The following is a 72,089-nucleotide window of genomic DNA, read 5'->3' as shown; positions in this document are numbered from 1 at the left end:
CTACTAGTTTTCATAATGCTATCAAAGTTTATATGACATAATATCTTATGCTATAACCAACTATCATCTACCTTAGCAACCAAACATGTCATTTTAGTTGTATTCAACTGAAATACATTACCTCTAGATCTGGTTCCTATTCCAGTTACCTTTCCACCTTTGTCTTTAATCATGCATGTCTTCTCTATGAATTGATACTGATAACTTTATCCACTAGTTGTCCAATACTTAGAAGAATGTATTTCAAACCATCAAGAAAATATAAATCCTCACTATTATTTTTACCATCAAGAGTTATAGAGCCAACACTTTTAACATGGCATGCTACATTGTTTCCAACTCTGATAATGCCTCCATCATGACTTTTGAAGTCAGAAAACTTGTTCATATCACCAGTCATATGATGTGAACAACCACTATCAATTATCCAATTAGATTTACTTTCAAACTTTGATACTAAAGCCATTTTCTCTAGACTCTCTTCTTTAATTTCTAAAAATCCTATTTCATCATCACTAGCACTTATTCCTTGTTCATTAGAATCATCTTCTTCATTTGTACAGAAACACTCTTTATCTCTTCTAGCTTTGAACTTTCCTTTATACTTTTTCTCTCTTTTAGGACACTTAGATGCATAATGACCAAACTCATTACAAGTTAAACATTTAAATTTGTTCTTACCATTCTTTTCTCTTCTTACCAGAAGTGCTAATCCTTCTATCTTTCTATCCTCATTAGATCTGCTATTACTAGCAAAGTCTCCTCTAGCACTTGTGCTCCTTGATAAAATAGGTCAAGTATTTAGGGCACTAATTGTTTGAAACAATAGTCCACCAAGATGACTGAGATTGGGGGGGGGAGTGTGGTGAATCAATTAACCAATAATACAAACATTTATCAACCTTAAATAATCTTAACCATTCAATCAAAGTAAACAACAACCATAATAAGATGCACATACATAATTAAACTAGATATGTTAACTAGATATTAGAGGGAAAACCGTGGTGGGAATGATTCCCACAAGATGGTGTACTAATATAAATATTTCTTATTAGAGGATAGATCTTGTTAGGAGTCTATTACAACATTTAGCACATATGGGTCCATGTTAGGAGACTTTGAATCCTTGTCAGGAGATTCCAACCTTGTTAGGAGTTGTGCCAACCCTGTTAAGAGTTGTAGAAGGAAGAAGGACCCACTATCCAAATAACTTCTGGGGAAAGACCACTGGACTCATTGTCCAATTGATCTTTCAACTATTCCTTGTAGAATAATTGTCTATAATACTCTTCAACTTCTTTCCTCTATCTTGTCAAGTGGACAAATCACTATTAGACCTTGTAGACTAGGTCACGAACCTTAGATCCAAATATCAAACCTCAGATCTCACAATAAAACCTGGACAATGAAGTTTTCTCCAACTTCTCTTTGCTCTGCTTATCTTTGCATTCCACTCTTCATGCTACTTACAATCATTTACTTGCTTCCATACATGATAAAGGAAAATGTCCTTCCCTTATATCGAATCCATAAAACAATTCCCCAATTTGGTTGTTACACCTTCTCAATTAATTATTATAGGACCTCATTAAGAACATGTTACACTTAGCGATAACATTAATCTTTCACCTTGTAACTTGAATAACTTTCTGTATGTGTAAAATTATGATGAGCAATATTAGACACATCATCTCCAACATGTCTTCTACACATTTATAACTTTAGCTTCTCAAAATAACAAATCTGCTAAGAGATATAACAAGTTTACTAGAACATGCTTTTGTAAACTCTATCTCAGAATAGCCTTTGTTGAAACTTGTATAACTTTTCCTAACTTAATATCTTATGCTTCCAAGGTTAGTTACATATACTAGACACTTAGGATTATCTCCCTTTAACCTTTCTTAGTGAAACTACTCAACTATCTGTCCGTACCAACTTGATCTCTCTACTGTTCTTTTGATAGATACCATAGAAAATTGCTATGTTGACATCAATGAAAAACATAGTCATGAATGTAACATATCATCATGATAATGATTTAATCATGTTTCTACAATAATCCCCCATAGAAGTATCATCAACATTCATGCTTCCATCAAAATATTGATTCCTTTAACTACACCATACGTTAACATAACTCTTGATTCTTCAACAATGTTAAGCAGAAGACCTAATTTTTTCATGGATCCCATTAACAAAAACCTACAAAAATAAGATAAAATCAAGAACTATGGAGGCTCACCTCCCATCCTAGGCTTCAAATAAGCCACCCATCAAGCTAGGGGAAACAAGGCTCAAATGGGTTACAATCAAGCACCTAACAATGAATGCAACTACATATACAATCCCTCCAGGGTTTAACACAATTACTTATCCATTGGAATCATAAGACAAGGGTGAAGGTGGGCTCTCCAAAGAGGAGAATGTCATATCGATATAAACATAAAAATTTGAAACTGTAGCATGCCTCTTTAAGGATATCAAATACATCCTCCTCATCACACCAATACACTTATACCTCCCAAATCACAAAACAAGGTATATGGCTTCAATGGAGCCCATACTCCATGAACAACTAATCCCTCACTAAGAGGATAATTTATCAACTGCAATGTTGAGCCCAACTAACCCCTTCACCCAAGGCTTCTCTTCCCTCCCAAGGGTGAGTGAAGCCTTCACACCCATTAACATTCACACACAAAAAAAGAAGAAGAAAAAATTTGCAAGAGAAATCCATCACAAATAATGGAACATAAAAAAAAATGTCAACACAAATATATTACATAAATTTTAACACAAAATGAACAAGAACAACATTATTGAGAAAGTTCAATGAGATCCATGACATGGGCACCAATCTTTGTCCAAGCTAAAAGAAAATGAATGTCATTGAAGAGCTCCCTTCTCCTTAGTCCTTACTACTACAAATCCTAATTTTCTCTATACTTAGAGTGTGGATGAACATCCCACTAGTTTGTCCATGTCCACTAAAAAGACTCTCCCGTTATCTCTTTTTTTGGTAAAAACATCAAGCCACTATCTCTTACAACTTTGTCCCTACCAAATTTTCTACTTTTGACTAAGTGGAAAGATGTAGATAAACTCATGGAACAACTCAAATTTTAAATTGGTGGAAGAATGCATTGGTTAAGGAGTCCCTTAGGCTAGCTAGGCACTAAAATGGTTAAATTTAGGCCCTATTGTCACAAAAGTTTACACCCTTGCCTAAAGTTTTTACCTAAAGGAAACCTTGTGAAACATGGAAACAACCTTGAAGTTGTGGGACTTGAACAATGAGGTTGAATCTCTAGAGAAGGCTGACTTCCTTTGCTATTAGGGTGTACCTAACTACTTCTTGAGAGGAAAAGGAGACGAAATGCATGAAGCAAAACTACCTAATCTAATCTAAAGGAGGTGATACACCAAAATAGTTGTTCAATCCTGTCTCTACCCATACATGCATAGTTAACTATCATGAGATCAAAATATATAGATTCAAATTTATTTAATCTAAAAATCACATGTAGATCAGATAACTAGATGAATGATACAAGGAAGAAGAGTTTCACTATATATCATTCATAGGCCAAAAAGAGACACAGTCATGCAAATGATAGACAACCACAATACATTGATGAGAGGAAAATGAATCTCACATAGTTCATCAATGGCTAAAAGAGATAAGATATAATGTCAAAAAGTTCAAAGAAAAAGGAATTTACAATGTGCATGCCAAAGCAATGCCAAAGAAACAGAGAAAAGTCATCCCTAAAAAGGGTTTGAAAATGTGCCTTTATAGCTCAGGAATATCTTTGGATTGCTTCACAACTTTACCAATGCATTTAAGACTGTTAGAGGGTAATTGGATGTGATCTAGATGATAGATTGATGCAGGAGCATCCTAGGCTTTCTTTCAATCCTATATGTTTAAGTTGAGTGCCAGTGGTTTTTAATCTTATGTTGGTGCTGAGTTGCCAGTTTCTAGTTGGTGCTGAGTTGCCAATTTCTAGTTGGTGCCGAGTTGCCAATTTTGAGTTGATGTCGAGTGCTAGTTTCTAGTTGATGCCAGGTGCCAATTTCCAATTGATGCCTAGTACCAATTTCCTAGTGGTTGTCGAGTTATCCAGTGTGTGCCAAGTTGTCTGTGTTTTTTGTTCTTAGTGGGAGCTAACCTGAGTATTTAATTTTGATCATGAATTTAATGATAGGATCTTGTTTAGGGATGAGTGTTGACCATCTTGAGGTTAACCTTTCTATTATGTAATGTTCTAGAATGTTCTATAAGCCATTTTTGCAAGTATAAATAAGGATCTTGTGGAGTCTTTTGTAATTCAATTTTGGGGGAAGGAAGTAGAGAGGTAAATTTTGAAGAGCTAGGGTTGCCACTTAAGAACCAAAGGATTTCTTGGTGGACCTGAGGGTACAAGTGTGGATTCTTCTTGATGTTATTATCCAGTTGTGTATCTAGACTAGCTAGGATTGAATTTGTAAGTAGATCTTGTAAAATTTCTATTTGTATTTGGCCCTAACTCGAAAGGCCTTATAGCCAAGCATATGCATGTAATCAATTGTTTATGAATAAAGAGTTATGATTTGGTATCAGATCTTGTTTTATTACTTCTTGTTGTTGTGTTTCCATTGTGTGTTGGTTTGCCTAGGGTTTGGAAATCTCCTTTGGGGATTCTCCTACATTTTCATTGCATCAGATGGTATCAGAGCCAAGGTTGTTCCTGAGTGTGTAAATAGATTGTCAAAGTTGAGGCAGTTTGCACTAGGACTTGGGTTCGAAGAAGTAGATCTGAGTGATCTTAATCTATTGGTGGATTTGTTGCTTAGGGTTTGCTAAAATTTTGGAAGATGCCTCCAAGAAGATTGGACCCTAGAAAAATTGATGATCTTAGTGATACTGTAGAAAAATAGATCTCAAAGAAGATGAGAGCAGAATTTAGATCTAAGATTGCATTGATGAAGAGTGACATGATTGCTGAAATTATAAGTGCTTTAGGTGGTATACCTAGACAAGTGGGTACTAAAGATGGTTATAAGGAAGCTACTAAAGACTTTGAATTTGCTAAATCAAGTGGTGAGGCTAGAACTAATCGTATAGAGAGACCTATGGAAAATAGGGCTGGTCAGTTTGCTTGACCTAGATCTCAGTTGAAGTTGAAGCATAAGATGGAGGTTTCTATTTTTTTAGGTACTTTGAATCCTGAAGACCTGATTGATTGGATTGGTGAATTGGAATACTACTTTGAGCTTGAGGATATTGAGGATCCACTCAGAGTGAGGTTGGCACAAACAAAGTTCAAGGGACATGCTACTCTTTGGTGGAAGGAACTACAAAGAGATAGAGAAGAGGGAGGTGAAATGAAGATCACTAGATGGAAATTGATGGTGATTAAGTTAAAGTCTAAGTTCATTCCTACTAATTATGAACTTGAGTTGTTTAAGAGGTTGCAAAATTTGAAACAGAAGGATATGACTATGAAAGATTATACAGACAAATTCTACAAATTGACTATTCAATCTGGGCATAGAGAATTGCCAAAGGAGAAGGTAGCATGATATATTAATGGTTTGAGATTCAATATTTTGGATGAGGTTGGTATTCTAAATATTTCTTCAATTGAAGATGCTTATTAGTATGCCTTGAGAGTAGAGGAGAAGTTAAAGAGGAAGAATCAAGGTAGTTTCTAAGGGAAGGAGAAGTAGGATAGTTTAGCACATGCTAAACCAAAAGAAGAAGGTGAACCAAAACCTACTAATCAAAAAAAGAGGGTAGGTGGAGGTAGATTCAGAGGTAATTGTTTTAGATGTGGGAAAGAAGGGCATAGATTTTTTGAATGTATGATTGGTAGGACAACTGCTATTGTAACTGATGTTGTAGTTTAAGATAGTCAACCTAAGTAAGGAGAAAGTTTGCTCACTTGACAAGTATTAGTTGGTGAAAGGACATTGGATCCTTGTCAGAGGACTAGTTTGTTCAGGACTCATTGTAAGTCTGGTGGTAAAGTCTGCAAGGTGAGTGTCGATGGTGGTAGTAATGATAACCTTGTTGCTAAAGAGATGGTTCAAAAACTTGGTTTGAAGAGAATGAGACATCCTTATCCTTATAGGATTGGTTGGTTGAAAGGAAGTGAGGGAGCAATGCCTTGTTGATTTCTAGATTGGGTAGTATAAGGATCAAGTGTTGTGTGATATTGTAGATATGAATAGTTGTCATGTGTTGCTTGGTAGAGCTTGGCAGTATGAATTGTAGGGCTATGCATGATTGTGTTAGGAATGTGTTTACTGTTGAGAAAGGTGATAGGAAGTTTTCCCTGATTCCTTTGCAGAATGAAGAGCTCGGTAGGAGGAACTTGAGAATTGGCAGTCGAGTTGAGTTGGCAGATTTTGAGAGGGTTGGAGATTAGCATGGAAAGTAGACCTATAGCACACCTCATATGGATGTGAAGAAGTAGAAGAAGAACAAGGGGAAGAGTGTACAAGTAGAAGATTTGGAGGATATCTATGTGAAGAACTAGTTTGGGATTTATGTGTGAAATCCTAGAAGATGTTCTTCTAGTTATTAGAACATCTTTTTGAACTTGGGGTATCTGATGTAGGAGCATCCTAGGCTTTCTTGCAATCCAACATGTTGGAGCTGAGTGCCAATGGTTTTTAATCTTATGTTGGTGTCGAGTTGCCAATTTCCAGTTGGTGCCGAGTTGCCAGTTTCCAATTGGTGTCGAGTTGCTAGTTTCTAGTTGATGTAGAGTGCTAGTTTCTAGTTGATGTCAAGTGCTAATTTCTACTTGATGCCGAGTGCTAGTTTCCTAGTCGGTGCCAAGTTATCCAATGTGTTTCAAGTTGTTTGTGTTTTTGGTTCTTAGTGGGAGCCAACTTGCATATTTAATTTCAATCATGAATTTAATGATATGATCTTGTTTAGGGATGAGTGTTGACCATCTTGAGGTCAACCTTTCTATTATGTAATGTTCTAGAATGTTCTATAAGCCATTTTGGCAAGTATAAATAAGGATCTTGTGGAGTCTTTTGTAATTCAGTTTTGGGGGAAGGAAGTAGAGAGACAAATTTTGAAGAGCTAGGGTTGTGACTTAAGAACTAGAGGAATTCTTGGTGGACCTGAGGGTACAAGTGTGGATTATTGTTGTTGTTCTTATGTAGTTGTGTATCTGGACTAGCTGGGATTGAATTTTTAAGTGGATCTTGTTGGATCTTGCAAAAATAATTTTTGTAATTGCTATTTTTATTTGGCCCTAACCTAGAAGGCCTTATAGTCAGGCATATTGCATATAATTAGTTATTTATGAATAAAGAGTTATGATTTGGTATCAGATCTTGTTTTATTGCTTCTTTTTGTTGTGTTTTTGCTATGTATTGGTTTACTAGGGGTTTGGACATCTCCTTTGGGGATTCTCCTACCTTTGCACTACAACATAGATCTAATTTGGTACACCTTCGGAGGTGAATAAATCATCAAACCCTGATTGGAAAAAACCTTGAAGGTGACATGAAATGGCTCCATTAATGCTCTAACTGGGTAGATGGATATTTAGCTGGTGAAGAGGATGTCCTTCATATCATTTCTAGCATGACATTCTTTCGGGAGTGGTTGGGATCAATCATGGAGATTAGATTATGTAGGAAAACTTCTTTTTCCCGTCTTTGGCTCAACAAATCATCAAGAATTGACAGTCAACTAAGTCAAGCAATAGGATGAGCCACATGGACCAATGATATTATTTCCTTTTTCCAGCTTTCAAAGTCTTCACAAGTTGACCACCTTATCCTTTTAACCTTGCCAACTTTTAAACTTAACCACTATCTGTCCAATGAAACTGTGAAGTTAATCACAATAATTCACATTCTAACTAGGCCCACTGAGACAATATTTGTCTATCATTATGTCTCTATTGGTAATGACCTTGCATCTTTGGTTAGTGATATAATGACGATGCTTGATCTTTATTCTATCTAATAGTCCTAAAGATTGGTTAATCCTCATCAACACCTCATCTAATAGAAACACTGCCTTACACCAACTCATCTGACACCTTTCCACCTTGCCTATAGCCCACAAAGGAAACAAGACCCACATATACACATGTCACATCTTCGTGGCCTCACATCTTCACATAGTGATATAGCGACAATCATTAATTGTCCTAGGTCTAATAGTGGATAAAATACACTGAGAAAATTGGCCCACAATGCAAGCATGAATAAAACCTCACTAGCTATACCACATCTGACAACTCCACCAGCTGCAAAGAAGGAAGGCCCACCTAGTATATGTGGCACATTGTCATTATGTTACATGAAATAAAGTCCTTGCTCTTCTACAAGGTGACATAGTGATGACTATAGATCTACCTTAGATCAATGGTACACATTATCTTCACTAATTACTGTGCTTGAACAAAGAGAAAAAGGTCCCACCTAGACCTATGTCACATTGTCACTTTGTTGCTAAGGCTTTTGGTCATGCAATATTTGATAACGATAAAGTGATGATCATTGATTCCCTTACATTAGATGGGTGAGAAGATGTGGGCTTGTTGAAGTATTAAATTGCATGATTGCTTAAAGACTTAGGAAATAAAATATAACCTAAGCTTTTAAATGTATTTTTATAACATAGACTATTTGAATATTCAAATAAATCTGACCATTGGTTAAGTTTAATAGCAAAATCTAATTTTGGTAGAAGAGGAAAAATGATCAACATGCCCCTAGCATGTTATAATAACATACGGGTGGCTTATTTTCACAAAAATAGATTTTTGGGACCACATATTGACCCTCTAAAATCCTTATCAAGTTTGAATTAGGATTTTCCTTGATGGTGACCCATCCTATCCTTTCTCCAAGTGGATTTACTTAATCTTTTGAAAGGCAATTAGTTTTAGGTTAAGTGCAACCATGACCAAAACCCTAGGTCACATGTAATCAACACATAAACAATTACAAGTGTCAAGTGACACATTAAAATAGATGACATATCACCATGACATGTCCCTAACATATTTATGAATTTAAATTTACTACACACATGCAAAGTTATATTTACAAAACAAACACATCACAACGAGGCTTTGAATCTTCCAAAGATTCACCTTGGCTAAACTGTGTCCACATAAGTTTGGACCTTGTTTCCCTAGTTAATTTTTCCATGGTTCACTTTCCTACATACTAAACCCAAACATTAGTAGCCTAATGAAAAATCATATAAAATACATGTATGTAGGTGCATGATGATTCCATATTAAATAATTCACATTAACACACTTAATTAACATAATTAACTTTTTTTTCCTTATCATTTCATAAAAAACATTTAAAACATTAAAATGTTAAAATTTGTATATCGACATTAACACTTGGTCACATGATCAAATTAACATTCTAAAATACATCATAATCCAATTCCTATCATAATGATGAAACAATGAATCTATAACTATTAAATCATCCATCATAAAAGTTAGGCCCTAATACATATCATAGGTGAAAATCACCAATGTTAATACCAAAATCAAATAGATAATGTGAGTCACAGTCCATCAAAACCTTGAATAAATGCCAAAATATCAAGTCCTAAGTATCAAAATACACATAAAATATCTATGCTATGATGGGTTAGGGTGACACCTCACAACCCTTACTTTGTATCATTTTATTTAATATTTCTTGATATTAGCGTACCACTCTTCCTTACTACAACTTAAAGTTCTTTCCTTCGGTGACTCCTATTTATCTTTATGATTAAGTCTCATCTCTATGGGTGGAATATCCAAGAATTTAGTACTCTCCTTAATGCATTTTTTAATTTTTCTATGCGAAGTAGTTCTTTCAGAGTATTTTTTACGATCTCAAATCTTTTTATTTAATTTCATTAATTATGATAGGCTGGCTCTCTAGTATTTCACTATTGAAGTGGTCTTCTGGTCTTAGTTTTTTCCATCCCTCTTAATGGACACCCTAATTAAGCTCTCTTGCACTTCCAGACTCATGGCCTTTGATTGACGCATTAAGATTGAGGGAATCAAGAAAATTGTTAAAATCAAGAACAAGGTTATCTAGAAGCTGTTCGTCATTGTCTTGGGAAAAAAAATTGTCGTAACAGATTCTAGTCCAATCCAGATATTGTGGCAATATTTATTGCCATAGCCCGACATTTCTATGCTGACTATGAATGGATTTCTTGATTCTCTTAGGAACCCTTTGAGGACTTCCTGCTGGATGACTTGGATATGGTCTTGTAAAATATTTGGGTTGACCTCAAAATTCCCTTAGTAGAAAACTATAATATGCTTTATATATGGGGAGCACAGGAGGTCACTTATCCCATCATTTTTATAGAGGATAAGTTGAGTTTTGGGCTGAAAGTGACATTATGAGCCTAGTACATTTTGACTCATTTTTTGACAAAAAATGTTCAAAATTTTGACAAACTATTTTGTCACTATTTTTTTCATCAAAAATTTGACCAATTTTTTCTTTGGTCAAAATTTTTACCAAATTTTTGATGATCTATATGTTTTAGTGATAAGCCTCCTTTATTGCTCACTATAAACACTCATTGCCATGAATTATAGCGATATCTCCTCCTTTTTGATAGAAGATTTTTCTATATTCTATAGCAATATTTGCTCCTTTGTTATCACTAAAAACACTCATCACCATGACTTATAGTGGTATCTCCTCTCTTTCAATCATCGAAAACACTCATTGCCATGCCTTATAGCAATAACTCCTCCTTTTTGATAGAAGAGTTCTCTATATTCTATAACAATATCTTCTCCTTTTCGATCACTGAAAACACTCATCACCATGACCTATAGTGATACAAAATCTCTATCACTCATCATTGTAATGATTATATTTATTTTCCATTTACTGATGATCACTATATGTTATAGTGATAAACCTCCTTTATCGATCATCGCTATATTGTTTTTGCAGTTTCTTTGCATAGTGATAAAAGGGATTGCTATATGTCATAGCTATATACTTTCCTCATTAATCATCACTATGTCAAGATTAGACCTTCTCCATATAGTGATAGAAGATTTAGCTATATTCTATAGCAATATCTCCTCCTTTTCGATCACCAAAAACACTCATTGCCATCACTTATAGTGATACAACATCTCTATCACTCACCATTGTAATGATTATATTTGTTTTTTATTTGCTGATGATTGCTATATGTTATAGCAATAAGCCTCATATATCACTCATCATTATATTATTTGTGTAGTTTCTTCACATAGTGATAAAAGGGATCACTATATGTCATAGCAATATACTTTCCTCATTGCTCATCACTATGTCAAGATTAGGCCTTCTTCGTATAGCAATAGAAGAGTTTTCTATATTCTATGACAATATAATGATTATATTTTTTTTCCATTTTCCAATGATCACTATATGTTATAGCAATAAGCCTCCTTTATCTCTCATCGCTATATTGCTTTTTCAATTTCTCTACATAGCAATAAAAGCGATCACTATATGTCATAGCAATATACTTTCCTCATTGCTCATCACTATGTCAAGATTAAGTTTTCTCTATATAGCGATAAAAGAGTTTGCTATATTCTATAGCAATATAGTACCCAAAATCTCTTTTGACCATACTGTGATCACTATAGGTATTTTGACTCATGAAGCCTAATTATTGTAACTATAGTGGTATATGAAACATCAAACAAAGAAATAAACTTTCTATTGATTGAGGTTTTTGATTTGCTTGTGTGAAATAAATCTCATTAACGATTAAACAAAATGTCAAATGATAGATTCTAGTTCTTATTTGATGGTTCAAGTGAGGTAGGACATCAAATAAATATATAGAGAAGTCAAGGTAGGGTTTCACAACATCCACTGAATGCTTTAGTGGAATTAGCATGACCAATGCCTACAAAATTTCTAACCACAATATCCAAGTGAGTTATGCCATCCACCCCTAAAGATATTACAATAAAACTAAACCCAACATTTTGTATGAACCCACCAATGTTTTGTCGAATGAGGGTTGCAATGTTTGTAGCTTCGACGCTTTAGTTAACATGACCTGTACAAGGCAGTGATGGTGCAAAATACAAGTAGTCGCACATTTTCCAGTTCACTTAATGTTATCAAGAAAGCATCCATTGAAAGATATTAAGGAAGAAAGACAAAGAAATCACACACACACACACACACACACACACACACACACACACACACACACACACACACACACACACACACACATACACACACAGATATATATATATATATATATATATATATATATATATATATACATATGTATACATATGTATACATATGTATACATATATGTATATATATGTATGTATACATATATGTATACATATGTATGTATACATATATGTATACATATGTATGTATACATATATGTATGTATACATATATGTATATATGTATACATATATATATATATATATATATATATATATATATATATATGTATACATATATATATATACATATATACATATATATATACATACATATGTATACATATATGTATACATACATATATATACATATATGTATACATATATATACATATATGTATACATATATATATATATATATATACATACATATATATATGTATATACATATATGTATACATATATATATATATACATATATGTATACATACATATATATACATATATATACATATATATATATACATACATATATATATACATACATATATATACTATATACATATATATACATATATATATATATATATATATATATATATATATATATATATATATATATATATATATATATATATATATATATATATATATATATATATATATATATATATATATATATATATATATATATATAAGCTAGCTGATTGGAGGAGAATTATCAATTATATACTTGAAGAATTCAAATAGGAAAGGCTTCATAACCTAGCAAACATTCAATAAAGAGTGTACATGACCCATCTATGATCAAAATAAGCATGCACTAGTACTATGATATTATATTAGATAAATCATCAATAGGCCACCATAGAATATAGAGGTTTAACTTGAAAACAACAATTGGGTAAGTACTATCTTATACACATCAAAATATAACTAGAAGAACAAATTCATACTCTTGTCAACTCTCAATATTGAACTAGTGCTCAAAACATATTACCTTAAATCATATGAAACTTGGGTGTGGATAATATTATCTATTACCTTCCTCTATCAAGGCATAAGGTGTTCATTAATAATTCTAGTGTAAAGGAGTTCAAATTTGAATAAAACCAAGGGTGCAGACTTGGTGTGGATAATATTATCTATTATCTTCCTCTATTAACATATAAGGTGTTCATTAATAAATTCTAGTGTAAAGGAGTTCAAATTTGAATAAAACCAAGGGTAAACTAGAAAATTTCTCTAACTAGTTGTATAATGTTATATAACCTTTAGAAATTATTGGTTGCTCACAACCTTGGATCCTTTTAGATCTTTTAGATTAAGGGTAGAATTAAAGTTATTCTACAGGGACACTACAATAGATGCATGTTCCCAATTTCTTTCTACATGTCAGGATGATTAGACTTAAATCATATGAACAAAACTACGAGAAGTATCCTGCCATAGCCAAGTTATTCAATGTGTTCTTCACTATGATGCAGATTAGAGCCTAATATTCTATGATGCCTCTTCACTTGTTGTTGTTAGTAGTTTTTCTATCACTATATTTTTAAGAAATGATTCCTAAATAACATGTTTGGTGTATACATTAACTTATCTAGATTTTATACAAAGTTGATCAAAAAGGAATTAATATCATACTATTGTAGGAAAAAAATAAGAAGTCTTGGTATAGATCCATATTTATAATTTATATTAATAATATAGTATTAAGGGATACAATGCACCTAAAGAGAGCCATTCATATAGTTTTAGCTTTTAGCTAGACACTAAATTCCCAATAAGCTAAAATTTTGTAGTATTCTTGAGAATAATAAGATAGCTATAGTTTATATTAGGTAGTTATCTCAAGAGTTCAAGTATATTTGTATTTCATCAAAAATCATTAATAAAAAAGGTCTTCTTACAAGCATTTGGCTCCATGGGTATCTTCATATACCCAACAAAGATATTAGAAAAGTTTAACAAAACTCTAGGTAAAGTGTCTACAATTATCACATGTAAATGCACTTCATAGAATAGGGAACTCAATCTAGAATAAGAAAAGGGGAAGGTTTTTGGATTTAGATCATATTGTACTGTACAGGGGGTATGTTTGAACATGAGACTTAAGAGATACACCAGCTATTAAGTAATCAAATAATAGTAAAGTGCAGTTTTTTACCATCTCTCTTTGAGAATTTTCCTCCCTATAATCGAATAGAAAAAGGAAGATGGTTAGTTAGTTATAAAAAAATTCCTTAAAAGCTATAATACATTACTTCACAATTAACAAAATACTCAAAGAAAACAACCTATCATCTCAAATTTACATTTTAAACTGTTGACATTTTCTATAATAAAAGTGGAGAAACATTTTAGCATGGATAGAAAAAAAAAGAGAAGCTATTTATATTTTAAAATGAAAAATCATGTCAAGCATATCAAGAAATGCCTACAAGAGACCTACACAAGTAACATAGAAAACAATATTACATGAGACCTACTATTCTCAAAACTTGAATTTGAGACCGAATCTCCCACACCATATTCGTAAAGGCAACTTTGAAACATGACGCTCACAGAGCCTAGCGAAAGGGTATTACAAACAATACACATATAAGCTAACATATATACTCAAACAGTCATGCCTACTATAATATGCATATGTTCCTTACGCGGCTCAACTCTAAGAAAAGACACAGGTAAAAGAAACCCTTATCCCACTTCCATAATAGAAAAACACATTTTGCTTAAATATATGCCTATAAACAATTTTGCAAACAGGCCGAGTTCAAACAAAAGCCCATTCAAACTATAAATGTAACTCATGTCGTAAGCTTGTGTAAAAGATAGATTACTAACCATTCATAGATGGAAATGAAACTCACAAAAAAAATCATAGAATTTTAAAACCCAACATTGAAAACCCCTATTTTATCATTAACAATACCCAGATTTTAACAGCAAAACAACAAACATGCAAATATGTGGAACACCATATCGAAGTGTGAATATACACAGAACTAGGCAACTGCTCACCCATTCCCGCCTATACCCACACTTGGGTATTAGTGAGCATCTTTTAAACCACAACTTTCATACTTTCTTTAGCAAAATAAAACTACAAGAACAGTAAAATATGTAAGTTAGAAAATGCCCCCTACCTCTATTCACTGAAAGAGGAAGAACCCAATAAAACTTGATACCAAAAGCCCGAAATGCCCAACTTGACAACTTGAGAGAAACCCCAAACACCAAGAATAACAGAGGCTGTGTGAAATTCAATCTTCTTGATCTCATAAAATAAAGCTTTTTCCCCAAACATGTTGCCTATACAATAGCAACATCTCACAGATGTATTACATCACAATACAAGCAACCCAAAACTTGGCCAAAACCAAAAAAACACAAAACTAGATGAAATGGTCGACCCAGTCCTTGGGTACCATTAATATCCTCATAAAAGAGAATTAATTTCAACTGCAGTGTCAAGTACAGAAGGCAGTCCAAATCCACTGCCAAACTTGGCTTACAAACAATTAACATAGTTCCACATAAAAACATTCGAAACCCTCTAGGGTTTTAGGGAGAATAAACCTTCATAGATATTAAGACTGTGAATTAATCATACCTATGCAAAGTTAACTAGAATATCTCCCACATTAATTTATGTGAATCAATATATATGAGTGATTATTTCACATTAAAACTTATATGAATTGTGTGTGAATTTTCATTAAATATTCTCATATATATATTAACACAGGTCTAATACATAAAAGTGAACTGAATTTCTCAAAAGTTATAAAAACATCATTATAAAGGAGAAATTCCCAATAACACCTGAATGAATATTCCATATGCATGTTAAGTGTGATTAATTTCCAAAACTCAATTAAACATCTAAGCTCATCTTAAAAGAATAAAATTAATTCTTAACATTAATCGAATTAGAAGTACTATGCTGAATACATATTATTTCAATGCTTAAGTCAAGCAATTAATCATCAAATTAAATTCACTACCATCTAACTCAAACTTTAGTATCAGATCCAAGTTCAAACATGAACTAAGAATCAACGTACTCAGACATATCAAAACAGCTGAATCCTTAAAACAATAAACTGACATAAACAGATAATGATCACTATAACTGTATCAACACATACCACATTTTAGCTAACTAAATTAACCAATAGATAAATAAAGTTTGATAATGTCATAACAATGAACTTTGAAACACAACAAAAACTGAAGCAACAAAGAGAAACAGGAAGAAGTAAGGTCAGGCATGACACATATTGTTAATAGAAGAAGAGCTCCTCAATAGTAAGGTCAGGCATGACACATATGGTTTTGAAAGAAAAATTTGGTCTAATTAATGTGTATATCTACAAAAATATTGGACATAGTTTACTTAATGTTTATATTTGCACATATGGCTTTGAAAGAAAAATTTGGTCACCTCGCTCAAATTCACCCATATCATAATCAATGAAAAGTTGTCTTCTTACAATGCTCTTTGTGCTAAGTTGTCACCTCACTTAAACTCAAAAAAATCAAAGAAATTCTATGACCTTGAATTTTCTTGTGTTCTAAGTGAAAGTAGTGGGTTCGCCTAGCTATAGGACAACTCTTGGAAGATGTGACAAATTTTAAAAGTAGATAAGGGGGAAGAACAAATGATTAGATGGGAAGAAAACCCATGTTGGTGCATCTTTAGAGAAAAATGATGGCATGAATAAAAATAAATTCTTAAGAAGTATTGAGCTTTGCTTTCTTTCTTACAAAGAACAAGAAGATCATTTAATTGGGCATTCAAATAAAGTAGGTTATACATATTCATCTAATGAAGTATGTATAATGATTACTGACCTTAACACTATGCTAAATGAACTCTAGATGTCTTCTGAACTTTATGATTTTAGAGGTTCTTAATTGAAAACATTACATCACATAAAAGACAAATTGAGGTTTGCTGAATGCTGGAGTTTTTTGTGGGAAGAGGAGATATTTAGGCTTTATCTGCAAGCATGTAATACTAAAATTATAATTGATCTCTAGATTTTTTTTTTGAAGTTCAGATGTTTGATGTCAAACTTGAGACAATGATTACATAAAATAATCATTTTAAGAATCAATTTGACATATTGATAAGCATTTTAAAAGATTTTCCCTTCATAACTATTTTAGTCCATCATGTTAGTAATGTGGATAAATGTCCAATATGAACTAATGATTTTGAATTGGGAGAGGAGGTGGTTGAGATGCCTTGTCATCCAAGCCATATATTCCATTCTCACTGTGTTCAACCATGACTACTCCAACAATCCACTAGTCCGGCCTAGTGTAAATGAAACATTGTAAATTGTATCCCCGTATATTTTCTCACCTAGTGTAAATGAAACATTGTAAATTGTATCCCCATATAATTTCTCTCTTATCTAGGTTCGACTAAAACCATGTGGCCTTCCACATCCATTTTTTCTTATCCTATCTTTCTTCCACACATATTCGTAATATCAAATCTCCAAGTGGGATCTTTGTTCCAAATTCAGATCCATCTTGGGAAGAGAAGGAAAATTGGGGAGGAAAAGGGAAACCTAGGGTTTCTCTTTCCCTAAAATTTGCTCCTATCCTCAATGTTTGGTATCAAATCTAAATTGGGAAATATTAATTTAGTTTTAGTAGGGATTATAGGCCTATTTTAGTCTCATTTGAGATTTGTGTCCCAAAATGGCTAGGAGAGGTATATAAACAAGGGTGCCTCCATCATTTTGTTAAGTGTCCAATTCACTTCAAGGTAATGAATTTTAATCTAATATATCTCAACTATATTTGTACATCAATACTTGTGATCAAATGAAAAGAACATCACATCATCAAGGTATAAGGCATTATTTCTCAAATACAACCTCGATTACACATCAACATAACCTTTTACCTATTTTTCTATGCACAAGAATAGGCAATGGATGTATAGGAAGAGATACAAATATATGTAGAAAAGAACTACATTTTACAATTGATTTCATCAATTATAAACAAAAAGAAATTGAATACCATTAAATCATAATCTAGAATATATATATGTGTGTGTGTGTGTGTGTGTACACACACACACACACACACACACACACACACACACACACACACACACACACACACACACACACATAGACACTTTTAAAGGAAAAAAACATTTATAGAAAATTATTAAATAAAATAATTTTTAATTGGTAGAGAAGAGCTCATTTAATATCAAGTTAATATGAATAATCTAAAAAATCTCACAATAATACTTAGCCTACCAAACAAATGTCTTCCATTAAGAATGGACTTGTTGACTTAACTTTACATAGTTTTACTATGACTGAAAGTCATCTATCTCCTTTTCAATCCAACTTCATCTCAAAAACTTTTTAATTTATCAATTTTCAAACTCTTTAGCATTGGATCACATGATCTGCCAACTTCTGTGAAGATGTTTGAAAGAAGAAGATTGGTCACAATTCTTAAGATCAAAATTAAAAAATAACATTGATGAAACACCTATGAGCCTATTTTCATATGTAATTTATAGGCAGCAAGAAAGAAAATGCACATACCCACCGCAAGTTTTAACTCACATGTTGGTAATAAAAATTTATGGATGTCCTCAAGACAACTAGCATGAGAAATGAGTTTAAGCCCACAAATAAAGATCAATTGTAGATGTAATGAAATGATCAATATGTAAAAATCTGATTTTACAACATAATCTTGTCTACATACTATTGTCAATATCATAGCTTCCGTTAGCAACCAACTAAGCTTGCTTGATTTGTTTGTATGATACAATATCATCATGATGATAACTTTTATTTGTGGATTATATTCCATCCACACATTTTTTATTTGTCTATCATGCATATTTGATGATCACTTTAGAATTGAGAATTGGGGGATTGAAAATTAAGTTGAAGTAAACAATGAACTCAGAGTGTTGGGTTTCATTAAGAAAAATATTCTTAGTTAAGATCATGGAATGGGTTTTTTGGGTTGTATCTCTAGCTTCAACTAGTTTAGTATTACTTCTCTTAAAGGTTGTAAGAGATATATAATGACCCTAAAATTTATAGCATTCAGACGAAGTCCAACACAAACATGTATGACCAATATAATGATATGAATATTTTTTTACAATGATTTAATTGGAGTAGTAGGAGATGATAATTGTTCAAAAAATTTGCAAGCCAAGAATGATGATGCCAAAAACTAATCAAACATAGAAACATAACTGATGGACTACGATTTATTTGTGGATAGATAGAGACCACATTTAACATAGATGAAAAATATCAAATTGATAACAATATATGCATATTTATAAGTTAAATCAATGATATCAATTCTTATAGAGTTTTTCTTCTTCTAAATAACTCTTTTGTTGGGTAATCAACTAGGTGCTCTAGGACTAATGAATGCCAACTAGAAGAACTCCCCAACTGACCCTATCATTCAGTAGGAGGTCCCTTCTTGTGGCTTGTCATAGGGTGATTACTTGTTGCTAATGCGGAGAGACCTTTGCTTCATTAGGGGTTTATGTTGCTCAATGGAGATCCCAATAAGAATAGCTTTCTTCTGGAACCCTTTGTTTGGTACTTTCATGGGGGTATTCTTGTATGTACAAGTTGGCCCTTTCCCTAGCACACTATCATCAAATTCACAACTACTGTAAAATTTGTGATTGGAAGAAAGATGAAGTTTTGATGTTGAGGGCATTGCATATGCAAGTCAAAAGACAATAAATCAAGACGTCACATATATGGTATCTGCTAGAAGCATGGAACCAATTTTTTAAACTAAATCCTATCCAATTGACCACATACCCCCAACATGATATGCCCAAAATCCTAAGCTCCAATAGCTCTTGCAATCCTAAAATCCTCAGTTCCAATAGTTCCCTCAATCCTTAGCTCTAATAACTCCAATAGTGCCATGAAGATGAAATAACAAAAAAACAAACTTTTCGCTATTTTGTTATTTCAACCTGAGTTGGTAGAAATTTTAAAGAAATTAAGAAAGCCTAATTTGGTCAAAATTATGATCTACTCAGGCATAAAAACAAAAAAAATGTATTGAACAAGACAATTAAGAGCTTGGTCAAAAATTTAGGTAAGAATTTGATCTATAATGTACTAGTGTGAGAAGGAACTTTCGCTTCCTCATCCAATTCTATTCCATCTTTGAGCTATTGGAGGATGACTAGCTCAGAAGGTATTTCTTGGAGGAGGATATTTCACAAGAGCAATCATTGAGGGTGGAAATGGAGGACATTAGAGAGGCTTTTAAGGAGGAATAATTCTCTTAGTCCTTGTAGTATTATAATTTTTTGACTCATTGTCTCTAAAAAACTTTCCTTTCTTTTGTCATGATCAATTTTTTTATAAAATTTCTTCCTTAGTAAACATATGTTACTTTATAATGACCTTTTATTTTTTACTTTTCTTGTTTATGGTCACAAGGTTGATGAACCCTCTTAAGGAGACATAGTATTTTGTCTTCTTCGTGACTACTATGGTGAGCTTCCCATGTTTCTACTAATTGCCTTTTGGTTTTGGAGTTTAATAACTAGAATGTAGCTTCTTAATGTACCAAATTTATTTCCTACTCAATATTACTTAAGACTTAAGTGTCTAACATAACATAATTTTATAATTAGCTGGTCTAATTGTGATTGTCAAGTGTTAGCTTCTAGATAGTTCTTAATGGCACTGCAATCATTCTGCCTTAGAAAACACCATGGTTTCCAATAGTGGCATAGTCAAAAGCATCTTGAGATGCTCTTATGGTGGTTTTAAAATAATTTTTTCTTCATGTACTTTAGTTTTAGGAATCTTTGTTCATGATTATTGATGATAATGATAGGAAGTTGGACTATCTTATGTAGTCACTATATTCTAACTTTTGCATGCTTGTAGGCCTATCAATTACTGTTGCTTTGACAAGGCTTCTTCAACATTCTGAGTGGTTATCGCAGACCTTTCTTTTGCATATCTACTTTTGTCCAAGGATGCCTTTAACACTATTATTTGGAGACAATTTCTCTTCTAGATATATAGATCTATATGTACTATTTTTTAGGGCATGTTTTCTAAAAATATGTATTTGGAATTTGTATGTATTCTGGACCTTGGTCCCAGCCTCCTAGGCAATATGTAAGGTCTTTCTTTATCCCGTTTGTTTCCCCCAATGCCTACATTTGAATGGGGAGATGTAAAAATTTGTTATTAATAAAATGGGCATTTGCCTCTTATTGATCAAAAAGATAAAATAAAATAAATAATCTATTATTTTTTAAAATTAATTCAATTCAATTTAAACTAAACTAAATTTAATTATCTTTCAAACTAAAATTAATATTAAATACAACTAAATTACTTTAACTAAAACTAAATTTCTATTTAATAAAATTAAAAATATTAAACTTTACTAATATTAAAGAAATAAATAAATAAATAAATATATAATATATATTTTTAAAAAAATTAAAAAATCTTTAAAATGCCTTTTTTTTGTTTTCTTTTAACCCTAGACAGGGGAGGCTGCTAGGCAACCATATGCACTACTAGCAGCCGCAAGCGTTGCTTAGGTAGTCATGTATGTTGCTGTCTACAATGCATCACTTTATGAGCCATTGCAATTAAAATGGAGAAAGAGGGGTGGAGAGGTGGTGGCTCCCACCCCTCCAATATAATTTTTAGTTTTTCAAAAAAAATAGAAAAACAACAATTGTCCCACAAACACATAAATCCAAAAAAACATATTACCATTGTAATAAATTTATTATTGTGGTCATATATATATATATATATAGGTCTAATAGAGGAATAAAAAGAAACTAACCAAATTTATGAAATAATAATTGTTCTCATTCTTCAAACCCTACCCATAAATCAAATTCTAAATTCAAGCTTTTCAATTAAGGGTTTGAATTCCAATTTTCATAGATGTTTCAATATGAAGAACAATCCTTTTTAATTCTAAATAAATTTTCTAATAAGCAAAATTTGATATAATAGGCATGAAGAAGACAAATGTTTTTTGTGAGAATTCCTACAATTGTTCTACAAAACCCTACTTCAATATGATGCTATAAACTTAGTAATTACTTTGTGCTTGAAAAAATCTTGTTTCCCAGACCCCTTAGAAATTCTTGTCTTTCGATCCAAATATTGCTCCTCCAAACCTGTGTGTGTAGAGATGAGCTTTGATCTCTTAATAAAGAGTCTAACCCTACCTAGGGTTTTTGGTTCATGAACATACAAAGGCCTTTCATTAAAATAAAATTTTATTATTTTAATTTATTTAATTCCCTTGTGCATGGTTTATGCCTTTAATTAGAATAAACTTTATTTTAATTATTCACACCTCATTTTTTATAAGATGTTTATCGAAAATATATTTATTAATTTAACTCATAATAATATTTAAAGTCCATTATTTAAATGCAACTTCTTAATTTATTATTGTTAAATAAAATAAATATAATTGCACAAAATTTAGTCTTAATAGATTTAATTTATTTAATTTCCAAGATTAGTCTTTTAATTAAATCTTTTTAAATTTTTCTCTTTTATTTAATTAATTCTTAATTAATTAAATATAATAAAATTGATTTTCCACTATAAAGTTTTTGTTTAATTAAATCCTTCAATAATATCTTTGATTGATTTAATTATATTTGAAAATCACAACAAACCCACAAACTCAAATAAGAAAACTCAACTAAAAGATAAAGTATGAATCAAAGTCAAAGGTCAAGATTTTGAATTCACGTCACTTTGAGGAATTCAGAAAGGTAAGAAAATCAAATACTTGTCCTTTATCTTAGGACAATTAGGCTTGGGTCTTAAGAACTATCTCCCTTCTTTTACCATTGAGATATTGAGATAGCACACACTCATTCTGAAAATTAAGGGAAGTCAATGCCCAATACCTACAATTTTCATAATAGTCGAATATGTACATATGCATATATCTAACTAAACAGGCAATCTCAGGGAGTGGTACATCATGTAGATCCTGACTAGTAGGTGACTATGACTCCCTCCCTCAACCACATCAGATATGCCAAACATAAGGTAAAACATACATGTACACCATACAAATGCAAGTATGGGGTAAGTAACCATAAAATCACATAGAAATAATCCATATAAGCATGTGTATTCTTGAAGAGTGTCATAAATTTTTACCTAATTTTTCAATGAGTTTAAATAATAGAACCTACCCCCTTCTAATATCAACAATAATTTTCCAAAGGTGTATTAAAATATGACTAGTCTTAGACATCAAGAATGAGAAGAAAAAATAAATAAATAATGTGTGAAATGGAGAGTCACACAAATGATGGTTGGTTTATTCATACAAGATAATTCTATAATAATGAAAAAGACCTATAACTATAGATCAAATACGAGGAAAGAAACCTATTTAAGATAAAATTTGAGGAGTTTCAAAGATAGAGAGATGTCAATCTTAGAATAAGTAGTATCCAAATCAAAGATATTATAATAAATAAAATCATTCTTCATTTGCAAAGCTAACTACCCATTTCCTTTATGTCTTATTTTATAGTGTAGAATTCAATTTTAGAAGAAATTAGGGCTTATAATATACATACGTAAAATAAATATTTTGTAGAATATACATTTTTAATATGAGTCAAAGAGCATTAGTCAACACAAAAATTGGAATGTCTAAAATAGTTAGAAAATTCATTACTTTGGCTTAAACAATTATCATTATATTATAATTCAAAAAGGCCTTGAAAGAAAAGAATATGCTAAATCACATAATCCATTTTAATGGATAAGAAATGACTAGCATAGTAATGAGGATCTCAGTTAAACATATCTCATATAAAAGTATTGCTTATGATAACATTTAATTTAAATTCTTCTTCTTAATTTTCTCTCAAAAGTTATCAATTATGTTGATACCTATATACATGAAGAACTTCATTACCCACAATTATAAAAAGGTACATACAAGAAATCTATCTTATAGTCTTGAAGATCAACAAGAAAAGCTATAGGTGTATGTTTAGAACCATTTGTAAAATCTTGATTTACCATACTTTTAACTTTGTGTTAAGAAAATGGCTTTTAATTTAGTTTTTTTTTTCTTACTTGAAATAAGCTAGTTTACTCATAAACCTCCATATAAATAAGAAATACAATACTTATTTTTAGAAATTATAAAATACATGACTTTTAAATTAGAAAAGATATTAAATTTTATCAATCTAAAGAAGACATTAGATTGTATATGTTTTTAGACTATAGAACAAGACAAACTTGGCATACTATCTAGATTATACATTATTTTCCTCCTAGAAGAAGTTAAAATGACATTCTTATTTATAAATAATATAAATTATGTCATACATATTTTAGATAGTACCATTCAACAATATTTTTCCACATTATTATGACAAGTTATTCCAGAAAATAAGTTCATCATTCATTTTCAATACAAGTTGATTCATATCTAGATAAATAATAACCATAAAATAAATTTTTTATAGGATATAAAAATGTTAAAACTAATCTTAAGATAATCTTATCCAATATTTTTATTATAATTTAATTTATTAGAAAACTATTTAGTTTTTGTATACAATCGATATGTTTTACCTATAGAATCAAATTACTAATCCTCTAATGAGATGAAAATCCTATTTATTGATAATACAGAAAATGAAATATGAAAAATTAAAAACAATAACTATGAAAATTTTACCTTATACTCACTCCTTATAGCTTGATTCCATTTGTTTCTTATGCTTTGAATTCTTGTTTTTTGACCTCTAAAATCTGCAATTGAAGCTTTAACAAGATGTCTCCAAAGTGTGTAACATGATTTGGGTATTATTCTTATGTCTTATTGTAAATATCATCAAAATGGATAGTTAGAAAGGGCTTAGTGAAAGTGTAAAACATGTCATTTGTCTATCTCATTAACTTTTACAAACTTGCATTAGCTAAATTTAAGGGTGGAATTAATCACTTGAATATTTTCTTCATCTAAAGACCAACATGTTCCTAATTTCTTCAGTTAAGAAATGCTTTTAGTTCTTTGGGTCTTGTATGCATTATCAAAAACAAAAAGTAAATTTTTACTTCTTCATAATCTGTATTGTTTATAAAGAATTAGATTTTTTCTTGGCCATGACAAAACTCATTATCAAAATTAAAAATGACTTTCTAGTAGCTTGTAGCTTCCAAAATTCCACATAACCTAATCATGTTTCACTCTATTTGACTTTTTCAATATTTACACCAATTTCTAGGAATGCTAGTTTGATAAAAAGGTAAAAATTTGATTCTTTTATTTATTTTGTTTGAATTTGAATTGAAGTTGGGTAAGTGTACCAAGATGGTGTGAAAAAAGTGTAGTATAAGTGGCAATTTTTTTTCTTTCTGAAATAATGTAAACCTAAATTTCAAAGATAAAATTGATTCATGTACTCAAAACTAGGTGTTATACAAACATATGAATTCTAGTACTCTAAATTTAGTTTCAAAAATAATAAATATTTTTGAAAATGGATAATATTGAGAGGATCAAATCTCTCACACATAAAAACCATCCTTAACTTTTTTAGAAAATATAACATAGATATTTATTTGCACTTAGAAAAATATATGGTTAGATTTGGTATTTTGTCAAAACCTTTGGTAGGATGATAGGTAAGAGTGAAATCTAGAAGTTGTGTATTTTGTTTTGTAATTTTTCATTGAGTAATTTTCTTTTTGCTATCTATTTATGTTTTTGGCATAACTTACATCAAAATAATATATAATGCAAATATTTTTTTAAAAGTGTATAGAATCTAGTGTAGAAAATTAATATGCAATTTTTGTGAATTCAGTCAAGTAGATCAAAATTTACTAAAAAATTAGTAGACATGTTTTTGTAAGGACTATTAAGAAAGTGGTAAATAAAAATAGAGTTTACTATACTAATATTATATAGAAGTATACAAAATTATATGGTCAAAAAGTTGAGAAGATGAGTAATATTATGTTGTAACTTTAGAGATAATCATTTGATCATTGTAAACCTTGTGATGAAAAATTCAAGAAATCATGTTATAAGATTAAAAAATGTGTCAAGGGACATAAGTAGAGGGAAAATAGGCTTGCAAACTTTGGGATCATTTCACAACCCTTTTACCAAGCCAAAAACTATACTAGTTTTGATATGCAAAATTACCAACTTATATTTTGCAAAAACAAAAAGTTATCATTCAAAAGTTTACATAACCCATGCGGGTTATGTAGATCTCAAATGATCATTTTGAGTTTTATGAAACTCACAAGGGTTTTTGAGACATAAAAATTGTATGATTTTAATTGTCTTATATAAGTTTTACTAGATGTATATATAGAAATACCTATATAATATGTGTGTGTGTGTGTGTGTTTGGGTGTATATATATGCATGTCTGTCCTTGTGTTGTATCTCTCTTATCTTCCTTCTCCATCCACATCTTTGTCTATTCTGAGCTCTAACTATTCTCCTTGAGCTCCATCTCATCTCTCTCCCCCTCAAACTTCTCTCTGCCAAGTCTCTCACTCTCTTCTCCTTCTCACACTCTCTCTCCACCCCAGCTCTCTCTCTCTCTCTCTCTCTCACACACACACACACACACACACACACACACACACACACACACACACATGCATTTCCCCTCCCTCCTCAATCTCTTTCCTTATCCCCTTCCTACTCTCTCTCCCCCTCTCCAAATTTCTTGATCTTACTTTCTCCCTCTTCTCATTATCTCCCTCTTCTCCATGGTACCCTTCTATCCCTATTACACCTCTCTCTATCTCCTGCCCACCTTCTCTCTTTCACACACACAAAAATACACACCTATCCATATCCCCTCATCTTTTTATTGGAATAATTTAGAATAATTGAGAGGGGGAGGGGGGGTGAATTAGTTATCCAAGCTCCAAATGTACAAATAAAACTTTTTAGTACTCAACAAACATATATGTGCATGCATTGATTATATCATCCAATATCTTCAAACTCGATCAAAAAAATTTGTAGATATGTAAACATGAAATTGTATTGTCTTCAAATGGAAGCACTTTTGTGTTAAGAGTGTTTAGCCCTCTAAGTAAGTGGTTCAAGGTCATGTCAAGTGCTTCAAATGGGTCTTTGCATGTATTTGGCTATTTTTCCCCTGTTCTACACCTCTCTCTCTCTCTCTCTCTAGCCTATTTTTGACAAACTACTCTAATAGACTGAGGACTTTGACTTTTGGGTCAAGAATGACCTCTTAGGTCAAGGTCAACCTTGACCCTACCCTAGGTCAAGGACAACCTCAACCTTGACCTAGGGAAGGGTCAACCTCATCCCTAACCCTAGGTTCATTTTTCAATTTCTAAAAGTTTTGGAATCTTAGGCTTTGGAAAGTTTCTTTTCTCTCTTCTAGGTTGGGTGTTTTCGGTTTCAAAATGGTACACTCTTAAATTACATTTAATTTAGGTCCATTTTTGGGGGTTAAGGTTAAATGGGATTTAATTCTCCTATGTCAGCCTTCTCTAGGAGTTTGTGCCCTATATCACTATATAAGGAAGTCTTCTTCCCTCATTTTGACATCTATTTATTTATCCACTTTTTATGATCAAGCATCCACTTTCTATGAGAAAATTTATTATCTATGAATCAGCATACACCTACATGAACTGAAGATCTACTATCCATCAAGCATTCAAGCATTCAACTGTTCAAGCATCCAATGCATCAAGGAGGTCTATTATTAGCTATTGAAGCATTCAATCTCTATGGAGCCCTCTTGTTGAAAATATCTCCATCCATATTCATTCAAGCCTTTTCCTATGCAAAAATATATTCAAGATTAGTGTTGAAGATCTAATTCCATTAATTTGAGACATCTTACATTCATTTCTACCTTCATTTGGAGCATCCATATTTGTGGATTCAAGGATTTGAATCCTCCATAAGGATTTCAATATAGGAAAGGTGAATAGTTCCATTTACTTTGTTTATACATATTATTTCAATTCAATTTCAAGGTTAATTCCAAACTAGGGTTTGACTAGGGAATGTAAGGAAACTCAGGTGTGGAAACAACTTCCTACACTAATCTCATAAGGAAAGTATGGTGCAAATCCTATTACAATCTTCTATACTTATAGATTCAATATCATGTAAACAACAATATTATAGCCAACCATGCATACAGAAAATAGATAGAGAAAGAAACACATAACACAAAGATTTGCCAATAGGGAAAAACCTTTCGGTAAAACAACCCCACCCCTCCAAAACCTGCACAATGTATTATCTTGAACACAAGGTTACAATACACTTGCAATGTAAGTTCAATAGTAACAAAAGAAGAATCCAACAACACCTTAGTACCTGCATACTCCTCTTCCTCTCTATTGCATTTACGACATGCAATACTCCTTTTATGAACATCTTAAGACCCAACAAAATGCCCACAATGGATTTGGGCATTTTTCATGGCTCAACCACCAAGAATCATGCACAATGCCACATGTACACCCAATACCAAGAAAAGGGCATCCATCTCTTGAATAGGCAATGATAGCTTGTCATAGAATCTACCAAAAATAGCAGTCACAAGAGAAGTGTAAGGGAATTCGTCATACCAACCTATTTTTGGCATATTCTCTTACACACACCAACCACTCATTCTTGGGTGCCCAAATAGGTCCTATGTCATAAGATGCTCTTACACCTATCATAGCTCATTCCTTAAATAGCTCTTACGCGTCATAGGAATCCGTCATAACCATTTCAGCCATGATCTCCTTCACACACTTCAAGATGCTGACACATGTAAGTGATCAACATGCCAACTAGACATGTACACTCACATTTACATATTATTTGCAAAAATACATTTTATAAAACAAATAATAATAAGAATAGGAATTATACAAGGTTGAGGTACCTTATTCCTAACATTCTCCCACTTGTTGAACACCTTGTAAGAGCAACATGAACATAATAGGAACTAACCGCTATAGGCCAAAAGGCCCATAGACTCCGAACACCATCTGAACATCTCAGTGCCCACTAGTTTCATTAATACATTTGCAACATTCTTCACAGTATCTACCTTTTTCAAATTTACCTTTCCATCTTCCACCATATCTCTCACAAAGTGAAACTGCACATCAATGTGCTTTGTTATGGCATGGAAAGTTGGATTCTTCGCAAGGCAAATAGCACTTTGACTATCACACCAAATAGTAATCTGTTCTGCATCAACACCAACATCAGAACACAATCTCTTAAGCCAAATGGCTTCCTTACAAGCATGAGTAGTAGCCATGTACTCAGCTTCTATAGTGGACAAAGCAACCATAGGTTGTCGCTTACTCATCCAACTGATGGCACCACCAAACATAGTGAACACATAAGCACTGGTGGATCTCCTGCGGTCAATATCACTTGCCCAATCTGAATCCACAAACCCATGAATACAAACTGAATGTAGAGATCTAGAAGAGTTACCATGATAACATATGGAGTAATCTGATGTACCCCTCAAATATTTGAATACTCACTTAACTACATCCCAATGCACCCATCTAGGGTTAGCCATAAACTGACTCAGGACTCCCATTGCTTGGGCAATGTTTGGTCTAGTACAGACCATAGCATACATAAGACTGCCAACTGCACTAGCATAAGGTACTCTACTCATGTCCTCCACCTCACTAGGAGATTTCGGACAATCAACTACAGATAAATTTGTTCCCATAGGAATAGGAACACATAGTGGTCTACAATCTACCATGCTGAACCTGTCCAACACAGACTTCACATACTTATACTGACTCAACCAAAGCTTTTTGTTAGACCTATCTCTACTGATTTCCATACCCAAGATGTACCTAGCTGCCCCAAGATCTTTCATCTCAAATTGTGCTGACAACTGAGATTTAAAATCAGAAATCATACCCTTACCCTTCCCAAATAGCAACATATCATCAACATATAATGAAACAATAAGAAGGCGATCATTTTCAACTTTGAAATAAACACAATGATATGATTTCAATCTTACAAATCTAATTGACAACACAAAGGCATCAAACTTAAGGTACCACATCCTAGGAGATTGCTTCAAACCATATAGAGATTTCTTTAATCTGCAAACTAAGGATTCTTTACCTTTAACAATGTAGTGCTCAGGTTGTGACATATAAATCTCTTCCTCCAAATCACCATGAAAGAAAGCTGTCTTCACATCCATCTGTTCTATCTCTAAATCATACGATGCAGCAAGAGATAACAAAAATCTAATGGATGTAAAATTTGCAACAGGAGAGAATATTTCACCATAATCTTTTCCCTCTACCTGTGAATACCCCTTTGCAACCAATCTAGCTTTGTACCTTTCAACACTGCCATCTACATAGAATTTCATCTTGAACACCCATTTATAGCCAACAAATTTTCTCCCTTTAGGCAAAGGTACAAGGTCCCAAGTTTTGTTTTTCTCTAATGAAGCCATCTCATCATCCATAGCCTCAATCTAGGAACCTGCATCTTCCATGCCCAAAGCCTCTTTCATAGATCTAGGCTCATCAGTGTTAGTAATCAAAGCAAAAGCACAACTGGAATCTATCATAGAATAACCAAACCTTTCTGGTTTCTTTCTTTCTCTTGTGTATCTCCTCAAGGGCTGAGGTTGAGGTTGTTCTTCCTCTTCTTCTAAACTATCAAAGCTGCTAGAGCTCTCCTCATCATTAGACCCAACATGGTCTCTCTATTCAGTCTTCTCAGGGGTAGGAGGCAACTGAACAACATCTTTTTCATTTTCTTTTTCTTTTGGTTGTAGCACAATAGGAGAAGATGTTAGCTCTCTAAAAATAACATTTCTACTATACAACACCTTACTAGTCACAGGATCCCAAAGCTTGTATCCTTTCACACCAGCACTGTACCCAATGAAAATACATTTAATAGCTTTGTTTTCCAAATTACATCTTTTCTCCTTTGGAACATGTGCATAAGCTTCACAACGAAAAACACAAAGATGTCTAATTGAAGGCTTCTTACCAGACCACACCTCCATGGGTGTCTTACCAACAAGAGCTGATGTAGGAGATCTATTAACCAGATAGCAAGTAGTGGCCACAGCTTTGGCCCAAAAACTTTTTTCTAAACCAGCTCCACTAAGCATACTCCTAGCCTTCTCCATCAGTGTCCTATTCATTCTCTCTGTAACTCCATTTTTCTCTGAGGTATAAGGAGTTGTCTTATACCTCTCAATACCTTGTTCTTTACAGAACTGTTCAAAATCTGCTGAGCAAAACTCACCACCATTGTCAGTTCTCACACACTTAATCTTCTTACTAGTCTAATTCTCTACAAGGGCTTTAAATTCCTTGAATCGACTCAAGACTTGTGTCTTACTTTTAAGGAAATAAATCCATGTCCTTGTACTGTAATCATCTATTAAAGATACACAAATTATAGACTTGGAGATCGAAGGAACTTTTACAGGATCAAATACATCAGAATAAATAAGATCCAAAGCATCAAAAAATTTGTGAGAACTAGAGTAAAATTGAACACGATTTTGTTTACCATATACACAGTGTTCACAGAAGTTGAACTCGAGATTGCAATCATTTAAACCCTCAACGAGATTTTTATTTTTCAGGGTTCTGAGACCTTTTTCACGAATGTGGCCAAATCTCATATGCCACAACATTGTCTTTTCTACAGGAAGCTTTCCTTCCAAAGTGTTTGCATTGCCATCGAAACCAATAACCACAGAACTCTTCACTACTCATTCAAATGGTGAGGATGAAGAACTATTACATAGGGGAATACATGCATCTAGCTGAAATAAGGTACCTCTCCTAGTACCCCTTGCAAGCACTATCGAGACTCTAATCATCTTACATCCTTCTTTTGAAAAAACAACTTGCACACCTACATTGTTCAGCATACTTACAGATAATAAGTTTCGTACCAAACTTGGAATGTGCATAACTCCATTGATTCCCTTTACTCATCCATTAGGAAATTTGATAGTGACCCTTCTGCGTCCAACTATCTTTAGGTGAGAATCATCACCCAAGTACACCTTTCCACCATCAAACTCTCCATATCTTGAGAACCAGTTTCGATGAGAGGTCATGTGAAAAGATGCACCTGAGTCAACCAACCACACATCATCAGATGCATGGGCTGCCAAAGCTACAATGAATGCATCGCCATCTTCTTGAGATTTTTCAAAACTAGAATCTGAGGCTTTCTTCTTCTTCTTAGGCTCTTTACAGTCTTTATGGAAGTGCCCAGTCTTATCACAGTTCCAACATTTTGCCTTAGACTTATTGGAAGTCTTTGACTTCCCACGGGATTTGGATCTACCCTTATTGTCAGACTTATTTTCATTTTTCTTCCCTCTTTCTGTGGATCTCCCACAAATAGAAAGGGCTTCTTTTTCTGAAACGGAAGCCTTTCTCCACATCTCCTCTGATAGCAGCGAAGACACCACATCATCCATTTTGAAGGTGACTAATGTGCTTTTAAGGGCCATCACAAGATGGTCCCATGAATTTGGTAAAGAACACAAGAGTGTGTAGCAACGATCCTCCTCCTCTAACTTGACACCAGCAGATGTCAACTGTGCAACCACCAGATTAAATGCATTTAAATGATCCATTAAGGATCCACCTTCCTCCATTCACAAAGAATACAACTTCTTCCTCAGGAACAACTTGTTCACTAGAGATTTGGCCTGATACATGGCCCCAAGTCTTTCCCACAAACTATATGCGATTTTCTCATCTAGAAATTTCAGAAGGACTGCATCGGTTAAACAAAGTCTTATGAGACCCTTAGCTTTATGGTCTTTGATATCCCAATCTGCTTGAGCTATAGTTTCTGGTCTTGTAGTGCTTGTAGTTGCTTCCCATAGGTCACGATCTTCCAACACGTCTTCCATCTTGAGTTTCCACAACTCAAAATTGGTGCCATTAAATTTCTCCACCTCCATTCTTCCATATGATGAACTCACCATCTCAATCTGCAAATAAAATTTAGGATGCTTTGCACAAGACTCCCACTCAACTTGAGATTAGCTCAAAAAACCCTACCCAACAACTAGGATCAAAAGTTGATCAAGCTCTGATACCACTTGTAAGGAAACTCAGGTGTAGAAACAACTTCCTACACTAATCTCATAAGGAAAGTATGGTAAAAATCCTATTAAAATCTTCTACACTTACATATTGAATATCATGTAAACAATAATATTGCAGCCAACCATGCATACAAAAAATAGACAGAGAAAGAAACACATAACAAAAAGGTTTTCTGGTGGGGAAAAACCTTTCGGTAAAACAACCCCACCCCTCCAGAACCTGCACAATGTATTATCTTCAACACAAGGTTACAATACACTTGCAATGCAAGTTCAATAGTAACAAAAGAAGACTCTAGAAGCACCTCAGTACCTGCATACTCCTCTTCCTCTCTATTGCATTTACGACATGCAATACTCCTTTTATGAACATCTTAAGACCCAAAAAAATGCCCACAATGAAGTTGGGCATTTTTCATGGCTCAACCACCAAGAATCATGCACAATGCCACATGTACATCCAATACCAAGAAAAGGGTGTCCATCTCTTGAATAGGCAATGATAGCTTGTCATAGAATCTGCCAAAAATAGCAGTCACAAGAGAAGTGTAAGGGAATTCGTCATACCAACCTATTTTTGGCATATTCTCTTACACACACCAACCACTCATTCTTGGGTGCCCAAATAGGCCCCATGTCATAAGATGCTCTTACACCTATCATAGCTCATTCCTTAAATAGCTCTTACACGTCATAGGAATCCATCATAACCATTTCAGCCATGATCTCCTTCACACACTTCAAGATGCCGACACATGTAAGTGATCAACATGCCAACTAGACATGTACACTCACATTTACATATTATTTGCAAAAATACATTTTACAAAAAAATAAATAATAAGAATAGGAATTATACAAGGTTGAGACACCTTATTCCTAACAGGGAAAACCCCCCATCCAACAAACAAAACCATTTTTCTTGTAGGTACAACTGTAGAACAATGAATTAAAGTACAAATTTCAATACCCTTTTCATCAAGCTTGTGATATCCACGAACAAAATTTTGTCAGAGCAGTGCAAGTCAAGGTCAACTTTTTGGGGCATAGTTGTATACAGGGGTACAATTCTGCCCCACTATTAGGGTCAAGGTTGACCTCCCTTTAAATAGAAAAAATATTTCTGGGTTTTCCCATCTCGACTTTTCTTGTCTAGAACAACATGTAGAATTCCCCAAAACTATACATAAACATCAAAAATCAACATTTTCTAGATTCAAGGTTAGTATTTATCTTTTATCTATGATAGGATTTAAGCACATACTCCCCAAAAGAATGACCATAGAACCTCTTTTCTCCCTGTTCTCTATCACATGATCTATTTCTACATTGATCACTTTCTTGTGCTTAATCAATTTGGATTATTCCTATTGTAAATTAGGATTTAGAAGAGACTTGGTGCAGGAGCACCTAGGTAGGCTAAGTGTGAAACCTAGGTATTTCTTTATTTTTGGCTTGCAGTGATGCTAGCCACATCACTATTCTAATAATAGTTCCTATGTGGTCCTTAGGTGTGTTTAGGAGACTTGGCAAGACCCAAAGTGACCAAGTTGCTAGAAGTTGCCGACTATTGTCAACTAGGTGACTTAGGTCCGGAAAAGGCTAAAAAAGTCTAGAAAGGTTCCAATGGCTTTGAATTGTTTATTTGAAGTCATTTTATGCATATTATATGTCTACTTTGTTTTTTTTCCAAATTTGGAGGTCTAACTCCATGTAGAACAAAAGTTGCTGAAATGTTGTCATGTTGTCATGACAACATTTTCTTGCAAAAAGCAACTTTTTGGCATTTGTGTGTTTAGAACATCCTAACTGTTTAGAAAAGTTATGGAACTGATGGAGGAGCCTTTAAAAATGTGAGGACAGCCATTTTCAGGGGGTTGGACAAGTTGGTTTTGCATTTTTTGTACGAATTGAGCAAGTATTTTGTTGCCAATTTTATGCATTTGAAGGCATTTTTAATAGAGGAGGATTGAATGGCCTGATTTTTGTGTTGGAAAAGTTTTGAAATATTTTTTTTAATCTTTTTTTAGTGTTGGTTTGATCATTTTAATTCGTTTGCATTAGTGTAGAATAATCTTTTTGTTCTTGGCAAGTTGCTGATCTGAACAGGGCTGCACTTAGAAAATGGGATCTTAGGGCCACTTCCCACCATTGGAAACCTCTGGTATTTTGGGATTTGGAACTAGGATCCATGTACATTATTTATCAAGAAGGAGGGCCCTTTAAAGCATCAGCAAGCATTTTTAAGGTGATGCCCTAGGCAAGCCAAATGCAACTTGGCTAGGAATCACAGTTGGAAAATGAGTTATGGAGAGGATTGAGTGTACAAAAACCTTAATCCAGCTGCACAACGAGTAATGAGAAGGTCTAACCTTGCTCCAGTCCAAAGGAGAGGTCTTGGAAAGGTGTCTAAGGTGGTTTTCCATCACAACAGCGATAAAGCACTTGAAATCCTCATTTTTGGCCTAAAACTGTACTTTCATTGTACGAAAAGTTTGGAGGCTAGAAATTTACAGAATCTTGAAGTACTCTAAAAAGGGTATCCAAAAATATAATTTTTTTGTAGGGTTGTTAAGAAGTTTTTCAAGAAATCTTATTTCCAGCTATTTAGGAGGGTTAATTCCTAGTATCCTTTTTGGAGCAATTTGGTGTATCTTCCCTAGTAGATTGAATGCGCCTATGAAATCAGCATTGTTTAGGGTCATGGATGTTAGAAGGAGTCTAAAAAAAACCCTAGATGAAGAACTGGTACCCTTGGAGCGATAGATGGACTTGAGGGTTAATAGCGGATTGGAGCCGGCTAGTAAGAAATTTGATGTTACTTTGTTGGTGTACCCCCAACTGAAGGATTAGGATCTCTTGAGCAAGGTCCTAGTAATTATAGGGTGTGAAGAAGCCCTAGTGGGTCTAGTGAATGACCTAAGGTAGCCCTGAGAGAGAGCTTGGGGTTTGGAAGCAAGGTTGGGGTGTTACATCAGAGTGGTATCAGAGCCAGTTAAAGATTTGGGAAAGGTAGTTAATGTTGGAAGCCGCTGAAGAATCAGTAGGAGAATCCATGATGGTGACAAATGTGGAGTTAGCTAAAGAAGTTGATGAGCAAAGGCAAAGAAATTAGCTTCTTGAAGAAGCACTAGAAGAGGTGAAGCAAAAACTAGATGCAGTTGTAGAGGCAGCCAAGAAAAGAGATGAAGAAGAAGATGAGAATGGTAAAAAGGTAGTAGAGGAAGATATTGTACCTGAACCTGATCCTATCTTGCAAGAAGAGCCCTTCTTGAAGGCAATCAAAGCCTTAGGAGGTAAAGCTTTTGAAGGAGTGCCACTTTTCAGTGGTAAGATGGATATTGATGCAGTTATGGATTGGTTAGAGGGTATGGAGAACCACTTTGAGTGTGAGGGTATCTCAGAGGCACAGAAAGTTAAGGTTGCTAAGTCAAGGCTTAGAGGCTCAGCCTTAACATGGTGGAAGTATGTACAAGATGAAAGAGTCAGCATGGGAAAGAATCCAATTGCAAATTGGAGTGCTATGGCAAACAAAATCAAGGAGAACTTCCTACCTGAAGACTTTGAGATCCAACTCCATAAAAAGAGGCAAGGACTGAAGCAAAAAGATCTTGATGTGACCTCCTACACTGAAGAATTTCAGAGGTTGTGTTTGAGATCCAAGAAGCAAGAAGAGGAGTCACTCAAGGTGGCAAGGTATCTTGGTGGCTTGAAGTGGAACATTCAAGAGGAGCTTAGCTTATGGGCCCCTACCACTATCCAAAGATGTCATCAGCTAGCTTTGAAGGTAGAAGAAAAGAACAAGAGGAAAGGAGATTCTAACTTCAAAGATAGAGGCAAAGGCAAAAATCAGAAAAATCAAAGAGGAGGATACCAAGGCAAAGGTAGTGATCAAAAGAGCCAAAGTGAAAGCAAACCCATGGAGCAAACTATTGACCACTCTTCAAGAGGTGGTTATAATAGAGGGAGAGGCAATCAAGGAGGATCAAGTAGGGGTAGAGGAGGTAGGAGCAGCTCTTACTTTGCAACAATGAAGTGTTACAATTGTGGTCAACTAGGCCATCCTGCCTATAGGTGCCCGGACAAACCCTCTTCCTCAAGCCAAGATAAAAGGCTAGCATATGCACAAGAAGATAATAGAAGTTGCAAGGATGTTGACATAGACCATATTGAGTCTGAAAAAGGTGAGAACCTCATGTTTAGGAGGGTGCTGATCAAGCAACCAGCTTCTAATGAGCCTAGACATAGAAGGGCATTGTTTAGGATCAAGTGCAAGATCCTAGGAAAAGTATGCAAGGTGGTGGTTGATTCTGGATCAACTGATAATGTAATATCAGAGGAGGCTATTACAAAGCTCAAACTGAAGAAGATACCTCATGACAACCCTTACAAAGTCACATGGCTTAACAAAGGGCAAAGCATCCTAGTGAATGAACAAGCATGGGTGGACTTCTCAATTGCAGGATATAAAGACCGCTTATTATGTGATATTTTTCCAATGGATGCTTGTCATCTTTTGCTAGGGAGACCTTGGCAATTTGATAGGGAAGTGGTCTATGATGGCAAGGAAAATACCATAACATTTAAGAAAGGAAGCAAGACCTTCAAAATTCAGTCATTGTTAGAAGGGGATGAACCACAGTCCAAGGTGCCTAATGTGCTGCTATGTGGAGAGAAAGAGTTTATTAGAGACCTCAAGCATGAGGAGAGCCAAGGATTTGTAGTCATACTAAAGGCTGCAAGTGAAGAAAAGCCAGTCCAAGAACCTTTACCAGCAGAGGTACAAGAGTTGCTTGTAAAGTATAAGGAGATTGTTAGTGATGGTACACCAGCTACCCTACCATCAAGAAGAGTTATCAGCCATCAAATTGACTTTGTTCCAGGTGCCTCACTACCTAATAAGGCAGCCTACAAGTTAACCCCAGATCAGAACCTTGAAGTGGCAAGACAAGTCCAAGAGTTGATGGACCAAGGTTTGATCCAAAAGAGCATAAGCCCTTGTGCAGTCCCGGTGGTTTTGGCATCCAAGAAGGGAGGAAAATGGAGGTTGTGTACTGACTCAAGGGCCATTAACCACATTACAATCAGGTATAGGTTTCCTATTCCAAGAATTGAAGACCATATGGATTGTCTAGGAGGTGCTATGTATTTCACTAAGCTGGACTTGAAAAGTGGGTATCACCAAATTAGAATAAAGGAGGGAGATGAATGGAAGACAACATTTAAGACTACTGATGGTCTTTATGAATGGCTTGTGATGCCATTTGGTCTTTCCAATGCCCCTAGCACCTTCATGAGGCTCATGAATGAAGTGCTCAAAGACTTCACAGGCAGATTTGTGGTGGTGTATTTGGATGATATCCTCATCTACAGCAAGACCAAAGAGGAACATGTCAAGCATGTAGAAGCGGTTTTGAAGAGGCTTCATGAGGAGAAGCTATCTATCAACCTTGAGAAGTGTGACTTCTTCAAGCAAGAGTTGGTGTATCTAGGCTTTGTGGTGTCTAAAGGAACTTTGAAGATGGACAAGGAGAAAGTTGCTGCTATCCTAAGTTGGCCTACACCTACCACATCTAGTGAGGTAAGAAGTTTCCATGGTTTGTCTCAATTTTATAGGAAGTTCATTAGGAACTTTAGTGGTATTTGTGCACCATTTCTTGATACCATAAAGGGGGGAGTCAAGTCCAAGTTTAGGTGGACTTTAGAGGCTGAAAAGTCATTTGATATGTTAAAAAAACAAGTAGCTACTCAACCCATCCTAAAATTGCCTAGCTTTGAAAAGTTGTTCACCTTAGAATGTGATGCAAGTGGCCTAGCAGTGGGTGGGGTGTTGAGTCAAGAAGGTAGACCAGTAGCCTTCTATAGTGAAAAGCTAAATGAGGCCAAGAAGAAATACTCATCCTATGATCTAGAATTGTATGCCTTAGTCCAGTGTCTTAGGAAGTGGAGACACTATTTGTTGCCAAAAGAATTTGTTGTGTTTACAGATAATCAAGCTCTTAGCTACATCAACACACAGGAGAAGTTGAGCGACAGGCACTTGAAGTGGATGGAATATTTGTAGGCCTTCACCTTTACAATCAAGCATAAGAAAGGACAAATGAACAAGGTTGCTGATGCATTAAGTAGAAGGGTTTTAACAGTCCAAGAGATTCAGCTTCATAGCATTGGAGTGGAGAGTTTTCAGAATCTTTATAAGAATGATGAGGACTTTGCTGAAGCCTATAAGGTATGCATGGATTTTGGAAACCACTTTCATAGTAGATTTTCAGAATACACTTTGCAAAATGGGTTGCTATTTAAGGGTAACTAGTTGTGTGTACCAAGAGGTTCCATGAGAGAGAACCTAATACAAGAGAAGCATAATGGCAGCTTGAGTGGGCATTTTGGTATCAGCAAGACAATAGAACTAGTGCAAAGGTTCTATTATTGGCCTAAATTGGTCAAAGATGTAACCAAGTATGTGGAGCAATGTATGGTGTGTATGAAGGCAAAAGGAGGAATGAGCAATGCAGGTCTTTACCAGCCCTTACCAATTCCTAGCAGACCATGGGATTGTTTAAGTATGGATTTCATTGTTGGTTTGCCTAAAACTAAGCAAGGGTATGATAGCATTTATGTTGTTGTTGATAGATTCAGTAGAATGGGACATTTCATTCCATGTAAGACAACTAATGATGCAAGTCATATAGCTCATTTGCTTTTCAAAGAGGTTGTAAGGATTCATGGACTTCCATTAAGCATTGTGTCGGATCGAGATGTGAAATTCATGAGTCACTTTTGGAAGACTTTATGGAAGAAGCTTGGCACTAACATGTCTTTTGGTTCAGCTTACCATCCTCAAACTGATGGTCAAACTGAGGTGGTTAATAGAACTTTAGGTAACCTTCTTAGGTGCCTAACTAAGGAGTATGGTTAGACTTGGGATGTTATCATCTCACAAGCAGAATATGCCTACAATGATAGCAAGAATAGGACTACCGGAAAGAGTCCTTTTGAAATTGTTTATGGCATGCACCCAAGAGGTGTGTGTGAACTAAGGTGTCTTGGAAACATGGATCAGATTAGTGGTCAAGCTGAAGACTTTGTACAAACCATGAAGGAGATTCAGGAGCAAGTCAAGAAGACTATTCAAGACAACACTCTAAAACTCAAAGCCAAGGTGGATGAAAAGAAGAAGGATGTTCAGTTTGCTGTTGGGGACTATGTGATGGTCCATTTGAACAAAGCAAGGCTTCAAAAAGGCATTCCTACTAAGTTACAGATGAAGAGGGTAGGGCCTTGCAAAATATTGGCTAAATATGGAGCAAATGCCTATAAGGTAGATTTACCTTCCGATTTGGGCATATCCCCTATTTTTAATGTGCAAGACTTGGTGGCATACAAAGGTGACCCATCTCAGCTCAATCCTGATGTTCATGAAGATCTTGAACTTGCTTCAACACCTACAAACAACAAGATGGAGGTAGAAAAGGTGTTAGATTCAAGGGTAAAGAAGACTACAAGGCACAAAGTTTACATGGAACACCTCATCAAATGGAAGGAGAAACCAATTTCAGAGGCTACATGGGTTGCTGAGACAGAGTTCAAGAAGGTTGGCATACCTCTAGATTTGTTGCAAACTGATCCACCTTGAGTTCTTTGTTGGAGGGGGGAGTATGGTGCAGGAGCACCTAGGTAGGCTAAGTGTGAAACCTAGGTATTTCTTTATTTTTGGCTTGTAGTGATGCTAGCCACATCACTATTCTAATAATAGGTCCTATGTGGTCCTTAGGTGTGTTTAGGAGACTTGGCGAGACCCAAAGTGACCAAGTTGCTAGAAGTTGCCGACTATTGTCAACTAGGTGACTTAGGTCCGGAAAAGGCTAAAATGGTCTAGAAAGGTTCCAATGGATTTGAATTGTTTATTTGAAGTCATTTTATGCATATTATATGTCTACTTTTTTTTTGTTCCAAATTTGGAGGTCTAACTCCATGTAGAACAAAAGTTGCTGAAATTTTGTCATGTTGTCATGACAACATTTTCTTGCAAAAAGCAACTTTTTGGCATTTGTGTGTTTAGAACATCCTAACTATTTAGAACAGTTATGGAACTGATGGAGGAGCCTTTAAAAACATGAGGACAGCCATTTTCAGGGGGTTGGACAAGTTGGTTTTGCATTTTTTGTACGAATTGAGCAAGTATTTTGTTGCCAGTTTTATGCATTTGAAGGCATTTTTAATAGAGGAGGATTGAATGGCCTGATTTTTGTGTTGGAAAACTTCTGAAATATTGTTTTTAATCTTTTTGTAGTGTTGGTTTGATCATTTTAATTTGTTTGCATTAGTGTAGAAAAATCTTTTTGTTCTTGGCAAGTTGGTGATCTGAACAGGGCTGCACTTAGAAAATGGGATCTTAGGGCCACTTCCCACCATTGGAAACCTCTGGTATTTTGGGATTTGGAACTAGGATCCATGTACATTATTTATCAAGAAGGAGGGCCCTTTAAAGCATCAGCAAGCATTTTTAAGGTGATGCCCTAGGCAAGCCAAATGCAACTTGGCTAGGAATCACAGTTGGAAAATGAGTTATGGAGAGGATTGAGTGTACAAATACCTTAATCCGGCTGCACAGCAAGTAATGAGAAGGTCTAACCTTGCTCCAGTCCAAAGGAGAGGTCTTGGAAAGGTGTCTAAGGTGGTTTTCCATCACAACAACGATAAAGCACTTGAAATCCTCATTTTTGGCCTAAAACTATACTTTCATTGTACGGAAAGTTTGGAGGCTAGAAATTTACAGAATCTTGAAGTAATCTAAAAAGGGTATCCAAAAATATAATTTTTTTGTAGGGTTGTTAAGAATTTTTTCAAGAAATCTTGTTTCCAGCTATTTAGGAGGGTTAATTCCTAGTAGCCTTTTTGGAGCAATTTGGTGTATCTTCCCTAGTAGATTGAATGCGCCTATGAAATCAGCATTTTTTAGGGTCATGGATGTTAGAAGGAGTCTAAAAAAAACCCTAGATAAAGAACTGGTACCCTTGGAGCTATAGATGGACTTGAGGGTTAATAGCGGACTGGAGCCGGCTAGTAAGAAATTTGATGTTACTTTGTTGGTGTACCCCCAACTGAAGGATTAGGATCTCTTGAGCAAGTTCCTAGTAATTATAGGGTGTGAAGAAGCCCTAGTGGGTCTAGTGAATGACCTAAGGTAGCCCTGAGGGAGAGCTTGGGGTTTGGAAGCAAGGTTGGGGTGTTACATCAAGACTCCATTTTCTTTCTATTCATTTTGGTGAACCTGACATTCTTAGCCTCTTTTCTTTTGTGGAATTAGATGCACTATTGTATTTTGTAGTGTTATATTTCATTTCATATATGTTAGGTCTTTTATTGCATTAAGATTAGACTTATGATCTTGCATTTTAAAATTCAAAAATACAAAAAAATTGTAAAATTTCTTTCAAAATATAAAAATATTGTTGCTTTATGTTTGATTAGTTTGGTTCATTTTCATTGCATTAGTTTATGAAATTTATTAATTCTAGTCCTACTTCTAATCTTAAGGTTACATGCAGTCATAGACTTATGGGTACCTTTGAGCTTGAGTCTTCTTCTCCTTTCCTTAGGATTTTGGATGAGACTTTGCTTCTTCCTGATGCTAATCCTCTAATGGAGCAAAAATCTTCTCAATCATCTCATGATGAGGATGGTACTTTAAGAGTTCCTCTTGAACAAGTCTAAAAACTTTCAAATGAACTTGATAAAATGGGTAATTGGCTTCTTCAAGAAAACCATAATCAAGATTCTATTCAAGCTATAGAGGCTCTTAAGAAAGTTTTTCATGATAGTGACGAAGGCGTTAACCTCTTACGTGGTATTAATTAGCTTGTGCATTCTAATGTTAAACCTTTAGCTCAAGAAGCTCAAGATTTAGGGTTGACTCCTCCTTTCACTAGTGTATAAACTTCCTCTGTTCCTTTCCCTATTGTTCCTACTTGTACTCCTTTGTGATTGTGATGGTTTCTTCTATCCCTATGAGTGTTCCTCCTATGTTGCTTCCTATATCACAACCTTCTTATTAGAATGTTCCTTTTACTTATTCTACTCCTATGCCAACTGTAGTTCCTAGTGCTCCTCTAGTTGTGTCTTTTATTCCTATAGCTTTGTACACTTTACCTTGTGTTTCTAATGTTGCTAATTCTCCTATTTTCTCTCATGATTCTACACTTATCATTTTGTCTCAAATGGTGTCATCTTTACAACAAAAACTTGCATCCTTGACTCAAAACAAATTTAGTATCCCTACTTGTGACATGGGAACTCTATTGTCTCAAGATATTATTCATACTCTCGTTCATCAGCAAGCCAATATGCCTCATCTTGAGAATTATAATGGTAAGGAAGACCTTATTCATCATGTTAGAAAATTTCAATTCCTTTATAGTGATTATGCTAATGATCATAGGATTTTAGCAAAGTTGTTTGCTCAAAATTTTCATGACAAAGCCTTACAATGGTTTTTTTCTTTGACTATTTATTCTATTTATTCATTTTCTCAACTTTCTAATGCTTTTATTCAACAATTTCAAAACAAAATTCACCTATAAGTGTCTTTGACTAATTTGATGCATTGTAAACAAAATTCAAAGGAAAAATTGATTGAATTTAATGGTAGATTTAAGCATTTGTATGTTCAGATTTCCTATCCTATTCCTAATATTGATATTTAACATATGTTTATTTCAAATTTACAAAAGGATATCAGAGATAAGATTTTGCTTACTAAATTTACTTCTTTTTAGCAACTTTGTGCAACGCTTCATCATTATCAATTACAAGTGAGTCAATTTGAGAGCACCACTCTAGTGGCTCCTATTCCTATTGATAAAAGTGATGCTACTCCTAATCCAAATATAGCTCAAAAATTTCAAAAACTATGTCAAGATAAATAAACAAGAAAATGTAGTTGTTGATCAAGTTGCATCTCACAATGCCACTTTTGCATCCACTACTTTTCAATTAAATTTTAAGTTTACTCCTCTCTAAATATTTACATTCTATTATGAATAGGTTGTTAATTTCTAATTTATGATTACTTTACCTCATATTTGACCTCTTTTACCTGCTACAATGGTGAATAAATCTTTTGATATGAAATATTTTTGTCAATATCCTCACTAGAATGGTCATGATACTAAGAAATATTATTCTTTAAAACATAAGGTTCAGGACTTAATTGATTCTAATGCTTTATCTGTTGATAACTTTGATGGTATTGGGAATAAATCTGTTTCTCCTCCTATTCAAAATCTATAAATTTATTTGAATCCTTTCCTTACACATTATACTAATTCTATTGCTCAACCATCTTCTATGGATATTGTGTATGATTAGAAGATGGATCATCTTAATCATGTTGTTAATCAAGTGGAGCATGTGGTTCAATCTCCATCTCCACCCTAGTCTCAACCTCCACTCCAATCTATATTTTTAGCCCTACCTCAACTGAAACCTAAGCCTAAATTGAACCCTCAACCTAAACCTCAACAACAACATAAGAAAAAACAACCTTAGGAACTTTTGATTACCTTCGATAATCCTGAGACTATTAAAGCTCCTAATGGTCCCCTTTGTATTTATGCTAAGATTGTTGAGATACCTACTTGTGGTTGTCTTGTCGATCCCACCTCCTTAGTCATTGTTATTATAGGAAAAAATATTTTTATGAAAAAATTGCAACGTGATTTTTATGATAAATTGAATATATGGATTCAAACTTGTAATAGTTTTCTTTATCCATAATTTGGTTCTATTGATTTATCGGTTCAACTTTGTGGAAAGATTATGAACACCACCTTCATTGTTGTTGCTACTTCTGATAAGTTTCAAGTTAAGCTTGGTTTACCATGTTTAAATGCCATGCATGCCATTGTGTCACCTATTCATAAATGTCTTAAGTTTATTTATGATGATGAAGTGAAGATGATTAATCATAGTTTATATCATACCTCTAGGCTTAGGGATTCTACTACCTCTAATTTTTTTTGGCCTCCATTACCTAATTCATGTCCTAATCAATCTAATCATCTTTTTCATTCATATCAAGTCAATAAGTAGTGTAAGATTTTTGAGTTAATTTTACCTCCTCTGGATCTTAGCTATGATATTTAGCCTACACCTTCCATACCTCCTTTATCTATGGCTTCTGCATCTATTAATCAAGTTCCTCCTTTTTCTTGTTAGTCTCTTGATAATTCTATTAATCCTCCTATAGACCCTGTGAAGGATTCAGTAATTGTTCCTCCTAGTTCTCAACACATTTCAAGTAAGGAAAAATGTAATTGATCTCCTAAAAAATACCATAAGAAGTGTCATTCTCAAGCTAAACCTCATAATTCTATTATTCAAAAATCTTTACCTTCTTTGGATACAGCTATGCATGATGTGTTAGAAGAAGTTGTGACTAATAATGATGTTAAGTTGCATGATTCTAATGATTCTATTCATATCTTAGATCCTATTTTGACTAATCTAGATGAAGAAGCTACTCTTGATGATACTGATGATGTTAATGATAAATATGAAACTATTGATATTGACATTGATTTACCTAATATGATTTCCTCACAATTGATAATTACACCTAGTATTGAACATTGTGATTCTCAAGAGGATCCTTGTTTGGAACTAGCTATCATTCCTACTATGTTGGATATAGTCCCTCTTGTGAGTAACCTGCCTTCCCTAAATGATATACAATGAGATGGGGAGAGTAAGAAACACACATGATTGGCTAGTCCTTCATGGTAGCCTTTGTTGTGTGTTTGTCTATTGTATTGTGTTTCTCCTGTGATGTATTTGCTAAATGTTGTTAGATTATTTTATATGATCTTTATTGCTTTTTTAGTGCAAGGTGATAAAAGAATAAAACCTATTGTATTATTCCTCTATATGTATCTTTATTATTCCACATGTTGTTTCATGTTATGTTGTACTTGTGCTATTGTTTGTACATGTTTCCTTGTGTAATCTTCTTAGATCTGTGACTTGGTAGCACTAATTTTTTTTGGTCTTTAGGTCATGGTCTAAAAAGATTCTTCTTTTTATTTCTTATGTGATATTTTCTCTTTTGTGATTGTAGTTCTAATTTCTTTGGGGAATGATGTCAATTCATTTGTAATAATATGATATATATATATATATATATATATATATATATATATATATATATATATATATATATATATATATATATATATTATGATTATACTGACCCCACAATATGTAGATCCCTTCTGTGTTATTTGTATGTTTATTTGGTATTTCCTTTGATTTATCTTCATCTAGGAGAATTTCTTAGTGGAAACATAATCCCTAACTCTAGATTCATTTTTCAATTTCTGAAAGTTTTGGGATCTTGGGCTTCAGAAAGTTTCTTTTCCTACTTCTAGGTTAGTTTTTTAGGGTTTTGAAATGGTAAACTCTTAAGATAAATTTAATTTAGGTCCATTTCTATAGGTAAATGTTAAATGGGATTTAATGCTCCTATATTAGCCTTCTCTAAGAGTTTGTGCCCTAGATCACTATATAAGGAAGTCGTCTTCCCTCATTTTGACATCTATCTATTTATCTACTTTTTATGATCAAGCATCTACTTTCTATGAGAAAATTTATTATCTATGAACAAGCATCACCTACATGAAGTGAAGATCTATTATCCATCAAGCATTCAATCATTCAAGTGTTCAAGCATTTAAGCATCCAATTCATCAAGGAGGTCGATTGTTAGCTATTAAAGGATTCAATCTCTATGGATCCTCTAGTTGAAGATTTCTCCATCCATATTCATCCAAGCCTTTTCCTATACAAAGATATATTCAATATTTGTGTTGAAGATCTAATGCCATTAATTTGAAACATCTTACATTCATTTCTATCTTCATTTGGAGCATCCATATTTGTGGAGTCAAGGATTCAAGTCCTCCACAAGGATTTCAATATAAGAAAGGTGAATAGTTCCATTTACTTTGTTTATACATATTATTTCAATTCAATTTCAAGGTTTATTACAAACTGGGGTATGACTAAGGTAAACCCCCCAATCCAACAAACAAAACCATTTTTCTTGTAGGTAGATGTGTGGAAAAATGAATTGAAGTACAAATTTGGATACCCTTTTTGTCAAACTTATAGGATCCACAAAAATAAATTTTCTTATAGTAGTTCAGGTCAAGGTCAACTTTTTGGGGCAAAATTGTGCCTCAGGGTACAATTGTGTCCCTCTATCAGGGTCAAGGTTGACCTCCCTTAAAAAAGAAAAAAAAGATTTTTGGGTTTTGTTTGTCTCGACATTTCCAGTTAAGAAATGGTTACAAAATTCCCTAAAACTATACACAAACATCAAAAATCAACATTTTCTAGACTCAAGGTTAGTATTTTCCTTTTATCTATTATAGGATTTAAGTACATACTCCCCCAAATCAAAGGACCATATAACCTTTTTTCTCCTTATTCTCTATCACATGATCCATTTCTACATTGATCACTTTCTTGTGCTCAATCAGTTTGGATCATTCCTATTCGAAATTAGGGTTGAGAAGAGACTCCATTTTCTTTCTATTTAGAAACATCACAAATTCAATCACACAATTTGACACAAGGATTTAACATGGAAATCCAATTTGGAAAAGACCATAAATAGCATGCTACCAATTTTCACTCTTCTGATGTGAGCTCTATGAAGAGCCAACCCTATTAAAGGTTAAAATACACATTATTAAATGTGACCTTGATTAAAGGATTTTAATCACCCTATTAGGAGTGAGCCTTGTTAGAGGACTTTAGAACATTCCATTAGAATATCACCTGATTAAAGGATTTACTCATAGCTATTAGGTCAACCATAATCCAAAGGATTTATCCAAACTAATACAATTGTTAGAATGTAACAACATGACTTAATCTGATAACAAAACAACTCACTTGAAAAATATAGATCTTTCGCTCAACTCTCTATTTTTCTTGATATTCATTCCCTTCATCTCTGACTTCTTGTTCACCCTTCAAGATTTCACTTCCTTAAGCCTTCATGCTTAGTAGGCCAACAACAGGTTCTTTCCTTCGACCACCATATGAAGAAAAACCTCCAGATTTCTTCTATATCATTCAAACTTTTTCTTATGTCCTTGTATCTCCTTTTATAAATAATTTTGGTCTTTTTCCACTTAATTAAAATCGTTCATCTTAGGGTTATGTTAGATTCATCAAATCCTATCTTCTTTCCATTATATTCCCTCTAGAAAATTCTCTTACAATCCTCATTAGATTTGCCTAAAAATAGTTAATCTTGAAGTATGTATGAAAATCAGATAGGTCTTTACATTCTATAGATTAGGGTTTCATTTTTACCATCTTTTAAATTTTATGTTTACCCTAGTCGTGCCTTGATCTTTGTGTTGATTGAAATTTATTAAATTCTCAAGGTTTTTCACTAACACAATTCCTAGAATGTTCAAATTGTCTTGAAACCCTAGGTTTGTTTTGAATTTTTGAAAGAGTTTAAAAAAATCTTGAGTTCATTTATCTCTTATGGTCTTACGATGTTCCTTTTTCTCATAAGATCAGGATGGTTTTTATCTTTGGTCTTTGGTTCTACATTTTCTTTTCCTTTGTATAGGCACATTTGAAAGTTTTGCTTACTGGTTTATGGTTGTGTATCATGTAATAGTGGAATGGTAAAATTTTGAGTTTATGGTCTCACACTCAACCTTTGAGCATAGACACATAAGGAGGCTTTCATATTTCTTAAAAATATGTTTTACAATTATATGGTGATGAGCTAGCTTATGTGAACGAAAGCCTCTCTTTGAAGTATCTGTGGCTCTATGTTCCTCATGTTGGTGTATGAGCATAAGATTTTTTTTAAAGAAATTATATTTCGATTCTTTACGGGGTTAGGAGTACCAGACAGAGTGGATGACCAAAAAGGTTGAGTTGTTTGTTTTGTGTTCTTATGTTTGTGCTTTTGGCATAAGAACATAGGGCTCATAATAGCATAAAGAATTTCTTCAAAGAGATATTGAATGATGCTTACAGTTATAGGCATAAAAAGAGCTCATATGAGCATAGTAATGTTTTATTTCTTCTATGTGCTCACATTGATTTGGTTTGTAGACAACCATAAAGGATTTTATAAAGAATGACTTGTAGTGTGGGACTTGGTCAGTTGACACTTGGGCTTGAAAAGAATGAATTATATTGTGACACGTTAGATGTGTCAGGTGGGTCCAACCCATGTAGAGGATAACTTAAGTGACTCATTTTTCATGTGCTTAAATCAATAGTGGATGTTATCATTGATCTTTTAATTGAAAAATTTCCCTTACATTCTTATGTTTATAGTGTATCGTAAAAATGCAAAGCTATTTGATGTTGTTGTCCATGGCTATGTGATACGAAGGTTCATATGAGCATAATGAAATTTTAGATAGACTTAAAGCCATATGCTTGGGTGTAAAGGTATGAGGGCTGTGAAGGTGTGGTAATGAAAAGTAAGATCTATGTGTTTATGATGGATTAAGGCTCATAAAAGCATAAAAAGAAGTTGTGTGTGTTTTCATTGGAAAAAGGCATAGAAGGGTAAAGATAAGTTGAGAAGGCTTGAGTTTTTACAATTGGAGAGCCTTTTATGGGCATAAAAGAACTTGCAAAACAATGCTATGAGATGGTTTATGTTTCTAGGTTTGAAGATTTCAAAAGTGTTACTAGATAGCCATAAGGGTCTGATATTTGCTTCTCTAGGATTGGAAAGATTAGAGAGTTTTGACCTAGCATAGAAGGGGAAGATTGAATTTTGAAAAGGTTCAGCTAAGGTGTCATGGTAGTTAAGATTAAAAGAATGATTCATTCACAACCAAGTAAAATAGAAAGTGAAAAGTACTTGAGGGTGATATTACATATAGGGAAAATCTTAATGGCTTATGTATGTAGGATTTATTGAAGCTGATAGATCATATAAAGAAAGCATAAACCATTTTTTTTTCAATCTAAATTTCAAAATACTTATCATTTTCAAGAGCTTGTATTTTTTGTTCTGAAGTTTTAGTATCCATAGATTTTGCAATTTTCTATGCCAATGTTCTAGAAGTTTGGGGTTTGGAATTTTAGACAACAATGGTAGACATGGAGGTTGAGGAGATTCCTATTGATGAGAGGGAAGAAAAAGTAGAAGTAGAAGAAGAAGAGGAAGATGTTGTGGTGGTAATTTTTGAGGGAAAGTAGAAAAAGGGGAAGGCTAAATTCGAGAAGAAAACCAAGGTCAAGAAACCAAATAAATATGTTGAGGAATGGATTAAAATTCTCCCTGGGTCATCCAATGCAATTTCTACTAATGACCATATATTCAAGGACCCTTGCTTCTTGTGCAAAGATGCAACTTGTCCCAAAATTGATGGGTTTAATCTATTCATGTATTTCTATCTTAACAAAACCCTAAAAGTGTCCATATGTAACCCTTGGAATAGGAACATGGAAAAGTTAATATTCCTGAAAGTATTTTTTGATGTGGATTTGGTGAAGGCTTTGATAAATTCATATAATCTAGCCACCAAATCATTTCACAGACACAATGGGAGCATCTTGTGTACAACTAACAAGACTTCTTTCATAGAAACTTTTGGTTTGGAGTGGCAGATGGATGTACTTATTGATATTGAAGATCTATAGGGAAAATTTGGAAGAAATAAAACCCATTATTTGAATAATGTTATGCTGCCTCACATTCCTTTCAATCTCAAAAAGGCAGGGTAGATACCAAGAAAAGTTGAGAATCACTTGACACTCAGCAAGTTCAAGGGGTATTTCAAAAACACTGGATATGGATTACACAAAGTTCTAGGAAGTGATGGTGTAGAGGATTGTGTATATGGTGCATTATTTTTGATGATATGTGATATACAAGATCCCTTTCAAAATAGGGAGTATGATTATGTAGGGTACACTGTTGACAACATGCATCATCAGATCATGAATGCTAAGAAGGGAGAGTTGGGCAATTTCAAGTTCTATTACTACTCACTACTCATGAATTTGATCCTGCACAAGAACATTGGCTATATCAATCAAGATTTCATTGATCAAACATCTGATGAATTTGGTGAGTTACCTATTCAATTATGGACCCATATTTGGCACAAAATTTTTTATTATTCAAATGCTATTGTATTTTTTAATTAGTTCAATGTTGTGATTATGAGGATGGTAGATCATACCTTTTTTAGGGCTCCCTCCATCTTGAGAACACTACTCAAACCTTCCCATTTAGATGACAATATAAAACTAGATCATAATTGGGGTGAAATATTTTTGTTTAAAGAATGTACCCTAATGAGAGTTTATGCATGCCCTTAGCCACCCCATTTTCTACCTAAGTATTTACCTCCTAGGTTAGCCATTATTGAGTTCTAGCAATTTTTGTTAATGAATAGAGAGATGATTACTACTTCCCTACATAAACCTAAATTTGTGTGTAGATGTTTTTAAGTATGAGATTTTTTGATTGGGAAGAATGCATTTGAGGAGCTCAGTGAATATCTAGGTTAGTATAAATTTTCTACTAGACCATATAGATTATATGACCCATATAATAATGTGAGAAATGAAGCTAAAGCTATTAGGGGTTGTATTCTACCTCCTTGCAAGACCATCCCTATGGAAGACTTAATTGCAAATATAGTGGTGATAGGGGAGTCTGAGGAGTTATTGAGGAAATATTATGAAATCAAAAGGGTAGAGAATGCTTTGAAGAGGACTAGCTCTAATTTCAAGGGTTTTTACATAGAGGTCCCTTGCCCTAGGAATTTGAGGAAAATGATTTTGATAATATCATGGCTCAAATGCTAGATGAGCCCATAGGGGATGAAGAAAAAGTGAATCCAAAATCCCTTGAGCCTAATGTTTAATTAGAGGTAGATGTTAAGGAGGAGGAGCAACCTTCATCATCAACATGGGTAGCCAATTGTAACATGAGGCAAAAAATAATGCACATCCCAGAGAGGGTGGTGAATAGAGCCTTTCAGGTCATACCAGGAAATGATCAATATTTTGTTGATATTAGGAAAAATTACCTACATGAGAGGAAAATAAAGGTAGGTAGAGCCTCTACTGATTTGCAACTTGCAACCTCTAGATTGGACGACAGGCTTATTAAATCTAAGAAATTTATGGAAGATGATGATTTTATTAAATCATCAAAATTTAAAAGTTTTCTATATAAGGTTAAACAAAATAAGCTCTCTTTGAGCCTTATGGTAGGAGAGGATCCTGAGAAGACCAAGGAATTGGTAGACAAACTGTTGGCATATCATCCAAATAGTGAAATAATGACCCCTGTAGAGGCTAGGGAGTTAGTACAAAGAAGTGGCATGATTTTAGTGGTAGGCTAGGATATTGAAAGGGCATTTATACTTGACTAGATCAAAAGGATAGATAAGATAATTAGTTATGAGGGTACTAGTGGTGATGGCTTCAAAAGAGGGTCAAGTTTTAATATAGATTCTAAGACTAGCTATCTAGAGCATTGCCCCTAATACTAATTAACCAAGAATGATGGATGTGGAAGAAACTGTTCAATGTAATATGATTACCTAGACACTAAACACCACCACAAGAAAGGAAGTCTATTGCATGATGAAGCATTTTGCTTATATGAATGAAGCTAAGATGGAGCAAATTGAGGATAGACTTGCTACTACCTACAATGAATGCTTGGACATTAGGAAATTATATGGGGAAGATCTTAAGACAAGCTATGTGTAGAAAAAAAGAATATAAGAGTTGGAAGGCAAGGTTTAAAGCCTAGAAGAGGAGATTTTATCTCTACAAGACCAACTTAAAGCTACAACAGAGGCAGAGCCTACATAAGGAAATGTGGAAGAAATTAGGTCCACTACTGAAGTGGAGATTCAAATAGATGATATACCCTTAGGGGTAATAGTGCAAGCACCAGTGATCAATTTGGAGGGTGAAATCCCTAAATTTGATGGTGCATTGAAAAGAGGTGTAATGCAGAGCATGCTGAATCATAGGGTAGGCATCTTGAAGAGAATCTCTCGAGATGCATATAATGCATTCACTAATTTGCAAGCTATTGAATAGGTATGCAAGGAGGCACTAGCTTGGCTAGACCCAATTTTCTAGTAGTGGGGGCCATACATGGAATTTTTTGATAGATTTATACCTCTGTTGGTCAAAAAGCTAGACCTTCCTATAAGGTCATTATAGTTAAAGAGGGCATGGAAAAAGTAGCAGATTTGTTAGGTTTCTTTTCTAGGAAATTGACAACTATTCAGAGTAGGATGAAAGTGTTGATTGATGTTTTTTACTCTTTAATTCTTTGTGTTCTTAATTTTGATAACCAAACAAAGGATTGGAGTGAATGGTCTAACTCTTTTAACCTTATTGTAAATTTTCCACAAGTGGCATCAATTTTTGAAGGTGATACTGATGAGTTTTCTTTCAATGAACTCATATATAGTTTGTTTAAAATTGAAAATAAAATAAATAGATTCATAACAGAGGGGAAAGAAACTACAGATGCTAGGTGGCATAAATTTGTTGGTGAGTCAATAACAATTAAAGCATACGAATGGCCAACTAAAAGGGAAATCATTGTCTGGGAGGTAGTTGCAGAAATTAAGACTTTACCAATAGAAGGTAGTTAAAGATGAAGAATAAAATTGAAGAAAAGGACAAATTGAAGATTTGATCTTTCCAGCTGTCAACTTTGTAACTATTTTTGATTTTGGTGTTGAGAGTGAAAAAAATTGTTTGAAAAGTTGTTTGTTACATCTTTGTACTCCATTTTATTAGAGACACCTGTTGATCACAATTGCCCTTTTCTTGTTGCAACTCATGTCTATAGAAGTGAGTTTTCAAGGCATTGTGATGGTTTGTGAATTTTGTAAATTTTCCTAGTTCAAAAGTACAGTTGATCCAATCTTATGTGCAGTCTTTTGAGTTTATGTTCTAGCTTTGTAATTGTTTGATGTTTTTGATATCAATGATTGAACTAGTAATATATTATGAGTTTCTTTGAGTTTCTACCAGTTATTGTATTAGTCTTTTAAAAGGATAATACAAAGGGGCATTTACACTACATCTATGTTGTCAATCTCTATCTCCATTTTTATGAATTTTCTTACTTTGAGATTAGTTAAATAAGGTTTAATTGATTGAATGAAATCTAGATAGGTTGTATACTGATTCTATTATTGATTTTGATTCAAGGAATTAAGGAAGTGCTTCAATGAATCAATAGGGTTTGTGAGTTTGTAAGAAGGATATTTCATAAGAATGGGAATTGGTAATCATAGCTGATATAATTCATTTACAAGTTATTTGAATTCGATCCCTTGTTGTTAGTGGACTCTGTGCAACAATGGATAAGGAACTAGTCATATAAAAAAATAAAAATTGGAATAAACTTTGCTACATATATCCAATTTATATTCAATTTTTAATCAATCAAATATTGTGTTAGGTGCATAAAGGTGGTCATCATCTAGTCTATGGGAATTTATGACTTATTGTTAGTTTCTATAGCTCATCATTGTTCTACATTTATATTAGAGAAATTGGACCATATCTACTACTTTTAGGGATTAGGGGTAAAAGTCAAGTACATTTTTGAATCCCTAAGGTATTCCCACCTTGGTCTTACAGAGCCAGAAGTGTAGGAAGCATTTTTTCTTTGTGAAGTTATCCCAAAGACACAATTTATTATGCTAAATATGAGCATTAGATACCTCTAGGTATAATAAATTAAGAGTCAACAAAATTGGTGACTCTAGTAGGGAATTGTACAATACATGCTTATGTGTAAACTGTTCTATAGTCTCTTTGGTGTCGTCAGTGTTCAAGTTTGTTAGATTCCTTAGCAAACTACCCATAGTTTTAGTGGACTTTTCTGGTGACAAACATTGAGAATTTAAAAGAAAAAATCAAATCCCCCCACCATAGGTGTACACTGACGTGTACATTCTCTATGAAGTGTCTTGTGTATCAATCAAGGGTTGTAATCCTAGGATAATTGTGATTGGTTTCTCTTTATGTGTTAGATTCATTCATATCATCCCATGATATTTTCCTTGGGTTAACAAGTTATTGCATTATATTTCCCCCCTAGGTGGGTGGCAACTCAAAAGTTTTTAACCACTGTTAAGATTAAGAAAATATTTGTTTCAAATTATGGAAAATATGAAGAACACACGAGAAAATGTGAATAAAAATATAGGAATTAAATTGCAAGTTGATCTCCCTCCTAAGGGAAGATAGGATTGGGATATGAGAAGGTCTTAGATGCAAAGAGGAAACCATTTCCAAGAGAAAGTAACAAGGTGAGAGAATGTTCACCTTTATGCTACCGAGAGGGAACCCTCTTATAGAGTTTCTAGATCTCGTCTAGGATTGTCTAATGATGATTTCTTTAGCACTCCTAAAGTAATATGTCAAGAGAAGGTTAGATAGCTGCATGTGCCTAATTTGGATGAAAGTAGGAACCCTTTCATGTCAGATTATTCTCCTGAAAGAGTAAGACCAAAACACTTAGAGCCTGAGAGTTTTAATGATGAGAAAACTTCTAGTTTTGAGTTTACTATTCTTGATCCTGATGAGATTGAGATCTTGAGAATGTAGCTTGTTGAACAAGAGGCCATAGATAGGATATTGCAAAAGACAAGGGAAGAAAGGATTATAAAATCTTTTGAAGAAAAATAGACAATACTTAGGTGAATTGCTACTCTTAAAAAGAAAAATGAGATAGCAACTAGCATTTGGCAGCTTGAAATCATAGGTCAAGTTGAATAGCTTGAGATACAAGAGAAAAGGTTGTTAGAAAGTCAAAATGTAAATCTAGAGGATCCTGTAGTACAACAAATTAAAAGCTATAAGACTCTAGAAGTTAAAAACAATAAAGAAAGAGATGTAGAGCATGTTGTTTATGCTAAGGATAATGGAAAATAAAAGGAAGTTGGTATTAAGATTAAGGAACCAACAAAGATCACTCAGATCCATGATTCTATGTCACCTTTTGATATTGAGTTGGAGAGGAAGAGGAAGGAGAAGGATGCTTTAGCTAAGAAATTAGAAATTGTAGAGAATGAACCAGCCATAACTGAGATGAACAATAAGATTAAATTCTTGGTAATTGCTAGGAAGAAATCTCCAATTATACCTAAAGATGATATAAATGATGGGTCAAATAACATAAATCAAAATACTGCTAAGGTGCCTTCTTTTTTATCTTCTTCTTCATAGAAAATAGATCTAAATAAGTCAATAGCTAATGCTAGTACCAGTAACACTTTGAATAACAATAAAGGAAATGTTGCCAATAACCCTAAGATTGACCTACTAAGGAGACCCATTAAATTAGAGGGTTATAGGCAAATATGTTTTTATGGAATCCCTGGATTCCCTAACCCCATTCCATAAGAAATGAGGAAAAGGTTTCCTAAGTTTTTTGGGAATAATGCTATCACTTGTGAGGATCATTTGAGGAATTTTCTTGACATTATGAGTGACTATGAGGTTGAGGTTGAGGATGTTATCATGAAATTTTTTGTTCAATCATTAACTAAAGATGCTAGAGAATCATTCAAGAGGCTTCCTGAATTATCCATTGTAGATTGGAAAGACATTGAATATTGTTACAAGGAATAATATGGTGATAAATAGAACCTAAGTTCTATCTTAGGCAAGTTTAACAACATTAAGAAGTTACATAATGAGTCTGTTGTTGACTTCAACACTATATTTCATAAGAGGATGTATAAGCTAATGTAGAGCATGTGAGTTGATGACTAGATATGTATGATTACTTACTTAAATGCTTTTGATGGTAAAATGACATACCAGTTTAGGGATAAGGAACCTAGGACCTTAAGAGATGCTTTCAAAATAGTTGTAAATATAGAAAATAATTTATGAATCTCAGGAAGGTTAGATAGAAAAAGAGATGATCCTAGATTGTATGGGAGCAAGGGAAATAGAAAGGAAGAACACAAGTTTGTAGGTGGAAAAAAGCAAGAGCCTAGTGAAATGATTCAAGTCTTAAATTCAATAAAAGGTTTAAATCTTCCTCAGGTTAAGAATGATAGAAATCCCACTAAAAATAAGATCCCTTATCAATCTAATTTTAGTAGATAGAATAGATTATAGAATTTCCCTTATAATACCACTTGGAAAGATTGTTAGCCTAATGTCTCCCTTGCCAAGAATATAAATAATAAAGTCACTCCTGACCCCTTATCTAGAAATTCTATAAATGCAGTAGATGATCTTGAGTTCACTATTGAACCTACATGGTGTTTCATTTGTCAACTGCCTCGTACTCCTGAACATTGTGTAGTAGCTTTGTCATTTACTTGAAATTAGACTAAGGTAGAAGAACAACAAGAACATGAGGAAAAAATTGATGATGTAGGATGCAACATGTTTGAGTCACATTATGATTATTCTAACTATGAAGATTATGATAGAGATGTAAATGAGAAAAGTAAATTTCAAAATGATGTGCAGCAATAGGTATTTTCTAATGAAAGTGATGTTGAGGATAATCTATGTAACATGAAATCTACCAGAGAGGAGGTGATATTAAGGAAGCCTTCTAGAGAAGAGATTGATCAAATTACTACCAGCATGGTAGCTTAGGTACAGACTAGAAGTATGGCTCAAAATGCTGATAGTGGCAAGGTGGCTAGTATGTTTATTAAAAAGGTTGATCTTAAGAGAAAGGAAGTTGTGAAGCCTAAAGAGACCCCTACTTCAAAGGTCAAAGTTACTAGCAAGAAGTGGTAACCAAAGAAGATGGGTAGTCTTAAGGGTCTTGAGCTCCAAAATAATGTTCCTAAGAAGTTGGAGGAGATGATATAAAAGGTGATCACTATAAATGACAAGAATCATCAAGGTGTTGTAATTATTTCTGATAAACATAATGAGAAAAATGGTATGATTATTGATGTCCCCTCCAATGCTTTTGTAGATATGTTTGTTGTTTTGTCACAGATCACTGTCAAGGTCCCTTTGTCTGAATTATTAAGAATCCCTAAACACTTAAATAAAGACATAGCATGGGTAGGAGCTATTGATGAAAAAGTAAAATATGATTGTAATGAGAGTCATACTCCTAGGGAAAGTAGTAAAGAAAAGGTAAAAGCTAAAGAAATTGAAGTAGTTGTGTCTCAAATTCCCCAAATGTTTTTGGATAGTTTTGTAAACCAATGTTTAGGAAGTATTGAACTATTTTTCTTGAGTATCCTAGTAAATGGTAAGACATTAAAAAACTCCATGATTGATTTTGGTGCTTCCAATACTATTATGCCTTTTGAAATAATGAAGGAATTGGGCCTAAAGGTTGATACTAATTAGGGAAGATGCTATGCTATGGACAAAAGAGAAGTGATTGTCATAGGTACTATTAATGCTTTTCCATATAAATTGACAACTTATCCTAACAAAGAACTCACTATGAGTGTACTAGTTTTTGATATTCCACCTCAATATGGCATGTTGTTATCTAGAAAGTGGAGTGCTACCATGGGTGGGAGTTTACAATGCAATATGCCATTTGCCACTTTCCAAATTGATGGGCATTTAGTGAAAGTAAATAGAGAAGAAAAGAGTGTATACATGATTGAAGAAGAGATAGAAGATGCCATGACAAACTTTCCTAATATAGATGTTAATGCATTTCGAGCTAAGGTTTTGATTTTGAAGAAAAATAAGCATAAATCATAGATAAAAGTAGAAGCTGAGACAAAGAAAAACAAAGGTGATTTATGGATTTTTTTTTTTGATGGTGCCTACTACAAAGATTGATCTGGTGTAGGTATTTTATATATTTCTCCTACAAGGGTAACATAGAAGTTCTCTTTTACATCGAGTTTCCCTTGTACTAATAATATAGCAGAGTATGAGGCTTTGTTGTTAGGACTTAGATTAGCCCACAAGCATGGGATAAAAAGCTTACATGTCATAGGGGATTCTGAGTTGGTTGTGTCCCAGGTAAGAAATGTTTATGTGTCAAAAAATAAAATATTAAAACAATACAAAAATGTTGTATGTGATATGATTGAATATTTTTATGCATTTGGGATAGTTTGGAAAGATAGGACTAACAAAAAGATGGCTGATTTGTTGGAAAATATAGTAGTAAAGCCTGATGATATTACTTTTGTAGGTATATCCAAAGTTGAAATCAAAACTAGGCCCTCTATCCCTGACAATGTCCAAAATTGTCAAGTATTTGAAGATGCTAGAGATATTTTGAGGTTTCTAAATTGTGAAAACATGTTGTTAGGCCAGGAAATTGATTGTGCAACTTATGTAGAAAACATAGATGAAAGAGATATTGTTTTTGGATAGGAGGTTATAAAATTAAAAAGAAACAAAATTCCAAAGGGACTAGTTGTCTTATAAACCATTTTTGACAATCAAGATAGGTCCCAAATGGATACTAAGGAATATAATGCTAAGGATATGTAGGAGATAAATTTGGGAAATGAAGAGACACGTAAGAAGGTGTATATTGGTAAGAAATTATCTCTTAAAATTAGACATGGTTTAATTGATTTGTTAAGAAAATACAAACATGTGTTTGCATGGTCATATGATGATCTTAAGGCTTATAGAGAAGATTTATTTCAGCATGAAATCCCACTAAAACTAGATGCTAAGCCTTTTACATAGAAACAAATGCCAATTCATTCAACTCTTGCCCCCAAAATGCAAGAGGAACTGATAAAGTTGAGAGATGCAGGGATCATAAAACCTATTAGACATTCATCATGGGTTTCTAACTTAGTTCCTATTAGAAAAACAAATGGAGACATAAGATTGTGTGTTGACTTTAGGAACCTCAATATATCTTCATTAAAGCATAATTATGGTTTGCCAAATATGGAGGCTATGCTGCAAAAGGTCAATGGTTCTAAGCTTATGTCCATGATGGATGGATTTTTAGGTTACAATCAAGTAGTTGTTAAAGAATCATAATAGTTTAAAACTACTTTTACTACTCCATGGGGGTACTTATGTGTATGTTAGGATGCCTTTTGGGATTACTAATGCCAGGACTACTTTTCAATGTACAATGGATGTGGCTTTTGCTGATATTATTGGTAAATTCTTGGCTATGTATCAGGATGATTTAACTACTTATTCCAAAGATGAGAATGATCGCTGCATGCATTTAGAAAAGGTATTTATTAGAGCCCTTAAGTATGGTATTTCTTTGAATCCTAGAAAATGTAACTTTGGTGTTATTGAGAGTAAACTGCTAAAACATTTAGTTGGCAAACATGGAGTGAGGACCGACCCTAAAAGCGTAGAGACAATAGATAAGATTCAAAAGCCTAAAAGTTTTAAAGTAATTCTATCATTTTTTGGGCAAATCAACTTTCTTAGAAGATTTGTGACTAATTTTGCAGAAATTAGTAGATCCATATAAAAAATGTTAAAAAAGGGATCTAAAATAAAGTGGGATGGAGAGCCTAGCTTTCCATTCCAAAAGATTAAGCAAGCTATTAAGGATTTACCTTTTCTTAGGGTGCCTAATTATGATAAACCAATGCATATATTTTCTTTTGCTTCATTCCACATAATTGTTGTAGTATTGTTATTTGCATTTTTTAGAAAATCATTGCAGGTAGTAGAACTAAAGTATGATATAAATGAGAAATAGACACATGCACTGGTGAAAGGAGTGAAGTTTTTCAAGTGTTATCTAATGGGAGCAATTTTTATTGCATTTTTACCTACTATTGCTATTAAGGACATATTTTTACAAGAGGTATCTGGTAGAAGATGTAGGTGGATTAATAGAATATACGAATTTAATATTGATATTCAGATCACCAAATTGGTTAGAGGTAAAGGCTTGGCCAAATTGATGATGGAAGCTAATTTAGAAGTAAATAAAATTAACTAGTGTAATGATAATTGTAGGGATAATCTTTGTGATATAGACACCTCTAATTGGTATAAAGTTATAATTTATTATTTTCAAAATATGAAGTCCCCACCAGGATTAACAAAAAACTAACAAAGATCCCTGAAATTGTAGGCTATAAGGTATGTTATAGTGTAGGGACAATTGTGGTGGAGGGATATGGAAGGGGTACTTTTGAAGTGTGTAGATGAATTTGAGTCTGAGAAAATTTTAAGAGATATGCATGAAGGTGTGTGTGGAGGTCATTACATGGCTAAGACCACAGCTCACAAGGTCCTTGATCCAACTTTTGGTGGCCAACACTCTTGAAAGATGCCCACGAGTTTGTTAAAACATGTGATACTTGTTAGAGATTTAGTGGAAAGCTAAAATTATCTAGAAATCTACCATTAAGACCTATTAAAGTAAAAACACCTTTTTAATAGTGGGGAAATGATTTCATTGGTGAAATTCCCAACAAGTCTAGTGGTCAACATTCATGGATTTTGGTTGCTACTGATTATTTTACTAAGTGGGTTCAAGAAATTCCCACTAAGAATGCAACAAGTAAAGTAGTGATTAATTTCATTTTGAATAATATCATAACTAGGTTTGGATGCCAATAGAATATTGTAACTAATAATGCTATGTGCTCCAGATCTAAAGAATATAAACAATTTTGCAGGAAATATGGCATTATAGAGTACACATCCTCATGTTACCATCCCCAAGGGAATGGTCAAGCAGGATCAAGAAATAAGAGCATATTGAAAATTATCAAAAGGATTCTAGGAGAGAATAAGAAGGCTTGGAATTCAAAATTTCCATTAGCTCTGTGGGCTAATAGGGATACTATATAAAAGGCCATTGGATGTGCTCCTTTTGATTTAGTTTATGGCATACAAGCTAGACTTCCACATAAAAATTTAAAGGAGATGTATAAATTTCTTCAAATTTATGAAGATGATATTATTGATGAAATGCAACTTAGGATGGATGATATCCTCTAATTGGAAGAAATAAGAAGAGATTCCTCTATTTAGAATACAAAGTTGTAGTCACAAATGAAACATCTATATGACAAGAGTGCTACTGAGAGAAAATTTGAAATAGGTGATATGGTACTGATGTGGAATGCTAGGATGGATGATAAAGGAAAGCATGGTAAGTTTGACCCTATTTTGCCTCACCCATATGACATTTATGACAAAAATTGTGAAGATTCATATTGTCTAAATGATACAATTGGAGGTATTCTTGAATTGCCTATTCATGGACAATTATTGAAGAGGTATTTTTCTTAAAATATCTTTGTTTCCATGAGCAGTAGTCTAGGGTTTTTTCCTGTGCATTTTGTAAATCCTTTATATAGCACTTGTACATAGTGCTTTTTTGGTGTGGTTTCTCTCTTAGAAGTTGTCATTCTTGGTGAAGTATGTGGTCTACTCTACCAAAGATTCTAAATTCTTACATAGACACAAGTTGTCTATCATCCCTAGATAGAGACATTGATGGTTTGATCTTCCAATTTTTTTCCCCCTAAAGTATGTATGAAAATAAGATAGGTCTATACATTCTACAGATTAGGGTTTCATTTTTACCATCTTTTAAATTTTGTGTTTACCCTACTTGTGCCTTGATCTCTATGTTGATTGAAATTTATTAAATTCTCAAGGTTTATCACTAACATAGTTCCTAGAATGTTCTAAGTGTCTTGAAACCCTAGGTTTGTTTTGAATTTTTGAAATGGTTTTCAAAAATCTTGAGTTCATTTATCTCTTACGGTCTTATAGTGTTTCTTTTCCCCGATCAAGATGGTTTTTATCTTTGTTCTTTGGGGCTACATTTTCTTTTCCTGCATATAAGCATATTTGAGATTTTTGCTTACATGTTTACAGTTGTGTATCATGTAACAATGAAATGGTAAAGTTTTGATTTTATGGTCTCACACTCAACCTTTGAGTGTAGATGTGTAAGGAGGCTTTCATATTTCTTAATAATATGTTTTACAATTATATGATGATGAGCTAGCAGGTATGAATAAAAGCCTCTCTTTTCATTATCTCCCTCTTCTCCATAGTATCCTTCTATCCCTATTTTACCTCTCTCTATCTCTTGGCCTCCCTCCATATCTCTATATTTGCTCCACTCCCCTCTCTCTCTCTCACTTTATCCTTTCCTCTCTTTTTATCTATCCCCCTCACTCTCAATCTATATTTCTCTATCCCCTCTCCCAACCTCCATGTCCCCCTCTCTCTAAGTGATTTTAATGTGGCCTAAGTGGTCCTACAACCTCTTGGGACCCATTATATTAGGACCTATTAATACAACTTAAAATACATTAAACAATGTAGGAAACACAAAAGTTTACTATTGTATCTTAATTAGTCCTAATGTATTTTACAGGGTTGTATTGGGAGGTATATGATCTTACCACTCCTTAGAACCTATTAAAACTACTTAGGAAATATTAAAACCCATTAGGACACACAATAACCCCTTAGAATCCATAATAATACATTAACACTTATATGTCACACTCTAAAATTGTCGTGGCTCTATTGTATTATAAGGGGTCATAATTGGTCTTAGGTGGTTGTAGGACCCTTTAAGACACACTAAGTCACCTATCCTTATCGTGATCTCTCTCTCCTCCCCCAACTCTCCCTCACTTCATTCACCCCCTCCTCTCTCTCTCCCTAATCAAGTCTCTTACTCACCCTCCCTCTTTCTCTCTGTCTCTCTATTCTTCTTCCCTATCTCTCTTTACCTAGGTATCTTTCCTTTCCTACCTATCCCTCCCTAGTTTATATTTATTCATAACTCATACGTGAGTTATGAATAAGTAAGGAAAAAAATATTATTTTGATATATAGATGTTGTTTTTAGGTTTCCATAACCCATACTAGTTATAAGGAAATCTTCATTTCTACTCCTAGTGGCCTAAAAACAAGCATTTCAACTTATTTAAAGGTACCATCACTATTTTGAATGATTTTATGTGACAATAATAGTTAGGTTTGCCTTTTTTATTACCAAATTTTCTTTGAAATAATTAATTACCTCATTTTTTAGTTTTAGTTTTTAAATTATATAGTACTTTTTACGTTTGATTATAAAAAAATAATTCTCATTTGTTTTTTTGTTTCTATTTGAATGTGGATTTTCACCGTGTCATTATGTGCAAGACAATTTATTTCAACAAGGGGAAGTAACAAGACAAGAATGAATGAACAACAAGAGGCAACAAAACAAAGACAAAGGGAGTATACAAGGAGATTATGTGAAGTATTTCACCTCTAGTCCAAATAATGAAATTGATGAACAAAAAATTATTAAAACTGATATGATGAATGTGTGTAAGTGCACAAAGATGGGAGACCAAAATGGGATTTAAGATACCACTTTACAACTTTTGAACTTTGACGAGAAATTGAAGATAGTTAGGTTCAAAATTTCAAGATACCACAAAAATAAAAAATGTTATAGTCCTCCAAATCTAGTTTCTAAACTACTATTTGTTTTTATTAAAGGTGGAATTTAAGACCCTGAAAAAGTCTAAGCATATAAAGTGATACCATGTTTTGAGTAAAAACATAACATAGTTTTAGGTGTGCTTCCCCTAAACTGTTAACTTTTTCTTTTCTTTTTTCTTTAATTGTTCCAGTCAAAATTTAATGAACACAATATAGTTTTTCTTGGATTTTTCTATAACCTTTTGAAATTTGAATATTTAATTTTTAACAAATTTTAAACTGTAATACATCCTAAAAATTAAAAAAATGTATGCCCACCCTAGAAATCATTGAAAACTAATGAATTTTTTATTGTGTAAAATGGAATTTAGTTTCTAAAAGCTAACCTAACCAAACCAAATTAAAAAGAGATATGTGAGACAATGTGGATTATAGAGTATTGTGAAACCTCATTCTTCCAGAGTTTATCTCCATAATGCATGGCATGGAACTAGCTAGATATTTGACTATAAATCTACATCCAGTTTGCCATATATGAATCCAATTTTTTTCCTTCGATAAAAATGTGAATGCTTGAACAGATTGGCCAGATCATGGTTCAATTTGATTCCAAATTTCTATAGAACTCTATAATTTAAAAAAATTAAATACAATAGATAGGGGAACATACACTATCATGCATTATGCAAAAAGAAATTCCTTCACCACTCCCTACAAACTCGATTCATAGGTAAGTGCACCAAGTTGTGGTGCCAAAAGGGGGTAAGTGGCCACTTTTTTTTTTTTTCTTTTTCCTTCTGAAATCCATAATTTTTTTACTTCGACAAGAATTTGAAGATATTTAAGCTCAAAATTTTAAGATATGACAAAAAAAAATTAGTATTCCTTTGAATCTAGTTTCTAAACTACTAATTTTTTTCAAAATGGTTTAGTATTAGGTCCTCAAAAAAAGGGGCCACTGAAAGTGGTACCATTTTTTTAGAAAAAAAATAACATAGTGCAAAGTGTGCCCCCCCTAAAATTTTAATTTTTGAAATTCTTTAATTGCTTTGGTCAAAAGTTACCTACTATTGTGTAGTTTATCCCAGATTTTTTGGGTAATTTTATAATGTGTATTTTATTTTTTATGAATTTTGTAATTGGACACATCCCAAAAATGTATAATATCTATGTTCTCCCCCTAGAAGTGATTGGAAACTAATCTAAAATCAAAACTTCCTTTGTTAAAAGTGTGTAGAATGGAGTCTAGTTGCTCAAAAACTAAGTTGTTATGAAATTTGATGAACAAGCTAAAATATACACCCCAATTAGTACACATTGGTTTTTGATAGAAAATGGACATACATTCAAATGAAATTATAGTTGAAAGGCTTGAAATATTTCAAATTTGAAATAAATTATATGGTGAGATAGCTAACAAAAATATCTACAATGTCATGTAACCTAATTTTTATTGATGCTCAACCATGAGGAAACTTGAAGGAGAGCACACAAGAAAAATTAATCGTTTTTTGTATTTTTGCTGCAAAACATGTTTTAGACCACTTTAAAGACTCCAAACCTTTGGGTTGGATCCACAAGGAAAATCCAAGCCTTAGGCTTGGTAGAATCCAAAGATTTAAATAGCATGTGTGTGCTATAGTACACAGACACACACACATACAATTTAAAGCATTTTAAAAAGTAGGCTTACATAGCGTGTATGACCTATAGTGCATACACAATTTTTTTTCTTGAATTTCAATAAAGAGGGAAGGAGAGAGGGAGAGAGTAGAGAGTGAGAGAGAGTATAGAATGGGGAGACAGTAGGAGATGGGAGAGGGTGGGATAGGGAGAGAGGGAGGGAGAAATGGAGAGAGAGAGAGAGAGAGAGAGAGATCTAGAGAGTAGTGGATGACAGAAGGTGGCATAGGGAGAGAGGGATGAAGAAATAGAGAGAGAGAAAGGGATGGGAGAGGGAGAGAAGGGGATGGGAGAGGGTGTAATAGGGGAGAGAGAGAGAGAGAGAGAGAGAGAGAGAGAGAGAGAGAGAGAGAGAGAGAGAGAGAGAGAGAGGGTGGGATAGAGAGAGAGAGAGAGTAAAGAGCGTAGGGGATGGGAGAGGGTGGGATATATATATATATATATAGAGATAGAGAGGGGGGGAGAGAGAGAAGAGAGAGGGTGCAATAGAGAGAGAGAGAGTAGGGGATGGGAGATAGAGAGAGTACAAGATGGGATATATATATAATAGAGAGAGAGAGAGAGTAGGGGATGGGAGTGAGTGGGGTAGAGAGAGAGTGAGAGAGGGTGGGATAGGGAGAGGGAGATGGGAGAGAGAGAGGGGGAGAGAGAAAGAGACAGGTAGAGAAATAAAGAGAGACTAGGGGATGGGAGAGGGTGGGATAGATAGAGATTGGGATGGGAGGGAGAGAGATATGGGGATGGGAGATAGAGAGAGAGGAGGAGAGAGAGATAGAGGGAGAAATGGAGAGAGAGACTAGGGGATGGGAGAGGGTGGCAGAGAGAGAGTAGGGGATGGGCGAGGGTGGGATAGAGAGAGTGAGAGAGGGTGGGATAGGGAGAGAGAGTAGGGGATGGGAGAGGGAGGGATAGAGAGAGTGAGAGAGAAACATAGGGAGACATGTAGAGAGGGAGAGTAGGGGATGGGAGAGTCTGGGATATATATAGAGAGAGGGTGGGATAGGGAGAGAGAGAGAGGGGGGTGGGAGAGGGGGAGAGAGAGAGTAGGAGATGGGAGAGGGTAGGATAGGCAAGAGATAGAGTAGGGGATGTGAGAGGGTGGGCTAGGGAGAGATAGATTTTTCACATAGCGCATACACACTATAGTACATTTTTGCTTCATATTGCATACATGCTATAATGCATACACACTATATGGAAACACCCAAAAATAGTTATAATGAAATTTTGGGTCCCTATTGACCCATATTCTATTTTTTGTTTGTCATCTATTTTGACAAAAAATATAGGTTTCCTGCTGTTAGAAGTTAGCGAAAATAAAATCCAATCATTAGATACACTATTTGAAGGTTTTTTGAATATTATTTCACGCTATTGGAAGCTAGGAAACACCAAATTGAATTATTGGACACACTATTTAAGGTTTTTTGAACATTCTTTCTATAAAAGAGGTTAGTGCAGTCCTTTCTAAACATTCTTTGTTCCTATAGAGACACATGTCATTATAATTTGACAAGTTGTTTAATATATAGTGAATTCACTGAAATTTTTATGTTTTAATGAATTTTTATTTGGAATGGTTAGAATTTTGACAAATTGTTTAATATATATTGTGTATTTATTGAAATTAATTGTAATTTGACAAGTTATTTAATATATAAAGAGATTAGAGAGATGGAGGGATAAATAGAGAGAGAGAGAGAGAGAGAGAGAGAGAGAGAGAGAGAGAGAGAGAGAGAGAGTAGGGGATGGGAGAGAGTAGGATAGGGGGGAGAGGGTGGGATAAAGGGGGGGGGAGAGAGAGAGAAAGAGGAGAGAGAGAGATGGGAGAGGGTAGGATATATAAAGAGAGAGGGTGGGATACATAGAGAGTAGGAGAGAGAGATAGGGAGAGAGAGGGAGACTAGGACATGGGTGATATATATAGAGAGATAGAGAGAGAGGAGGGGATGGGAGAGGGTGGGTTAGAGAGAGAGGGTTAGATAGGGAGAGAGAGAGTGAGAGAGAGTAGGCAATGGAAGAGGGAGGAGGATAGAGAGAGAGTGAGAGAGGGTGGGATAGGGAGAGAGAGAGTAGGGATGGGAGAGGGGGAGAGAGACTAGGGGATGAGAGAGGGTAGGATAGAAGAGAGAGAGGAGTAAGGGATGAGAGAGATAGATTTTTCACATTGTGTATATGAACTATAGTGCATGCATGCTTCTTAGTGCATACACACTATATGAAAACACAAAAAAATAGTTATAATGAAATTTTGGGTCCCTACTAACCCATATTCTATTTTTTTGTCTATTGTCTATTTTTTTTTTCAGATAGAAAACATAGTTTCATGTTGTTAGAAGTTAGCAAACACTGAATTGAATCATTGGATACACTATTGAAGGTTGTTTGGACATTCTTTCTATACAAAAGGTTAGTGCAATCCTTTTAAATATTCTTTGTTACTATAGAGACAAATTTCATTATAATTTGTAAAGTTGTTTAATATATAGTGAATTGATTGAAATTTGTATGTTTTAATGAATTTTTAGTTGGAAATGGTTATAAATTTGACAAGTTGTTATATATATATATATATATATATATATATATATATATATATATATATATATATATATATATATATATATATATATATATATATATATATATATAGAGAGAGAGAGAGAGAGAGAGAGAGAGAGAGAGAGAGAGAGAGTAGGGGATGGGAGAGGGTGGTACACACAGAGATAGAAAGGGATGGGAGAGAGGGAGAGAGAGAGACAGAGGGAGAAATGGAGAGAGAGAGAGAGGGGGATAAGAGGATGGGAGAGGGTTGGATAGGGGGAGAGAGAGGATTGGAGAGAGAGAGAGAGTGAGAGGGAGAGAGGGGGAGGGGGAGGAAGAGAGTAGGGGATGGGAGAGGGTGGGATAGAGATGGAGAGTGAGAGGGGGTTGGATAGGGAGAAAGAGGAAGAGAGAGATAGATAGAGACAGAGAGAGAGATATGGAGGGAGATTTGGAGAGAGACTAGGGATGGGAGTGGGTGGGATATATATAGAGGGTAGGATAGAGAGGGAGAGTAGGGAATGGGAGAGGGTGGGATATATATAGAGAGATAAGGTGGGATAGATAGAGGGATAGGGTGAGAGATAGAGAGAGATAGAAAGAGAGGGTGGGATAGGGAGAGAAAGAGTAAGAGAGGGAGGGAGGGAGAGAGGGAGGGAGAGAGAGAGATAGAGAGAGATATATATTGGAGATATATAGTGGGAAGGAGAGAGAGTAGGGGATAGGAAAGAGGGAGAGAGAGGGGAGAGAGAGATGGAGGGATAAATAGAGAGAGAGGGTGGGATAGGGGAGAGATAGATAAATAGATAGAGAACATAGGGGATGGAGAGAGGGAGAGAGAGGGTGAGAGAGAGATGGAGGGAGAAATGAAGAGACAGAGAGAGTAGGGGATGGGAGAGGGTGGTACATAGAGAGAGAGTAGGGGTGAGAGAGAGTAGGGGGTGGGAGAGAGAGTGAGATAGGGTAGGATAGGTGGAGAGAGAGAGTATAGCGTATGGGGAGAGAGGGAGAGAGAAGAGAGAGAGAGAGAGAGAGAGAGAGAGAGAGAGAGGTAGGGGATGGGAGAGGGTGGGATAGAGAGAGAGTTAGAGAGGGTGGGATAGGGAGAGAAAGGGAGAGAGAGATTAGGGGATGGGAGAGGGTATGATATATATATCGAGAGTGGGTAGGAGGAAGAGAGATAGGGATGGAAGAGTGTGGGATAGAGAGAGAGAGAGAGTGAGAAAGGGTGGGGATAGGGAGAGAGAGAAAGAGAGAGAGAGAGAGAGAGAGAGAGAGAAGAGAGAGAGATACTAGGGGATGAGAGAGAGAGAGTAGGGGATGAGAAAGGGGAGAGAGAGATGGCGGGAGAAATAAAGAGAGACAAAGAGAGAGGGAGAGAGAGAGAGGACTAGGGGATGAGAGAGGGATAGATACTAGGGAGAGAGAGTAGGGGGGGGGAGAGGGGGGAGAGAGAGAGAGAGGGTGGGATAGGAAGAGAATGAGAGTGAGAGATAGATAGAGAGAGTAGGGGATGGGAAAGGGTGGGAAATATATAGAGATATATGGTGGGAGAGAGAGAGACACAAAGGGAGAGAGAGAGTTGGGATTGGGAGAGGGTGGGATAGAGAGAGTGAGAGAGGGTGGGATAGGGAGAGAAAGGGAGAGAGAGACTATTGGATGGGAGAGGGTGGGATATATACATCAAGAGAGGGTAGGAGGGAGAGAGATAGAGTAGGGGATGGAAGAGGGTGGGATAGAGGAGAGAGAGAGTGAGAGAGGGTGGGATAGGGAGAGAGGGAGGGAGGGAGGTAGAGAGAGAGAGAGAGATGAGGGAGAGGGAGAGATGGATTGATAAATGGAGAGAGAGAGAGAGAGAGAGAGAGAGAGAGAGAGAGAGAGAGAGAGAGAGAGAGAGAGAGAGAGATACTAGGGATGGGAGAGAGAGAGTAAGGGATGGGAAAGGGGGAGAGAGAGATGGAGGGAGAAATAGAGAGATACAAAGAGAGAGGGAGAGAGAGAGAGGCTAGGGGATGGGAGAGGGATGGATAGGGAGAGAGAGAGTAGGGGGTGAGAGAGAGAGAGAGAGAGAGAGAGAGAGAGAGAGAGAGAGAGAGAGAGAGGAGAGAGAGAGAGAGAGGAAGGGGATGGGAAACGGTGGGAAAATATATAGAGATATATTATGGGAGAGAGAGACAAAGGGAGAGAGAGTATGAAATGCAAGAGGGTGGGATAGAGAGAGAGTGAGAGAGGATGGGATGGGGAGAGAGAGAGAGGGATAAATGGAAGAGAGAGATTAGGGGATCAGAGAGGGTGGGATATATATATAAAGACAGAGAGAGTAGGAGAGAGGGAGGGTGAGAGAGTAGGGGATGGGAGAGGGTGAGAGAGTAGGGGATGGGGAGAGGATGAGTGAGAGTAGATGGGATAGGGGGAGAGAGAGAGAGAGAGAGAGAGAGAGAGAGAGAGAGAGAGAAATGGAGAGAGAGACTAGGGGATCAGAGAGGGTGGGATAGAGAGAAAGAGAGTTGAAGAAAGAGAGAGTAGGGGATGGAAGAGGGTTGGTTATATACATAGAGAGAGTAGGGAATAGAGGGAGAGTGAGAGAGGGTGGGATAGGAGAGAGAGGGAGGGAGAGAGAGGGGGGGGGGGAGAGAGAGAGATGGATGGAGAAATGGATAGATAGAGATAGAGATACTAGGGGATGGGGGAGGAGAGGGAGATGAAGGGAGAAATAGGAGAGAGAGGGAGAGAGAGAGAGACTATGGAAGGGAGAGAGGGTTGGATAGGGGGTGAGTGAGTAGGGGTGGGGGGGGAGAGGAGAGGGTGGGATAGGGAGAGGGAGAGAGTGAGAGAGAGGAGGGAAGGATAGAGAGATAGAGAGAGTAGGGGATGGGAAAGGGTGGGATATATATAGAGATATATGGTGGGAGAGTGTGTGTGTGTGTGTGTGTGTGTGAGAGAGAGAGAGAGAGAGAGAGAGAGGGAGAGAGAGAGAGAGAGGAGATGAGAGA

Source organism: Cupressus sempervirens, chromosome 8 (genome assembly GCF_028749045.1).
Source record: "Cupressus sempervirens isolate cs-2001-9-10 chromosome 8, ASM2874904v1, whole genome shotgun sequence".
Classification (NCBI taxonomy): domain Eukaryota; kingdom Viridiplantae; phylum Streptophyta; class Pinopsida; order Cupressales; family Cupressaceae; genus Cupressus; species Cupressus sempervirens.
The sequence above is the reverse complement of the archived record's forward strand: the minus strand, read 5'-3'. Positions refer to the sequence as shown.